Here is a 72,089-nt window from a genome sequence, read left to right as displayed (position 1 = left end):
CAGAGAAGCTTTCACTGACCTCCCAGATTAGATCAGGTCTCCCTGTTGCTATGTTCTTAAAATTATGTACTTCTTCTTTATAGGCTTACCATAATTAAAAGATAATTTCTATGATTCCTTAATTGACATCTCTTTCTCCCAACAGATTATGAAGCTCCATAAGGGCAGAAACATATTCTTGTCTTTTTAAAAAATCACATATTTTCTCATTTTGCCTTATACCATAATATCATTCATAAACAACCAAAAATGAATAGCTGAATGAGTGAAGGAAATATAATTACTATACCTCTATATAAATAGCTAAACCTGCTTCTTTGTTCTAAGCATTCACTGTAGCTCACAACGATCACTAAATAATGGTGCTGGGTGGTGATGGAAAGGAGTTTTTGGACACAGTATGAGTAGTATATAGTGCTAGGTTCAAAGAATGTAGTATATCATGCTCAATAAGAGCTTCAGTGAGTTCATCTGATGCTTAACACAATCCTGTAAGGATTGGTAATATCATTTCCTTATTACAAATTTGGAACACTAAAGCTTAGACAAGAAATGATTTACTTAATGCCATAAAGCTATTAAATGATGGAGCAGCACCTCTGACTCAAGTTGCTGGAGTCTTAATCCATTCAAAATAGCTATATTTATAAAATAAGTCCTTATACATATAGTACAACCATAAATGTAAAATATTTCATTATGGATTTCTCATGTAACATTAAAAGTTAATCAATGCATCCCCATGAAGCAATATACTCATTGTATGAATGGATATATTTCACCCTTAGTACTCTCAGTACTCCTATCCTTGTCTTTCATTTATTTAGTCCAATGTTTACTGAGACACAATCTTGGGCATAGGAACTTCCCAACTAAATTGTGTACTAGCATCACTGGAGAGAGCTGGATACGGAATAACATTTGGCATCCATGGATAAGCATCTAGAAACACTGCTGAAAGTGACACCATAGCAAGAAAGGTATAGTACCTATTCTTAAACAGCATAAGAGTTTAATTTTAAACTTGACATAGGAAAGTGATATAAGAACCTAAGTGGTTTCAATTCTGACACATATGATTTCAAATCCAGGATCCTGCATTTACTAGCTGTACGATGTGGGGCAAGTTACTTCCTGAGCTTCAATGATCTCGTACGTAAATTATGATATAATGATACCAACCTCAGAGTATTATCTAGTATAAAGTAACCCCTCAGGACATCTGGGTGTCTTAGTCAGTTAAGTGTTACACTCTTGATATCGGCTCAGATCATGATCTCAAGGTTCATGAGATAGAGCCCTAGATTGGGCTCTGTGCTGACAGTGAGGAGCCTGGAACCTACTTAGGATTCTATCTCTCCCCTCTCTCAAAATAATTTTTAAAACAATTTTTAAAAAACCAATCACTCAGAAATGAAAATAGTAGTAAAATACAATAAATAATAAAGCTACAGGATTACAAGAAAATTCGAGGACAGAAAAATTACATTTGTCATAAAGGGTCAGTTATTAATATCTGGTCATTCATACAAAGTTGTATTAACAAATGAAAACACACAAACATAGGGGTGCCTCAGTGGCTCAGTCGGATGAACATCTGACTCTTAATTTCAGCTCAGGTCATGATCCCAGAGTCATGGGACCCAGTCCCACATGGGGTTCTGTGCTGACCATGGAGACTGGTTGGGATTCTTTCTCTCCCTCTCCCCTTCCCTCTCCTACTCATGCTCGCTATCTGTCTCTCTCTCTCAAAATAATTACATAAACTTTAAAAAACACTCAAAACGTAAATATCACATGATTTTTGATTAAATTTATGAGATAAATTATTTTCTTTGGAAACTCACTTTTAGCTTCATAATGGTGCCCTATGTATTCAATCTCATATGTTTTGTAGGTACTTCCTCCTAGGAAATAGCACTATTAAACCTTTTACAGAGCTGATGCCAGATCCTGCCATCTAACTTTCCATTGTAATACCTAAATTATTAAAGATGCAGGTTCAAATAAACTAAGAAAAAACAAAGGATTCGATTCATAAGGGAATGTCATACACTAATTGAATTCTGAAACCATAACTCACGGCAATCATGGATTGTTAATGGCTCTAAGGAACTTGCCACAGAATGATCAAATCTCTCTGACTAGCTTTCCCAACTGCTGCTGCATGTTATGATTTCTAACTATTTGGTTTCCTCTGCTACTCTTTTATTTTTACTTCAAAACTGTAATTTTGTATTTGTAAGTACTATTTTAAGTGTTCTTGAATTTAAAAAAGGACACGATAGGAAAGATACTCATTCAGTAATCCTTATCAGGATAGTGTTACTTGTTTCCTTTCAGTACACGCACAGAGGAGTCAACTTTCTACTTCATTAAATTGAGGTTTCCATTTAATCTGATTTCATTTGTCATTTACCAAGGCTTCACTGACTATTCACTCAAACCATTTATCAAAACAATCTGGTAGGTTCTAGGAAAACAAAGAGTAATGGATTGATCCTACCTTAACTGCATGAAATTTTATCTATTTCTTATTTGTCTGTAAGACAATTGTGATTTAATAATATTTTTCTGGTATTATTTCATCCAGAATCTTTATTTCTTTAATGATTCTATTATCAACATAAAAATAATGATATTTAGTTGAGCTTAGAACTGGAAGATTAATATAAGGAAAATAATGGATATAACTTAAAAATAGGACAAAACAAATTTAGAAACAATTTATTGATAATATTTAGGCATGGTTTAAGACTTTTGCTTTAATTTTAGTAATCTGAACCTACTAAGCATAAATTCAAGAAATTAACACTGAATGAGTTCTCCTTTTCACACGAGGAAAGAAGGAAAAAGAGGCAATTTTTGAGTGAATATTATTTTAGACGCACATATATTTTATTATTATTCCCAAACAATTACTGTAATGAAGGAGAAAACAGGCTTTACAAAGTTAGAAAACTTGCTTGACATCCTTCAGCCACTGGTGATGAGCACTGGAGTAATGAGTCACTAACTTCTACTCCTGAAACCAGTACTACACTATTTGTTAACTAACTTGAATTTAAATAAAATATTGGAAGGAAGAAAAAATAAGAAATGAAATGCATAGCTATCTGGCCGCATAACCCAGCTTCTTTCCATTCCCCCACACTGCCCCATACACAGCAGAATAAGATAAGAATGCCCCTAAGATAGAAAGGAATAAAAATGTAAGTTTCAGGAATTTAAAATATATTTGTATCAGAATGATGTTTACAAAGGACCAAAACATTTTAAAGGATTTATTGTATTTTAATTACTTTGTTGGTAATGGCAATCAAGCATTATCATTTTTAAACAATGAATTTTCTAAAAATTTTAGTAGTGATTTTATATTCCAAGCTTCACAACATCAACACTAAATTTACCTCCCTCCTGTGAAGTCTCTCATTTGTCAAAGTGACCCAAGACTTCCCTGGGGCATCAAGCTGAGACAGTTTGTTTCTCAAGTGTTATCTAAGAACCATCTGTATCAGAATAACTTGTGAAATCACAAAGTATTCATATTCAGCATCACTGAGTCAGAGTGCTTAAGGACCTGAAAATCTGCATTTTATCAAACACCATAAATCACTCTGGTATAGGTGGCCCCTGAAAAACCTACTAAAGCTAAATGTTAATATTCCCCTAAGTGTGAGGACCACTTACCTATGACAGGGAAAAAAAAAAAAAAACAACACAACTCAGTATTGATAATTGTTCAATTTTATTTCAGAATGGCAAATGGAGAAAAGACCTGCTCATGATCATACTTATTTTCGATGTGATCATCGCTCTTGGAGATGGAGACTGCTACTAATACATAAAACTCTAAAGTCGAAATTGCTGACTTGTTGATAATTAGCCCTCTACTGTGATTTCTGAAAATATTAAAATATTCAATTGTATAATAAAATTCTAATAGTACCAAATAAAGACATTCCTAAAAATGTTGACTCACCATTTTTTTCTTAAATTAAACAAAAATAGCAAAAAAAAAAAAAAAAAAGAAGAAGCTCTACTTTAGCAATGGCCATTCAGAAATGTTGACCTTTGCAATAAACCCTCACCTCAGTTTAGACTCCTATTTCTTTCTTCACTTTACTACATCTGAACACCAGGATAGTGTTTCTGCAATCAGCTCTCAGAGAAAAACATCTAAGTATAGTGCACCGCTACAGTTGCTAAGGTAACGACCATCTGCTAGTTCATTAAAAGTTTCAAGTTCACAGACATCTTAACCCACCTTCCTGAAACATACGACATAAAAGTCACTGCCTAGAGAAATTTGGGCTCTCCTGTATTGGTTATACATAGCAGATGACATCATGTACAGCATTGAAAAAGGTTGTTATTTTTAGTTTACAATTTTTATTGCCCTCCAACCACTGGTAGAAGACTAGATATTTTCTAAAACAGACTCTTGGATGAGCTCATCTTGATTCATTCAGAGATTTTAGTGCTGCTTTGACTTGAACACTGGTATATAGCGTTGAGCTTTTAGATTTTTTTCTACTAGCAGCAGATGTTCAAGACATGAGAATAACATATTTTGCTTGGAAAAGAAGCAGCAGCTTCAGCAGGAAATGTTATCTTTTTTAGACTTGTTAATACTTGGAAATAGTCTGCTGTGTGTGTTGAAATCTTCCATATTCAGTCCTATTGATGAGGTCTTTAATAACGCCCTCAACCTCATGGCCTCCTCAACCCTGCTATTCCAGTCTTAAATTCTGGATGACCCCTGTTTTCCACTTTCTCTATTATCCTGGCTTCAGTAGAGCCCTTTTGGAAAAAGCTAGGAAACTATGTAAATTTGGCCCACCAATAATTCAGATTTTCCTATTTCACTTGGTTGCTTATCACTTCTTAGACATTATTGATTATATAACACTGCTCAGAACACTTCACTACACTTCCCTCCCAGCACCCCATGTTCACAAATCTCAATTTCAGTGACTCTCTCTTTTCCTCTGCTGCCTCTCCTTCTCCATTAACCACCAGTCTTTAATATTCTCCATAATCTAACTTCCATTGACTCCATTCTACCGAAACTTCATTCTCCACAATTATACAACTGCAATAAATTATTTCTTATAATAATTGTGTTTTATTTGACCACTGGTTTTTATAGATACTCTACTTTTCTAGTCACATATCTGACAGCTCTTACTCTGTCTTTCCTTACTGAGTCCTTAATAAAAATCAACTCGACAAACAGTTACTGTGCATCTATCAATATATTAATGTTGTTTTGAACTTTTGTGGACCGATAATAATTGTGTGAGGGGAAGTAGATTGGAAGGAAAATTTGACGAAGCAAACATAACTTAAAATTTTCATCTGTTAAAATTGAGCTTTTAGATATACTATTTAAGTGATAATCAGTGGGTTTCAATTTGCTACAATATTTATATTCCACTGGAATTACAAGTGTGTAAACAGGTGGCTGGGTGGCTCAGTCGGTTAAGTGTCCAACTTCTGTTCAGATCATGATCTCATGGCTTACGGGTTCAAGCCCCGTGTCGGGCTCTGTGCTGACAGCTCAGAGTCTGGAGCCTGCTTGGGATTCTGTGTCTTCCTCTCTCTCTCTGCCCCTCCCCCACTCAAGCACGCACTCACTCTCGCTCGCTCTCTCTCAAAAATAAACATTAAAAAATAATAAAAAGTGTGTAAACATTTCATGTAAAAGCAGTATTTATAATATGCTTAAAATCTGATCCTTCTGGAGATACAAGGAAAAATCAAGATATGGATTGTAGTATATTATATACAGAAATAATTTTGAAGAAATAATCAGTCAAAAATGGGTATGATGTACTGATGTTTTTACAAATTGTTATTATGCAATAAGGTGATACATGGGACTCTGTCCTGACCTCCAAGTAGCTTATAATCAAGAAAGGCATTACCACGGCTTTAGTAGAGACAGTTCATAGACCCTATCTATATTCATATTACTGTTCAGTGGTAGAGCCTATGAAGCCAGTTTTTCTCATGATTTTCCCTTTTTACTATGCTAGAATGCTTCCATGTGCTGTTCTTTTTTACTCATACTTAGCCTGTTTGGGGGCAACTAAATAGCCCACTTAAATCTCTGGCAGATATAAACTTGATTAATTAAGTCACTCTTATTACCCCTAGGTATTTCCTGGGTCTATTTCCAAATCCTGGATTGTCTACAAATTCATACATTTGAGGACTTTTTATATATTGGATTCTCAGAAATGCATTTGGTATAGACTCAGAGGAAGGATAAAGTGCACGTTAAAGGACTCACTGATAAATAAGGGTTCTGAAACAGCTTCCCCCCCCCCCACACACACACACACTCTCTCTCTCTCACATATGAACATGAAGTATATCCAAATAATGAAGAATATCCCTAATAAAAAATCAAATATTAGACCTGGGATGATAAAACGCACCAGCTCACTTTTTTTTCTGTTTTTGAAACTGATTATATGTCATATTAAGAAAGGGAATACTGCATGTCAACGGCTCATGTTCTTCCAGTCTGAAGTTACTGAAGTAGAAAACTGGGCTGACCAAAGATAAGACATGAGAAAATGTCAGTTAGAAAAATCAAATTCTGTACCTGTATCAAATCACTATGTTGTATATGTTAAACTTATACAATGCTATAGGTCAATTATATCTCATTAACTCAAAAAATAAAAATAAAATTATGCATATGCTAATATTTTCAGGAAATTATAAACGTAGTTAATGTAAGATGCACAGTGGCTAATGGATAGTGAGGATGTGAAGACTGCTATGGAAGAAGACCCCACTAAGAGGCAGCATTGCGTTTTGGACATGTATACACAACTAGGCTTTTTAAAAATTATTATTCTCCTACAACTCTATGTTTGTATATTACAACATAAATCTAATTAGAAAAGAACTGAGATTTAAAAACTTCATCAGAGCTTTTATATGGAAAGCTGTTTTAAGAGAATAAATGTCTAAAAAAGAGAAACAGGCAGTATTGTGTTGTAAGGGCTTGTTATGAAGTCAGATGGACCTGATTAAAAGACTGGCTTCCCTCTGCCATGTACTTATGATTTGGGATAAGTTACATCAGCCCCATAAGCATTGTGTAATCTCTATAAATGAGGTTAATAATAAAATGAAATAATACATGCAAAGTACTCGGCACTCAGGGACGCTATGTGTAGCTTCATCATTGACTGTGAGTTTTTTTTAAATTTTTTTTAATGTTTATTTATTCTTGAGAGGGTGAGAGAGACAGAGCACAAGTGAGGGAGGGGCACAGCAAGAGAGGGACACAGAATCTGAAACAGGCTCCAGGCTCTGAGCTGTCAGCACAGAGGCCGACGCAGGGCTCAAACTCATGAGCTGTGAGATCATGACCTGAGTCGAAGTCAGAAACTTAACCAACTGAGCCATACAGGCACCCCAACTCTGAGTCTTAAAGTAGCCTTACAATTCAAAATCTGATAATTCAATGATTTTATATATATATATATATAATATATATATTTATGTATATATATATATGTATATAAATGTATATATATGTATATGTATACACACACACACACACACACATATATATATATATATATGGTATAAAACAATTGTGTTAAGAAAAGACAAAGTACAAAACCAACTTTAGAACAAAGTCTCTAACTTTATGCGATAAACAATCCTTAATAATCACTATGGCTGAGCTTAATCATCATGGTAGGCTCTGGATAGTCATATGTCAGGACACTTAGAATCTGGCATGTTGGAGCAAGAGGGATTCCACATCCAGATATTTAAATCAATATCTTTCCCTCCAATTAAATAGTGACTTTAAAAAACTAGACATTTATATTTAGTTAGCAATGCTAAAACAAAAACAACAACAACAAAAACACTACTCTCCTGGTCAGTAATAGCTGCATACCTCTAGTAAACATTGTCAAAGTTTTCTCAAGTCTTTTAAGCATTCTAAATGGCAAGAGTACAGGGAAGAAAAATATATTCGATGTGGTTAACTTTTTCCATTTATAAATTATATACAAAAACAATTCGCAAAGTTGTTAATGGATCCTACTCCCCATTAGGCTCAGACTGCATAGAGTAGCTTTAAAAACACTAAAATTAATTCACTTTAATGAGGCTTGGAACAATTGGCAATGACCTGACAAAAAGGCATTTTTAGAGTTCTCTGAAGCTTACTCAGAGGAGATTTGGATCTTCAGGGCCATTCCAAAAGGCTCTTGGGAAGGGAGTGGAAAAAAAAAGTCTTAAACTTGTATATTGGGTGGAAAAGGTAAAAGTAAGTAGGAAGCAAGATAAAAATGAGATATAGAAACAGCAGCAAATTTGTGCAAGTGGGTGTGTGTGCGTGTGTGTGTTTGGAGTGTGATAAATATTGGGCTGGAGAATCTGTCTTTGAAGATGCTGGGTGAACAAAGAGACGAAAGACAGTTAAGAGTTCATCATCAGATAATGCAGTTGGAAACACTGATCAGCAGATGGCACACGTATCAGGAAGCCTGTTTCACTGCACAAAAGAATGGCTCTAAGACACTTTACAAATCTCATGGCATGTCGCATAGTGCTTCTTGGGAACATGGTGAAAAGATGCATACATGTTTACACATGTGTTACCTTCAGTAACACATTCATAAAATTAGAAGAATAACAGGATCTACATTAAGCATAAAGTGATTCTTAATAAAAATTATAGCTTCAGAATCTTGAAAAGGAATAATGAAACTAGAGGATTAACATTTTCTGATCTTAAGACTCAACATAAAGCTAAAATAATTGTAACAGTGTGGTACCGACACAAGGCCAAACAGATCAATGGAACTGAGTTAAGAGTCCATTAAAATCCAAATGATTTTTGACAAGGGTATCAATTGTAATTCAATGGTGAAAGGAAAGTCTTTCCAACATGTTTTGCTAAACTATATCTGTATGGGGGGTGGAAACTGAACATGATTCATACCTCAGGCCATATGTAAAAATTAATTAAGTCTGGACTATAAACCTAAATGTAAAAGCCAAACCATAAAGCTCATTGAAGAAACCGTAGGAAAATATTATCTCTCTCTCCCTCCCTCCCTCTCTCTGTCATATATATATACATATACATATATATACATATATGTATATACATATACATATACACACACACATATGTGTGTGTGTATATATGTACACACACACACACACACACATATATACATACATACATACATACAGAGAGAGCATGTGTGCATATGGGAGAGAAGGGCAGAAGGAGAAAGAGAATCTTAAGCAGGTTCCATGCTGAGTGCAGAGTACTGGGATCATGACATGAGCCAAAACGACGAACTGGGAGCTCAACCGACTGAACTAACCAGGTGCCCCAAAACTACAGGAAAATATCCTGTGACCAGTCTGAAATGATTTCTTTAGAACAGAAAACTAACCATTGAAAATGTATAATAAATATGACTTCATCAAAATTCTGCTCAACAAAAGACACCATTAAGAAAACAAAAGAGCAAACCATAAAATAGAAGAAGAGTATCTGCAAATCACACACTTATATTCAGGTTATCTAAATTATACCTGCAAATAAATAATGACGACGATGCTCAAACAAGCCAGTTAAAAATGGGCAAAAGACTTGAGAGTCACTTTAGAAGAAAGTGTATCAGAATGTCAAAAAACATACGCAAACAAGCTCATCACAGTTATCAGAGAAACGTGAATTAAAACCGTAACAAGATATCTTTTCATGCTCATTAGAATGATTAAAATTCAAGAGGGGCATAGCATCTAATGTAGAAGAGAATCAGGACCACTCAGATATTATTGGGGGGAGCATAAAACCAATCGACACCTGTGGAAAATCATTCAGCAGGTTTTTTTAATTATGCATATACCTACCTTATGATCCATTATTTCTACTCTTAATGTATTTACCCAAAATAAATAAACAGATGTCTCCCAAATACTGAACACAAATATTCATGGTAATCTTATTCAAAATAACCTAAAACTGGAAACAACTCAGACATACATCAATAGAAAGGACAACTGTAACTTATTTATAAGAGACTATTCAGAAATTAAAAAAATAAACTTCTGATCTACAGCAAATGGATTAATCTCAAAAATATTACTCTTAGGAGAAGCCAAACATAAAAGCATACCTAATGTATAATCCATTGTTGCAATATTCAAGAACAAATAGGGGCACCTGTGTGGCTCAGTCAGTTAAGCGTCCAACTTCGGTTCAGGTCATGATCTCAAAGTTTGTGAGTTCCAGTCCCACATCAGGCTCTGTGCCGACAGCTCAGAGCCTGGAACCTGCTTCAGATTCTATGTCTCCCTCTCTCTTTCTCCCTCCCCCACTTGTGCTCTGTCTCTCAAAAATAAATAAGTGTAAAAAAAAAAGGAACAAATAAAACCATTCTAGAAAGAAAGAAATCAGAAATGTCACTGCTCTGGGGAGAATGGGATAAACTGGAAAGGCAGCAATGCTCTGTATCTTGATTGAGGTGTTAGTTAGATGGTTTATATATATTTATCAAAACTCATCGAACTATTCCTAGGATCTTATAAATTTGACTGTCTTAAATTATACCACCAAAAAAAAAAAGAAAAGAAAAAGAATATCCAGGGGCACATGACACCGTAGGTCAGAAATCTACTTAGGGGAAAAAAAGCTAATTTTTTAACATGTTATACTGGTCACTCTTACCTCTTCGCAACTGCAAATGCCACTCAAATGTAGGTGATTAAATCCAGGCAAGATTCTCTTTTGAATTAAATTTTTAAACAGACATTTCTGTAATAAAATAAGCATTCACCTTACTGCAAATACACTCTAGTTACTGTCCTTATGCGTTGATGCTCTTTGTCCATTGCACTTACAGCACACAAAAGGAATGTCAAGGACTTCCTGCGCCATTCACAAAAAGGTATTTTTTGTGATGATATTTGATATCATCAACATAAATGTTACCTGCCTGACTTTCACCAAAAGGCATCCAAAGTATGTTTACTGAACTTAATGTTATTCTTCATTAGACTTTAAATGTTATTGCGCTGAAGAGAGATGAAGTTGGGAAATATTTTCAAAATTAAATATTAAATATTTTCAAATGAAAAGATGTTTAAAGTAAAGAGCTTGTCAGAGAGCTGATCAGGCTATCCTGGAGCTAACTACAAGAAAGACAAAAATTCCAGGAATATTTAGATATTCAACAAAACTTCAGAAAAAGTTAAAGAAAGGATAGAGAAGATCCCAGTGCCAGAAATCTAGCAATGAATGTCACTTAAAAAACAAAAACAGGGGTGTCAGGGTGGCTCAGTCAGTTGGGCATCTGACTTCAGCTCAGGTCATGATCTCATGGGCCGTGAGTTCGAGCCCCGCATCAGGCTCTGTGCTGTCAGTTGAGAGCCTGGAGCCTACTTCGGATTCTGTGTCTCCCTCTCTCTCTGCCCCTCCCCCACTCGCACTCTATCAAAAAATGAATAAACATTAAAAAAAATTAAAAACAAAGAACAAAAAAACATTATCTTATAACCTTGGTCACCCTGGTAAAGAATAAAAGAGAAAACTATTTTAATAAATTTTCTCAGCTGGATGTAAAATGCCAATCAGTACTCTTCCTATGTGTCCACATTTGTCTCACTCTTCAGATTCTACTCCATTTCTGACCCCTCCTCTTAGGAAGGGTCAAGACTTTGTTACCTTTATATATGTACGGAAATATTTTATCTTCAATTATTAACCGCTTTCCACACATCTTAAAAGAAAAATTTGTTGATGGTTGTCAGAAGGGAAGAGGGTGGGGGGGGGGGATAATGGACTAAATGGGTCAAGGGAATTAGGAGATACAGGCTTCCAGTTATAGAATGAATAAATCATAGGAATAAGAGGCATAGCATAAGGAATATAGTCAATGAGGGGTACCTGGGTGGCTCAGTCGGTTAAGTGACTTTGGTTCAGGTCACAATCATGTGGTTCATGAGTTCAAGCCCCAATCGGGCTCTGTGCTGATAACTCAGAGCCTGGAGCCTGCTTCAGAGTCTGTCTCCCCCTCTCTCTCTGCCCCTTCTCAACTTGTGTTCTGTCTCTCTCTCAAATATAAATAAACATTAAAAAAGAATATAGTCAATTATACTGTAATAGCAATGTATCAGGACACATGGATGGTATCTGCACGTGAAGTGAACATAGCATAACATATAAACTTGTGAATCAGTTGCATACCTGAAATTAATGTCACACTGTATATCAATTATATTTTTAAAAAATCAATAAGGGGCACCAAGGGATACTTCCAGTCTTAATACTGAGCCAATTGAGAAATAAGATTAAGTCAATGAAGTCCAAAAATTATCATTTTTCCTATTGCTAACATTGGCAACCATGGCTGAAATGTAAGACTCAAAGTTCTTAATTGAAAGTTCTTACTGAAAAGAAAACCAAAACCAAGCAGTTTTACCAACTTAGGAACAGAGAGAGATTTCACAGTAGCAATGAATGAAGAAAAGTGGGCTATTAACACCCAGTTTTTCCAAAGTCACAAATTAACTAAATTATGCCTCCCACTTTCCCTGAGAAAGTATGGGTAAGAAGGTAGAATGAAGCTTTGTTACTCTAATATTCCTTCCTCATGGAAGAAAATATCACCAATGGGCTGAAAGGAGAATATTTTTGTTTCCCACCCCCCTGCCTGCTGCATCCCTCCCCAATAACATAAAAGTATGTGGGGTCTTTTGTTTTGTTTTTTAATGTTTATTTGAGAGAGAGAGAGAGAGAGAGAGAGAGAGAGAGAGAGAGAGAGAATACACACACACACAAGCTGCGGAGGGACACAGAGGGAAACACAGAATCTGAAGCAGGCTCCAGGCTCTGAGCTGTCAGTACAGAACCCGATGTGGGGCTTGAAGCCATGAACTGTGAGTTTGGCTAAACTGAGCTGAAGTCAGGCGCTTAACCACCTGAGCCAACCAGGCGCCCCTAAAAAGTATGTGTTTTTAATTTTATCAGAAGTTCATCCAGACACTGGATCTCCAGAACCTGTTATTTTCCAGAACCTATATTCTCCCTCCATCAGTTAATCTCTCCTTTCCCTTGTACCTCTGAGCTCCCTTCCTCCTTCAGTATGAGTAGCATATAATCTCTATCGTTAAAAAGGTTTTCCTTCACCCAGGAATCCTCTTATACATATAAATCCTCTCTTTCCAGTCTCAGTTGAGCTTCTGAAGAGCAAATAGCATGATGTTCATTTCCACACTGCCCATTACTTATACGTCCTCTGTAAGGCGGCTTTCCTCCTGCTGATATCTGAAATTACTGTATCTAAAGTCAGCAACTGCCTCTGGGTAATCAAAGCTTATGGGCATGCATCACCTCTTATCCCAGTTGACTTCAATGTCAGTTGACAATGTTGACCATTCCCTCTTGAGCACGTCTCTTTGTTGTCTTTTCTGATGCTGTCTTTTCCTATTTCCCTCATACCTCTCAGGCTACTGCTTCTCTACTTCTCAGCACTTGGTCCTCTTTTTCCACTGTGGTGTTCCTCACGGTTGCATCTCTACGTTTTTCTTCTCACACTATATACATCTGCTGAGCAGGCTCATTCACCACCCTGGGGTGAACAATCACTTAAACGTGGGTAGCTCTTGGGCTATTTTGTCTTTTGGGTCTCTCTCCTGAGCTCCAGACTCCTAAGCTTGCCTCCTCCAAGTGAAGCCACTCAACATGACCAGAAAGAACTCATCGTCCTGTTCACATGTACTATCTCAGTGAATGTCATCAAACTCCACCCATTCAGTTCTCCTGGGATTCAACCTCTCATTTATCTCATCACTTCCAGCTAACACCAAGTCCTATCAAGTCTTCCTCATCTCATCCTATCCTTCAGTTTCCTCAGACCCTCTATTAGGGCCCTAACACTAACGGACATCTTCATCATCTCAGACTATTCAATATTCAAATATATCACTTTGGTAACACGGAAATTTAACAGAGCTAAATATAAAGTGCTGAATTCGGTTAAGAAAGGAAGAAAGAAGAAAAGAAAGAAAGAAAGAAAGAAAGAAAGAAAGAAAGAAAGAAAGAAGGGAAGGAAGGAAGGAAAAGATCCAGAGCTAGTGAACTGCAAATTCACATGAGTTAACATTGAATAGTAACTGCTTAGCAGACTAATATAATCACATTTCAGATGCCTTTGGTTCACAGATAAAATAATGCAAATTCAAACTATATGTTTTCTTAAAGTTTGCAATTACTTAAAAGATAATGAGATACTTAAAGAAGCTCAAAGGAAGCAGGACCTTGCAAGGCTCTAGAAACAGAAGCCAGAAAGCCTTCAGGAATCTGGGCACACTCTCTTCATCTCTTCTCTTTCCTCCTTGTCCTTCTGTTTACTTCTGATCTCTCTGGGAGGAGACTTCTCTTTCTTAGGGTACCATATGCTATGAGATGGCTAAGGTACTGCTCCTGCATTTTCACAACTCTCTTAATTCTAACCCCAGAAAGAGACTGATTAGAATCAAATGTATTTAAAAATCCCGAGAAAGGGAGAAGCAGAAGAAACAGACCCACTTGCATCAATTAAGAGTCATTAGGAAACTACGTGGAATTTAAGAACTTAACACAAAACAAAAACAAACAAACAAAAACAGGCTCTTAACTATAGAGAACTGATGATTGCCAGAAGGTGGGGGGGGGGGAGGGGAGGGGAGAGTGGGGGAGAGGGATTGGGTGAAATAGATGAAGGGGAACAAGAGTACACTTATGATGAGCACTGAGTAATGTATAGAATTACTGAATCACTTATATTGTACACCTGAAGCTAACACTGTATGTTAATATACTTTAAAAAAATAAATAAAACAAAACACTAAAAAAAGGGGAGGGGAGAAAACAGAAGAGAAAACACTTAAAGCATGATATTCCCAGGGCACTTGCATGGCTTAATGTTAAGCACAGACTCTTGGTTTCAGCTCAGGTCATGATCTCACGGTTGGTGAGTTTGAGCCTCACATCAGGCTCTGTGCTAACAGTATGGAGCCTCCTTGGGTTTCTCTCTCTCCCCCTCTCTCTCTCCCCCTCCCCTGCTCGTTCTTTCTGTCTCTTTCTCAAAATAAATAAACTTAAAAATAAAGCATGATATTCCCAGTGATGACCTTGAGGTAACTCATAAAAGAAACACATTGCTCAACACATTCTATTTTCTGAATCAGATGTCTGCAATACTTAAGATTTCCACAGAAACAGTTACTTTCCATTAAAATATGTTAAAGCAAGCATTGCAAGTTTAAATGTTTAAGCTTCAGTGGTGACAAAAGTTCATTTATCCATTCCTCTAGTATCCTGCATGGGTTAAGTATTCTGTTTCTAATCATTTCTCAAATAGTTTACACTTTTTTAAAATATAGCATTATTGTTTTATGTCTGTTCCTTCCTCCTAATCTACCACTCCAATTTGTCCATTAGTTCTGTCCTTTTCTATTTATAGTTTATGTATAATTTATTTATAAATCTATATTGCATATTAATTACTTAAGATACAAGCAATATTGCCAAACCCTAACAGCAAACCAGTGCTGAGGCCTAATATCAGAGCCTGCTACCTCTCCTTCAAAAAACCATGTTATTTAGCAATCTTAAAGTTGCAAGAAAAACAATTCTAAACTTAATTTAAATCTGTTGGGGGGGGGGGGCGAAGGCCTATTACTTGCTATGCAAAAACTAACCAGTGAGCAGTAAATAAAGAGGTTGGCAATATTAGGGTAATACCACGGATGTTTTTTAAAAGACTTTATATTGTTTCTACTTTATTTTTTGTATATTTTTAATGTTTATTTATTCTTGAGAGATAGAAAGAGACAGCATGAGGAGGGGAGGGACAGAGAGAGGGAGACACAGAATCCGAAGCAGTCTCCAGGCTTCGAGCTGTCAGCACAGAGCCTGATGTGGGGCTCGAACCCACAAACCATGAGATCATGACCTGAGCTGAAGTCAGATGCTTAACAGACTGAGTCACCCAGGTGCTCCTATATTGTTTCTACTTTAGAGCAATGAAATTTACTCGTCACTTTAGTAGGTTGTTCAGACCTGAAACATAGTTTGGCTCCAAAACACATTCATTTATGTATTAGTGACAGTGGTAGCAGCTGCTAAGGTTTACTGCAAGCTTGGTAACCACCGAGCAATGCACGAATCACAGCAGTCACACGTTTATCTTCTCAGCAATCCTGAGAAGGTGCTGGTATATCCCCATTTCACAGATGAGGCAATAAGGTTTAGTTTAGCCAAGCAACCTAAGTGCTCACAAGTGTCATCAGGATTAAAAGATCAATCCCTCTGCCCTTGACAGGCTACACAATATGCTGGGACCAGCACAAAATGATAATGTGGGGACCCTTATTCAAAGATGGAGAACTTTAAGATGGCAGCAGCAGAGCATTAAACCAAGTGTGGTCCCTTCTTTTTATTTTGTATGTATTTTTTTTTTTTAAGTAAGCTGCATGCCCAGCATGGAGCCCAAGAGGGCATTTGAACTCATGACCCTGAGATTGAGACGTGAGCAGAGATCAAGAGTCAGTCACCTAACCAACTGAGCAACCCAGGCACAACCCACCTTTTTTTTTTTTTAAGTGTGGACCCATCTAAGTACACCCATGGAGTCAGCCCTGCCTCTGCTCCAACAGATCACAAAATATGTGAAATCCTATCTTTTTCATCTATCTAAATTACATTCTTCAAAGAATAAGTCTTTGTAAAATGGCTAATTAGCCAATTAGAAATGAAGACTCAGATTTCATATTATAGGCTGCACCTAGATACACTCAATAAATATTTGTTGAATAAATAAACTTACTTCTTGGCCGCTAACTAAACCCCTCTCTTCAATAACTCAGGCTGAAAATGCCTTTGGTTAAATGTGGGGATGGATTAAGAAAAAATAAATGAATCATTAGGAATCCATGCGCACCACTGGTAGAAATACTTCACATTCATCTGTGCTGGTTTAGGAATTTTTATGGCTGTGAGAAATCATTTTTACAATCTAATTAACATTTCTATCTAGCTGACATTTAAATGCTGGGGCTCTAAGCAAAGCCTTCAAGAATGCACTCCTCACTCCCCTACTCCCACCTCTAATACATTCAATCCTCATCTCACCTCTACATACTTAACTTTCCTTAACCCTAATGAACAGTTTACCAACAGACGAAAAATAAGTCCTTTCTCCTCAATCCATCCCCAGGTGAAGGATAACATAATCGATATTTGAATTATGCCTTTCAAAAGACATTAAAAAGTTAGGCTTGCAAGCCACACAAGAACAGTTCTGGAAAAGAGAGAGAGAGAGAGAGAGAGAGAGAGCCCACACCTTTCTAACCCTAGGAGATCGTGGGAAGGAAAAAATAAAATAAAATAAAATAAAATAAAGTAAAAACCAAAATAAGATATGTAGTTGGCTCTGCAGGGGAAAGCACTAAGGATAGCCTATCATCTGCCTAAAAGAGGCCATAGGAAGATACCGCCTTGCTGGCCCCCCTTTGTAGAGGGAGGGAGCAACCATATCAAGGTGGTGCAGTCCCGTCCGACAAAGGATAGTCCTAAAGCCAGCATTCAGAAGCGGCTTCTCATGTGAAGTAGATATTTTGAGAACCAGTCGGTTTACCACTGACCCCTTCTGGTGAGTGAGGGACTATGGAAACTCCCAGACCAAGGGCCAAATGGCAGGTAAAGAGAGGTCTTGAGGTCTACATTACTAGCTTCTGAGAGGAGTCTAGAACCATTGGCCAGGACCCATATACAGGACAGAAGAGCGTGCATCAACCCCATAAACTGGGAACAAGAACCTGGAAGTGACAAACTCCAGCTAGTGTACACATATACACACAGACAAGCATGAGAGGGAACTTCACACCTCTCCCCACACCTCCCCACATCTCATAAGGCACAACCTTCCCAGAACACTCACCCCCTGACACCTGGATGTCACCACAGACACAGAAGTAGGTGAGAGGGAGGTAGTATGAGTACACTTTTTATCTAAATGAGAGGCTGAAATTTACCTAAAAGGACCGTTTAAATGTTCTAATTGGACAAGTTTAAATTGTACTGGTGTGATGGTCAATTTCATGCGTCAATTTGAGCAGGTTAGAGTTCCCAGTTATTCAATTAGACACTAACCTAGGTGTTGCTGTGAAGGTATTTGGGGGATATAATTCAACTCCATAATCAGTAGACTTTAAGTAAGAAGAATTATCCAAGCTATTCTGGGTGAGCCTTTCAGTTGATAGGTCGTAAAAGCAGAGCTGAGGAAAATTCTGCCTTTGAACAGCAGCTTTAACTCCTCTTCAGAGTTTCATTCTGCCCTTTTTGAAAGCCTGCCTTATGGATTTGCCTTACTTACCCAGCCTGTCCCCACAACTGTGTAAGCCAATTACATGCGATAAATCTCTCAATACATATCTCTGGCTGAACTCAGATTGATATAATCAGATACTCACAAAAAAGACCACAATAATGATGAAAGATATAAAATACTACATTTTTCTTCACATGTGGTTTGTAGCATGAATAATTTAGTATGTGTAAATAAGCCCTACATACCTGGAGGATTTCATGCATACTCCCTCTTTGCCTGGAATGCTCTTCTCCTACTCCCTCTCCTTCTAAGTACCCATCTAAAGATCTACTTCTGCAGGAACGCTTTCTTGACCACTCATCAAATTCAGGTCCTGCTATTAGATCTGCTCTTGACACCTGTTCTTCTCCTGTAGCTCTTATTACAGTTGAAACGAATGTTTAATTATTCAACATTCATTCGTCTTCCCCTTTAAAGTTTAAGCTCTATGTAGACAGAGGCCAGGTCTGACTTGGTCACCAATGTAGCCTCATTATCAAACATACTGTCTAGGACATACAGTGGATACTCAAAAAATATTAAGTGAACGAATGTGTATGGGCATAAAAGAATATAGATTTAAAAAAACCACATATTCCAAAATTGAATATAATTTGAAAATATCTGCATTTGGTAGTTGACCCTTAGCTGTATTGTCCAAAGAAAACTTGTGTAGGACTTAGAATGTAAAATTGAGAGGTAAGAAATACAGGTATTACTAGCTTTGCCTGTGTCGGCAGCCCACTGAGTATCACTGTGTTTGTGAGTTTGGGCTGTTATAACAAAATAACACAGACTGAGTAATTTACAAACAACAGAAATTTATTCCTCATAGTTCTAGAGGCTGGAAGTCTGAGATCAGTGTGCCAGCATGGTCTAGTGAAGACCTTCTTCTGGATTACAGACTTCTTGTATCCTCGGATTGTGGAAGGGGCAAGGGATCTTTCTAGGACCTTTTCCATAAGATTACTAATCCCTTTTAGGAAAGCTACATCCTTCTAATTTAATCATCTCCCACAGGCCCTATCCCCAATATATAACCTTAGAGGTTAGATTTCAACATATGAATTTCGGGGAGCGGGGGGAGAGATACAGTCAGACCATAACAATCGCAAACTCTTTTTTAGTTAATAGGGCCCAAATCACATGAACTAAGATGACCTAAAGCCAACGCTGCAAGATGAAGACCTAATAAATCTGTTCACCAATTTTACATTTATGTAGAAATATAGATTTTATGGTTCTCTGAGACAGCTAAATGGCACAACATTTTATGACATTCTTAATAGTATTTTAAGATCCCTTTGGAAATAATGATTCATCTCATGACTTGGGATATTAATTTGGATGTTAAAATTAGGTAATGAGAATATAGGGAGTTGTAAATATGTTTAATAAAAACCTATATTCACAATCTAAGGCTAACCAAATTCTTGTTCTTTTGACACAAAAGGTTGAAAATGAACATCAAATACCATTTTAAAGAGCACAATTACATTAGGTACTGACCACAGTATATTAGAAAGAAAAATAGATATGAAAGAGAACTTGCTTAAAATTCTTCCATGAATTTCAGTTTAAGAAATGAGTCTTCCCTGATGAAATCCTTCCCATGAGAAAAGGATCTCCAACTACCTCATCACTTATTTCTAAGTAGCTTAATCTTAGGAGAAGCTGAAAACAAACACACCATACAAAAATACAGGAATAAATATTCACTTCCAAATAAATTTGATGTTGTGTGTGAATCAGATTACTTGGAAGGGTGTTCAATAAATTATTGCATCTTTAATATTCTCTGAGATAAATACCTTCATTGGCTCAAGAAAGATTTCATGCTTAAAAGCTGACACAGGAATGTGAAAATATATGTTATACTTTGGATATAAAAGAAAATCTTAATAGTTATCAGTAGTGTTTATTAATGCTTCTTCTTTCAATGAATCATAATAAATTGCTATTACAGTTATTAAACTCTGTTGAATCATTCATCCAGCACACTAATACAAGTCTCTTGCAATGCAATCTGATTATAAGAGTAAATTTTAAATTCAATATATGTATAAACACTGAAACTAAAACTCATTATCGATGGAGTTTTTTTAATCTCGAAGAGAGAAACATCCTTCAACAAAAAGATGAAAAAAAAAATTATATTCCCGAGTGTCTGGGTGGCTTAGTTAAGCACGAGATTCTTGATTTCGGCTCAGGTCATCATCTCAAGGTTCGTGCGTTCCAGGGCTGCGTTGGGCTCTGCGCTGATAGTCTGGAGCCTGCTTGGTATTTCTGTCTCTTCCTCTCTCTCCGATCCCCCCTAGTGTCTCTCTTTCCCTCTCTCTCTCAAAACAAACAAACAAACAAACAAACAAACAAACAAACAAACAAAATCAAGCTTCCTTTTAAAAACAAATTGATGTTCCTGGGGCACCTGGGTGGCTCAGTCCGCTAAGTGTCAGACTTGGTCTCAGCTCAGGTCATGATCTTATGGTTTGTGAGTTCCAGCCCCACATTAGACTCTGCACAGGCAGTGTGGAGCCTGCTTGGGATTCTCTCTCTCCCTCTCTCTCTGCCTTTTTCCCGCTGATTCTGTGTCTCTCTCTCAAAACAAATAAACTTAATTTTTTAATAGGTCAATAAACTAATATCTGATTTAGTAAGTGTAAAAAATGTTTTTAAAAATAGAATTTATATAGCAAAATATACTTGATTAATACTAAATATAAGAAAACACTTTCAAGTAATAACTACTCATTTGTACAAAGCTAAGAATCATTAATGTTCAAATACATATCAATTTTTTTAAAGTGGGGAAAAGAACAGGAAAAAGAAAAGGCATGCATTTTTTGGAAGTCTTTACTTTTTTTATTACCTTTCAAAATAGTCATAAAATTTTTAAATCCATTTTCACACTAACCACAACTAGTATTGCAAAATTCCTTGTGTCCTCACTTCACATGATCCATGAGAATGGAAACTTAACAAACCCTCTTTGCATTCTGAAAATTAAACTTGAGGTTATTATTTCCAAGTAACTCAGTACTCAATCCTCACAAAATCCATTTTAGTTTACATAATTTGTGCTTAATAAACTCTTCATGTGTAGGATACCCTCATTTTAAGGTGACCATTACATATTTTGACTTCTTTAAGAAATTAACTAGGAAACACCCAGAAAACAAATCTACTTCCACGAGAAACCCACTGTTACCTAACCATGACAGTATAGAATACGTTCAACAGAAGTATAATGAATCAAATCAACCTTACAAAATTTCTTTCAAACAGAATCTATCCTCCTATCTGATGTGAATATCAAGGCAGAATTATATATCAAACAAAAATCCTTAATCCAGACAGAATAACTTCACAGAAGTACAATAGATATCTTTAAATAAGAGGATTTAATTCATAATTGAACTTAATACTTTAGCAGAATATTTAGACTTACTTAGTACAAGCCATTGGGTCTACAATCTTTGAATTCAATCTCAGAATACATTAAATTGAAACTATCATTTTCTTGTGCAGTATATTCCTAACAGACAATATTCAAGACGTTTGGCCTCTTCAACACACAACAGATTAAACTACTGTGTCCCTTCATTTAATGTAAGTAATCTGACTTTTTGTGCAATCTAAGCATTATAAATTCATTCATTAATTGTACAATTATTTGTTCTCTGTCTACTATGTATAAGGCATTTGGTTTAACAGAAGAGTTATTGATGTCACAAATCAAAGACCACTGTTCTTCCAGTAATTTCAAAAGAAATTGTTAATGGGTAGTTTGAAAGACACAATAAAGAAGTCTCTTAAATAAACTAAGCATGCAGGTGATGGGAGCCACCTAGGGTGTGTCTACATGAATATATATGAAAGAATATGGAAATTTGTAGAAAGAGAGATCATTAGAAACAAAAATTGTGCCTATGTTATGAGCAATAAATTATAAACCTAATTTCATAGATTCCTGTTTTTTTTAACTGTCACGTAAGATAATCCAAAAACTAGCTAAATATTTATTGAATAAATGAATTAAAGTGAAATTACAAGGACTCTGAGATATCACATGATGTGTATTTCTTTTCTGACTTAAGAAATTATGAAAGTAACATCAATTCGGTAATTCTAGGCAAATCAGTTTAGCTTACAATGGAATGTTTACAATCCGGGCCAAAAAAGTCAGACAAACTGGCTGAGATCCCCAACTGTCCTCTGAGTAATTACTGATTGAGTAATCCTGGGATAGTTACTTCAACCTATCCTCGGTTACCTCAACTGCAAAATAGGAATAATCATGTACACTTGTAACAGACTGAATGTTTATCCCCCCTCTCCCTATTCATTTGTTGAATCCTAAACCTCAATGTGATGGTATTAGGAGGTGGGATCTTTGAAAGGTGGTTAGGTCATGTGGGTGGAGCATTCATTAATGGGATTAGTACCTTTATAAAAGACACCCCAAAGAGCTTTCTTTTCCCTTCTGCCATGTAAGGACACAGCAAGATGGCTGTGTATGAGCCAAGAAGCTTGTCTTCACCAGATACTGGAACTGGTGGTTCCTTGATCCTGGACTTACCAGATTTCTGAACTGGGAGAAATAGGTGTTTGTTGTTTAAGTGACCCAAGCTATGACATTTTCATTTTAACAGCATGCACAGACTAAGACAATACTTCCAGGGATTTTATGAAAATGAATGCAATGATGTCAAAAATGTGCCAAGTATAAAAGACTGGCACGCAGTCGATGTGTAATAGTTAAGATTTATTTTACAACTTAATTTCAGAACATAACAGATTTTAAAGATATGTGAACTCTAAACAGTCTTCATTTTCCCAAGATACTGGGATATTTGACCAATAACAAAGACCTCCTCACAACTTCCTGATAGAAAAGCAAATTATTTGCAGATAAGGAAAATATGATTCAGAAAGGATGCTATTCTTTTCCAGAATAATACACAATTTTTTAATAAAAATTTTAATCCTCAGGGGCACCTGGGTGGCTCAGTCGGTTAAGCGTCTGACTTTGGCTCAGGTCATTATCTCACTGTTTGTGGGCTGGAGCCCCTCATTGGGCTCTGTGCTGACAGCTCAGAGCCTGAAGCCTGCTTCGGATTCTGTGTCTCTGTCTCTTTCTGACCCTCCCCTGCTTGTGCTCTCTCAAAAATCAACAAGTGTTTGGGTTTTTTTTTTTAATTTAAAAAAATAAAAATTTTAATCTTCAAACAAAAAACTGTAATATGAAATGGCACACGTCCATAATGATTTGTTCCATCGTACTAAAAATGTAAAACCAAAAAAGGCAGTAAAATTTCTGCGATACTGACTAAATACAAGAAATTGTGAATTACTGAAAAATGTCTCTGATTTACACAGAAATAGAATTGGGCTTCATAAAGTAGTAAGAAGTATACTATGGAGTATGTCCTTGATTGAGCTTTAAGGGATCCAGTGATGTAAAGTGACGTAAAATTTTATCTGCATGCGTGTCTATGTGCTTGAGAGGAAAAAGTCAAGGGTTTTCACACATTTTTTCACAGATTTTCAAAAGGGTCCACAAACCAACCACAGAACCTCAGGCATCCCCACTCCAGAAGTGCTGACAGAAGTTACAACTGTGAAGTACAATACAGCACAGTGTTGAAAACCTGAATTCAGGAACTGTCACTCAATATTTTTCAGGTAAAAAGATAATGTGTTATCAGACAAGAATCTACAGAGATTAACAAGATTTCAGGGTGCTTTTTAATTTGTGTTTTTTAACCTAAATAAACATATGTAAGTGGAGACAGTTAAGATATCAAATCTTAACTGATAAATAAGTTTGAAAAAAGATTCATCGAGCAATACAGTGCTTTACTTTTAAAGTTCAACAAAAATTATGAATTAGCAAATACAATAGCACTGTGAGAACAGTGTCATCTGTGACTTTAGCAGAGTACTATTAAAATAATATATCCTCACTAGATCATATTTGTCTTCATTAATGAGACTGTCAAATTACCTATTTCTTTAATATAATTACAAGTGCACATTAAAGGTGTCAAAAAGAAAAAAAGTATTTTAAAATATCCTCAAGAATTGTGAAGAAACACCGGATGCCAATCCACTATTTAGCCAACTCTTCTAAGGAAATAAAAGCAATAATATGTTAAATGGAACTTCATTGTTCACTGAATATCACAATTATTTGGTGCAAGCCTGGAAAATTACATGTTCAGCAGGATGATTTTCATGGGTATTTAAAAATTTTAAGGCTCTTACGTTGCTAAAATAACTTGGATCAAAAACCTTCATTAAACATATTACTAGCTATTGCATGTATGTACTTTACCATTGGCAAGGACCAAAACCTGAATAATTTCATAGCTTGTCTATTTGGTTAACTTCATTTCCCATATGTCTACTATCATCAGACTAGCCAAAGGGTTAATTAAAAAATGGTTTACACAGCAGGAACTCTGAGAGATATTACATCAGAGCAACCAGATTTAATAATATCTAAAATATACTAATCGCTTATTATGTACCAGTAATTGCTATTCAAAACAGTATCTATCTACCTATCTATACATATACACACAGATATACAAGCACATGTATTCTGCATATGTATTGTGTCTGTGTGTGCATACATATATACACAGGTATATATATGTATATAGGTACATACACATACACACATATCACATAGGGCTAAAGTGATAAACACATTTCCATCTTCATACAACCTGAGGAGCTAGGTACTACTATTATCTCCGTTTTGCAGATTGGAAACATGGCATTAAACATGGCAATGTAAATAAACTGCCCATGATTACACAGCCAGTGAGCGACTGAGCCAAAATGTGAACTTAGGTAATACCATCCAAAGTCCTGGCTCTTATCTGTTGCTTACAGGTGCCTCTGGGAGCAGTGGCAACAAATACATAAGGCAGGTGGTAAGGAGAAATGGGTTGGGAAGTAATGGTGACATGAAGGGATATGTATCTGGTAAAAGCCCTTAAGTTAATGTTGATTATACACTGGTTATCATATTAGAACACAGAAGGGATTGAGCACAGCTGTAGGTATACACCCATGTACTCATGGTGTAAGCTCATTCCACACACTTGAAAGAGATGTTGCTTCACAGGTAATATAAGCCTTACTTGTAGCTGAAAAAGATAGCTTTGTATGTTTTTGTTTGTGTTTGTTTACTTTTTCCTTTGTGTCCTTCATTTTCAAATTGATGCAGTTTCAGAGCTGACAAATTGAAAACTCCTTAAACTTGTCTTTGGCTTGAAAAGTGAGGTATATTTTAACATATCTCACATAGTCAGATTATGATGTATGTTAGCATTATACCAACTAATACTGTGTAGAAAACAGATGTTTGTGTTTTATGTAATTAAAAATCTTTAGTTACAACTTAAGGGAAAAAAAAGATTATCTTAGTAAAATGTATGATGTTTAAACTGACTCAGGATGTTAGTTTAGGAAAGAAAAAAACCAACTAAGTGAATAAAAAAGATTTGTACCCAATGTATCCTTAAACAGTGTAATTTATAACATTTAAGTGAAAATTCAATAGATACATTGTTGCTATAAATTGCAAATTATGCAATAAACGTGATAAGGCATAAGCATTTTTCGTTCATGAAATCAAAACTTGACAATAAGGAATTCATTCTTAATGCATTTAGTATTGATCACATATGGACTTAAAATGCTCACCTTTTGGGGGAAAAAAAAGTAAAAGGTGTCTCTTATCACCAAAATGCTCTTGGATAAAATAAATCTATCTTATTGCCAACTTGAGGATTTTTTTTTTCACATTGTCTCTTTAGCCTAGGAATGAAGTCTAACACAAAAAACATATGCAATCTAATTGTAATGAAATGTAAATATATAATTATCAAGCTTTTATGTAAATCTCATTTTTATAAAGCTAAAATAACTATTAAATGTAGTTAGAGAAACCTTAATACTTTGGAGAAACATGCAAAAATCCACTCCATCATTCAGCAAGCACATATTCAACAATCACTATGTGACAGACATGGGTATCTGTTCCCAAGGAGCATATACAGGCTATTTCTAGGAGACATTCATATCTTTTAAGGAGTCCTAAGGGTTTGACAAAAAAATCTAGTAGGACATTTGTTCTATAATGTAGCAAATTTATAAGATACAAGATTAATGTAAAAAATCCATTTTTTATAATACAAAGAATCTGAATGTAGTTAAGAAAGCAAATTACTCACAAAAGCATTAAAAGAATAAAGTACTTGGGAATAAACTTAACAAAAATGCAAGACCTGTACCTGAAAACTATAGAACATCACTGAGAAAATTTTAAAAGACCCCTAAGAAAGGGAAGTATGCCATGTTCACGAATCGGAAGAATCAAGATCATGGATGGCAATTCTCCAAGGTGATCTCAGTAAAATTTAACTGAATCTCTATGAAAATCCTAATAACCATTATTGTAGAAATTGACGAGCTAATCTTAAATTTTACATGGAAAGGCAAAGAACTCGGAATAGTTAAAATAATTCTGAAAAAGAAGGTTGAAGTCAAAGGATTTATGCTGTTTGATTTCAAAAGTCAATATAAAGCTAGAGTAATCAAGACAGGATATTATTTTCATAAGATAAACATACACATTGATGGAACCAAATAGAAAGTCCAGAAATATATCCTCTAATTATGTCAATTGATTCTTGATAAAGGCACCAAGGCACCTCAAGGGGCGGAGAAAAATAAAAGCTTTTTCAGTAAATGATACTGGGATGATTGGATATTTATATGAAAAAAATAAACTTAGATTCTAGTTTCACATCATATACAAAAATAAACTAAAAATCTACCATAGGGGTGCCTGGGTGGCTCAGTCAGTTAAGTGTCTTCAGCTCAGGTCATGATTTAGCAGTTCATGAGTTTGAGCCCTGTGTTGGGCTCTGTGCTGACAGCTCAGACCCTGGAGCCAGCTTCGAATTCTGTGTCTCTCCCTCTCTTTGCCCCTCCCTCACTTGCTATCTCTCTCTCTCTCTTTCTCTCTCTCAAAAGTAAAAAAAATAAAAAATCAGTCATATATCTGAATGTACAACTTAAAACTATAGGGGCACCTGGGTGGCTCAGTCGGTTAAGCAGCCGACTTTGGCTCAAGTCATGATCTCGTGGTCCGTGAGTTTGAGCCCCGCATCGGGCTCTGTGCTGACGGCTCAGAGCCTGGAGCCTGTTTCAGATTCTGTGTCTCCCTCTCTCTGATCCTCCCCTGTTCATGCTCTGTCTCTCCCTGTCTCAAAAATAAATAAAACGTTAAAAAATTTTTTTAAAAAAACTATAAAACATCTGGAAGAAATAGAAGAAAAGAGGACAACTAGGAGAAAATGCCTAGATGTGGGATCAGGCAAACATTTCTTACATGTTATACCAATGGCATGATTCATCCAAGAAATAAATTGTTAAATTGAACTTCAGCAAAATTAAAAACTTTTCAAAAAAACACCATTAGGTAGGTAAAAAGACACAAGCTGAGTCAAAACACTGCAGCTCATATATCTACTAAAATTTTTCTATCTACAATATATAAATAACTCTAATAATTCAATGAATAACTCAAAGGAGGCAAAAGATCTGAATACACCTTTCATTGAATACAACATATAAATGGCTAGTAAGTACATAAAAGCATTCTCAACAGCATTAGTCATTATATAATGCAACTTAAAACTGCAATAAGATACTGCTATTCACAGGAGAATGGCTAAATCAAAGACTTATAACTCTAATTTTGTTGAGGATATGGAGAAATTGGAACTCTCATTCATTGCGGGTTGGAATGTACAATGGTACACCCACTTAGGAAAATAATTTGCCAGGGATGGGAAGGAGGACTGACTGCAAATGGGCACAGGGGAACCTTAGGCAAAGACAGATGTGCTCTAAAATTGGACAGAGGTAATGGTACATGACTGTATGTATTTCCTCCAAAGGGTCAAGCTGCAGATACTATGGCAAACTTTATAGTATGTAAGTTATTCTTATCAAAGTTGTTTGAAATAAATATCTTTAGAGCATTCACATATAAACCTTACAGTATAAAAGTGAGGAGGGGCGCCTGTGTGGCTTAGTTGGTTAAGTAACTGACTCTTTTTTTTAACATTTATTTTTGAGAGAGAAAGAGAGTACGTAGTACACACACACACACACACACACACACACACACACACACACACACACCCCATGCAAGTGGGGGAGGGGCAGAGGGAGGGAGACAGAGGATTCAAAGCCAGCTCTGCACTGAGAGCAGCAAGCTTGTTGTGGGGCTGGAATTCACAAAGGGCGAGATCATGACTTGAGCCAAAGTCCAAAGCTCAAACCAACTGAGCCATCCAAGTGTGTGGAGCCAACTACCTCTGAATCTCAGCTCAGGTCTTGGTCTCAGGGTTGGGAGTCCCAGCCTCACAGCTGGGTTCTGAGCTGCTGGTGTGGGCCCTGCTTGGGATTCTGTCTCCCTCTCTATCTGCCCCTCCCCCACTCATGCTTTTTTTCTCTCTCTCTCTCAAAATAAATCAATAAACTTTAAAAATGAGGAAATATTGAGGCGTTGTAGTGGCTCAGTTGGTTGCATGTCAGACATTGACTCAGGTCATGATCTCATCAGGCTCCCTGACAGCCCCCTTCAGATTCTCTGTCCCCTTCTCTTTCTGTCCCTCTCCCACTTGCAAGAGCATGCCCTGCACGCGCAAGCTCTCTCTCCCTACCTCCTCAAAAATAAATAAACATTAAAAAAATCAGGAAATATCTAATCCATTTGAAAAATACAGAACTGGTTCACAGATGTGACTCTTTCCAATTTTCTTCCAAAGTCCCAATATTGTGATATTTATGATATCACAATATTTTACTTAAATTCAAAATGAAAAAATGGGAATCATCTTGGTAAAATTTTTCTATCCCATGCAATAAGCCATATCTTTAAAACGATGGTGATAGCTGACTGTAAAACTTCAATTAGACTTAGTTCCACCCATTATAAGTAATTTCTGATGCATTAATTTTATTTATGTAATTACCATAAAATAAGATGTCTATCGGACATTTCTTACTTCAGGCGACATTTGCATGGTTTTTCTTCACTCAGAAAACCAAAATTTTTTCCAATATACTTCCCATATAAATGCATATATGTGTTTTCAAACATAAAAATGTATGTATGCATAAAGAGCTATAATGCATTTATGCATATGTATTTTGTACATATATTTTGTACAATAAAATTATGTTTGCAAATATAAAATATAAATATTTTAAGTATTAAATGTTATATAAATATATAATTTTTATAAATATAAAATACATACATTATTTAGTATTCAGACAAAAATACTACACCTATTTTCTGGCAAAAGTGCCTTCTGGAGGCTCCTCCCAGCAATATCCCATGTCAAGAAGAAACTCAAAACAAATGGTGTTATAACTTTTGTTTTACACATATCAATAAGGGTGTATGACTATAAAAATGTTGGCTCTGAAGATATTTCTAATACATGAAAATATCAAGAAGTTTATACATTTTCAGTTAATCTAAATTTTATTATCAAATATAATTAGAAAATAGACTTTTCATTCTAAAATCTAACAGGACAAAGAGAATAATTTTAATCCAGTTTTTAGTCAGCTTCCTCTTTTCAAATATATGTTAGATCATATCGTCAAGATATTAAGTAGCCCATCATTTTTTTTTAGGATGCTATTCAGTATTTATCAGTGATTCATACAGCCAATAAATACACCATGAGTACTCTGTGTGTATTAGATACTAAGCTAGGTATCAGTGATAGAGGAACAGGGACAGCACCTGCCCTAAAGCAGCCAAGGAGTCCAAAACGGAGGGTTTGTATAAGTCCACCTAAGTATTTTGCAAATTTGGTACATAAGATTCTCAAGTCATGGTAGGGTTTGTTTTAGCAATGCTGCATTCTACAATCCTTTTTGAAAATAAACAAAATTAAAGGTTCTGAGTAGTCCTATAGTAAAGAGGACTTTCACCTTTTATGTTCTAGAGTTTCTTAAAATTTGACTCTGAATTTTTTCAGCCATTAATCCTAATAAGATCCATTGAGCACACTTTAAAAAAATACTAATACCTTGGAATTCCTCGTATAAAATCTGTAACTCTTTCATAAAAGAAAAGCGGAAATTTCTAGCATTGCTTTCATTTCTCAGTGTCAAGCTGATTACAGCATTTGTGGCTTGACAAACACTGATTGCTTGCTAATGGGCTCTACTATTTTGCCAGCTGGTGTGGAAGTTACATTGAACAGTCTATAATCTCACAAATCATTCTTTTATCAAAGATGGACATAACATTTACTTTCTCCTAGCCCTAAGGTTTATTTCTGATTCTTTTCTAAAATCAAAGATTATATTTTTGCCTCAAGTATTTGACTAATCTTTTAATACAAGGCCTTGAGCCTATGGTTTTGGGTGCCTTTTGATGGGTATGTGTTTTTTACTTGGTATTCCAGACACACATCTTTTTGGTGTTCTAGTTTGACTTTCAATTACTCCTATTAATTGTTCACATCTTGACTGCTTCTGACAAGACTGAAAAAGAAAAAAAAATTCAGAACTTTGGGATCTGTGGCCTAAAGACATTCATGTATTCAACACCTATTTATTGAGTACCCTGATAAAGTGGTAAACAAATTAGGTAACTGGATTTATCCTCACAGAGCCTACAGGTTTGGCTCCACAACCTACATACTAAATAATCCTGGGGAAGTATCAAAATTAATGTGTTAAGTGTCCCTAGCTGTAAATAAAGATAATTTTAATATGTACCTTATGGATTTAATGTGTATCTTACGGTGCAAGGATCTAGAATACTGTCTGGAACTTCAAAACACATATCCAAATACTACTTTGCTATAGAAGCTTCCATTCTTCACTGTATGCTGGTTACATATTCTTTTTTGAACAGATGCTCTTTTTATTTAGATCGTTCTTTGTTAGTCTAAAGGAAAGGACCCTCTTGCACTTTTCTGTTTTCCAGGACGCAGTAAAGCTGGATCAAAGCAACAGGCTCCGGGATAGGGCAGAGCTCAGCTCAAAGCTCAGCTGCCACCATTACTTGCTCTGTGAACTTGACCCACAATATTTAACCTCTCTCAGCTGTTATTTTCACCATCTGTAAAATGGGGATCATCTTACTGGCCTCTAAAAAGGATTGTAATATATGCTATTCACGAAAAATGTTAAAATTTGAGGTTGTATGGAGTGAAGGAGTACAATTCAAACTTTTTCTTTATGACAGCTGTTAGAGGCACTTGGGTGGCTCAGTCAGTTAAGCATCTGACCTTGGCTCAGGTCATGATCTCATGGTTTGCGAGTTCTAGCCCAGCGTTGGGCTCTGTGCTGACAGCTCAGAGCCTGGAGTTTGCTTCGGATTCTGTGTCTCCTTCTCTCTCTGGCTCTCCCCCACTTGTGCTCTGTCTCTCTCAAAAATAAATAAATTTAAAAAAAATTACCAAAAAAAATGACAGCTGTAGGAAGAAATACTACAATAAAAGAGAAAGTTGACCTTACAGGAGTAAGCTCTCTGGACTTCGAAGCAATGTGGCAAGGTGTTGATGAGTAAATTCTCTGGGTGCCTGGGTGGTTCAGTCAGCTGAGCATCTGACTTCAGCTCAGGTCATGATCTTGGGTTTTTGAGTTCAGGCCCCACATAGGGCTCTGTGCTGACAGCTCAGAGCCTAGAGCCTGCTTGGGATTCTATGTGTATCTCTCTCTCTCTCTCTCTGCCCCTCCCCCATTTGTGCACACTCTCGCTCTCTGTCTCTCCCTCCCCTCTCAAAAATAAACAAACATAAAAAAAAAGAGTGAATTCTCTGTAATAAGATGGTCTGAATACCACCTCAATCACTCCCTTAGTGTGACTTTAGGCAGGTTATTTAAACCTCTCTGAACCATAATTTCTCATAAAATGGAGATGATAATGAAATCAAGTGCTTATTATTTGTTAAACACTGTTCTAAGTGTTTCTAGTTTCACTACTGTTAGCAACTCGAGAAGTGGTACTACTCTTCCCGTATTAGAGACCAGGACATTCCAGAGAGTTTAATCCCATTAATCAAAGCAGAAAGCTACAGTTTTTGCCTTCCCTGTATCATTCTGCTTTCTTCTGGTCATCACACCCTCATTACTGCTTTGAAAGCCACTCTTTCCATACTAGTACCTGTCCAGCCACAGTTAGAGAGCTGACTGAATACAAGTTAACTAGATTCTCCCTAAAGTTAGAGTTGCAAGCCCTGGATGTGAGTTGCTAGATATAAAGCCCAGAGCATCTCTGACCCTTTCTTTTTCAAAGCCTGGATCTTCAGCTATTCCTTTTATTACATGAGCTACCAGACATCCTTTCCACAAATTCAATTTTTGTTTAAATGGCCACACTGTATTCTCTTGTATGTAATTGCAGTAGTCTAAAAAATAAATACCAGCTCAGCTGATACTCCAATTCTAGCCCCTGGAGCCTTAACATATGTAAGGAACACTAGCCAACACTGAAGTGATAGTCACCTGTTCAAATGCACATATACACCGTCTAAGGATGTGGGTTCAGGAGGTTAAGGGCAAAGGCTTTCCTAATCAGAGACCCGGTTTCAGAGGTTTTTCTTTGGTTGGGGGGGGGTATGTGTATATTTGAAGGTATTTTAAAATCCCTATGGCTATAATATAATCTACTGCAATCATCACCCATAAGCAGCAATAACTATTAAAAGAAAAAGCATGGGAAAATATTTGGGAGTAGCAAACTAATCACCAACACAGAGGAGGAAACCCAAGAATCTATCAGTCAGCACAGGTATGAAAGGATTAAGGGGTCACAGAGAAAAAAGCAGAAATTTTACTTCAATATTTTTTAAAGTCAATATAAATATGATGGGGAATTCCCATGGGTTTTAATGGCCAAAATTTTTTAAAGACATTGATGGAGCTATGTTTGCCAGTATGTAATTATGCAAACATCTGGGCAGAAAAGTAGAAAGGTCTTATGATTCATTTGACTCTAAGGTATTGTGGTCCTCTCAGGCATTCTTCAGTAAAATGTATCAGCAATGTGCAATATATTTGTACTTTGATGCACCTAAGATGGGACCTGACACTTTTTTTTAAGTTTTTGACTATTTATCTACTTATTTATTTACAGTGAAAGCATGAGCAGGGAGAAAGGCAGAGGGAGAAGCAGAGACAGAATCTTAAGCAGGCTCCATGCTGTCAGCACGGGACCCAACACAGGACTTGGTTCCATGAACCCTGAGATCATAACTTGAGCCAAAATAACCTTGGCCACAGCAACTTCTTACTAGACATGTCTCTGGAGGCAAGGAAAATAAAAGCAAAAATGAACTACAGGGACATCATCAAGATAAAAACTTTAGCACAGCAAAGGAAACAATCAATAAAACTTAAAGACAACTGACAGAATGGGAGATATTTGCAAATGACATATCGGATAAAAGGTTAGTATCCAAAATATAGAAAGATCTTATCAAACACAATACCCAAAAAACAAATGATCCAGTAAAAAAAAAATGGGCAAAAGCCATGAATAGACAGTTTTTGAAAGAAGACATCCACATAGGTAACAGACACATAAAAAGAGGCTCAACATCATTCATCATCAGAGAAATACAAATCAAAACCACAATGAGATACCACTTCACACCTGTCACAATGGCTAAAATTAATAACTCAGACAACAACAGATGTCGGTGAGGATGTGAAGAAAGGGGAATCCTTTTGCAAGGTTGGTGGGAATGCAAACTGGTGCACCCACTCTGGAATACAGTATGGAGCTCCCTCAAAAAATTAAAAATAGAACTATCTTATGACACAGCAATTCCACTACTAGGTATTTATCCAAAGGATACAAAAACGCTCATTTGAAGGGGCACATCCACCCAATGTTCACAGCAGCGCTATCAACTAAGTAGCCAAATTAGGAAGGAGCCCAAATGTCCATGGACTGATGGAATGGATAAAGATGTGGTGTATGTATGTATGTATGTATGTGTGTATATATACATATATATACATATACACACACACACATATATATGTATGTGTATATATATACATACATACATAGAATGGAACACTACTCATCCATCAAAAAGAATGAAATCTTGCCATTTGTAGCAACATGGATGGAACTCGAGTGTATTATGCTAAGCGAAATAAGTCAGTCAGAGAAAAACAAATATATGATTTCACCCATATATGGAATTTAAAAACACAACACACGAATATAGGGGAAAGAAGGAAAAGAAGCTAAAATGAGAGGGAAGCAAACCATAAGAGACTCTTCAATACAGAGAACAAACTGAGGGTTGCTGGATGGGAGGTAGGTGAAGGGTTGGGCTAAATAAGTGATGAGCATTAAGGAGGGCACCTGTTGTGATGAGCACTGGGTGTTATATATAAGTGATGTCTGAAACTAATACTACACTATATGTTAACCAACTTGAATTAAATAGATGATAGATAGATAGATAGATAGATAGATAGATAGATAGATGCAGTCAGACAAAACTGACTGAGCCACCCAGGCACCCCAGGACCTGCCACTTTTAATAACAGTCTTAGTTATCTGGATGAATTTCGTCTAAATTTACAATGGCTGCTAAAAAGTTATAAGAATATAATGTTTTCAATCCTCCGTGCTCTTACTCAATTGGGTCAGATCTCTTGAAAACTGGTGGAAACTTTGGAAGCAGTGCATATCATGATCAGTACGCTTATTTTGATTTTTAATCCTTTTCACTGGCCTAATCATATGTACTATGAAGTCCATCTCTATGATCCTTATTAGCTTGTTATTAAGCAATACCATAAATTAGAATTTTAAGTCATTAACTAATGCTTACCTATAACTGATATCATCCTCCAAGAATATCTTCAAGCTTATTCTCCCCCTGAAACTAAATATCCTTTTACAAAAGTGAGTCACAATTTATGTAATTTTAACTTGAAGTAATAAGCCACACTAAACAAGTCATATCAAGGACATACAGAAATACATAATAGTTCATAACATATGACAAAATGCTCTTCTCTCCATCGGAGTTTTGCACTTAAATCTTTTCTCTTCAAATCATTCATTAGATTACTTCAGCATCCCCAGTAACAAGGTTTCTAGCTGTACTTGAAACTCAGCATCAAGTGAAATATCTCCTGACAGCAGAGGAGTGGCAATCAGAGATTCTTCTCATCGGGAGGGTTCTTTATTCTTTCCAATATTCATGGTTCAGCTTAAATGGTTTATCTTCAGGAAAGACTTTCTTGATCCACCCCTTTCTCTACAGCCTAGGGTAAGTTCCCCAATACACCTCTTAATACACTTCATACTTTTTTCAAGATATTAAAACAAGAAATTAGGGGCGCCTGGGTGGCTCAGTTGGTTAAGGGCCCGACTTCAGCTCAGGTCATGATCTCACGGTTCGTGAGTTGGAGCCCCGCATCAGGCTCTGTGCTGACAGCTCAGAGCCTGGAGGCTGCTTCAGATTCTGTGTCTCCCTCTCTCTCTGCCCCTCCCCCGCTCATGCTCTGTCTCTGTCTCAAAAAAATTAAAAGATACTAAAACAAGAAATTAAATTACTATATGTAATTAGTTATGTAAGGAACATTGCTTTATCATCAAATCCAAGAAGGGTTTGATTAACAGGTTTACTGCTGTATCCCTAGAATCCAACACAAAGCCTGGACTTAGAAAATACCTAAAGAGAGGTAGAAACAGGTTTGACATGAGCCAAATATGGAGGAGACACACTTACAAGACAAAGACAGGGTGGAAGGATACCAGGGCCATGCCACAGAAATTAAACACCATCTCTAATTATATCTGAACAAAAAGATCTTTGTTTTGGCATATTCCGGCTAAATGATTCATGAAGGAGCCCAAAGTGAAATAAAAGAGGAACTCAAGGTCATCCTGGTAAAGAAAATAAAACTATTGCAAGGGAAAACAAATGTGTAGACTGTCATTTTTAAAAGAAAGAACTATTAAACCATTCATTTTCAAAGGCATATGTAAAAATCTTTAGTCATACAACATAGAGCAGAGAGAAAATGATATAGGGAAAATGATCTTGTTGTCATACTACAGAAGACTGCTCACAGTCTATTGTAACAGTCATTTTTAAATAAGATTATAATAAGATCATATTAATGTATAGTTACAATGCACATGAATTTCGCTTTTATTTTAAAATTCATATTGAAAGTTTGTATGTATATTTCTGATTTACTCTGCCTGTATGTTGAATTGCACTTTGTGAATCAAAGACAATCCAAGAACTCAGCTGATAATTTGATGAAAACACTATGTGCTAATTTATGCCTTTTAATTAAACAAGATAAATTAAAACCTGAAATAATAACAATTGAACAAAAGATAACATAGCATATAGTGTATTACCACACAGAGGTTACATTTAACCAAATATCTCTCTCTTATTACTAACACTCAACATAGAAACTAACATATATAAATATCATCAGATTTTGAACAATCTAAGGTCAACAATAACCTATGTTTTGTTCACTAAATTGTCCTCACTACTTAGAATGCCTCCCATATAGTAGGTGGTCAATAAATATTTGTTGACTGAATGAATGAACAACCTTCTCATTTCCTTTCTCGGTCCACTGTTGTGGCAGTGGTCTCTCTGCAGAGCCACTGGTTTAAACAGGGTCTAATCCAAATTGTATTCTGAAATTTATTTAGGAAATTGAGGATGGAACAGCAAGGAGGAAACCCAGATACTGGGGATAATCTATGATTACAACAGATCATCTGAGCCTGATTCTATCTAGACCACCTCCCTGTAATTTCCTAGTTCCCAAATGGCTTACTCTGTGACTTGCTGGAAGAATTAATGACCTCAGAGACAATTTATGGTGTAATCAGAGGATTTATAATCAACTCCAAAAGAAAAAAAATGTATTTCCCCAGTAGACACCATAACCAATGAACCTTACAACAAAGGTAGAAAGTTCTGGATGCTCACATCAGAGAAAGTAGAGCAGGTCTCATCAGGTCTACCTTTCATGCATGAGGCAAAGTAAGATAATTACTGAAAACAAACTGTCACCAAAAGTTTATGACATATATTAGGGGCCCTGGTGGGTGTAGATTTCTACAGTTTCTTCATAACTGGATGAACAGTAGTGAGTTCAGAAGATATCTCTTTCACTGAGTGCCATGCTCCTACTCAAGAAGCAGAAAGGCTTGAATAATCACGTTGGCCCTGATCCAACTATTACCATTTAATAACCAGTCAGTAATATACTCTAAGACTCCACAAGCTGTGAAATATAAATACTACTATTAAGTTGCTTGTCTGCAGTGTTCACCACCTTTGATGCTTCTGACTTAAAACACCAACCAAGAGCTCAATTAATTAAGATTAGGGGTGTCTATGTATGGGTGCCTGTGTATATTTCTGAAAAAGTAATAAGGATCAGGTCTCAAACTACAGCTGAATTATAGCATAATTCCAGATCAGATCCTGTTTGATAATAAATTCCAGCAGCTTCTTGGCTTTTATACTGTTCCAAAGAAATTCCTTTGAAATCAGGACTTACTTTTACCGGACAAAGCTGAAACACTTAATGTTATTTAGTATGCCTTTCCAAATAGGCATAATTTTTCAAATAGGCCAAAATCTCTGTTTGGCCAGTGATAGAGAGTCCAACATCAGGGAAAAATCAGGATCTGTTTTCTTCTCTTTGTTATATCATTATTTTTGAACAGCTGCCAGGTTTCTCCTTGGTTGTGGGGGCCCCAAATGTAATATTATTGCATTCCCCCATCTGTTTTAAGAGAAGCTGGGATGTACACTGTAAATTAAGGTACAGAAAACCACATTTCTCTTTTATATGGCATAGGAAAGGTAGAGCTGTGCCTTTAAATCAAGCAATTTCCTGACTGCAGGCTTTATTTTTCTGCAGTAGTAAAACATAATACAGTAGTAATATTAGTAGGAATAGTGGTGTATCTATATTACTTCGTTCCATCCCTTAAAGTTAGTACAGTTTAACAATAGGACGAGCTATAAAATGTTAATAAATCACTTCATTTTATATCAAATATAATAGAATCAGAAACAGCACTAAACAAGCAGTGACTTGATTCTGATCACGTGCCTTTTCAAGTGTTTCTAGAAGGATGGAATAAGGGTAAATGTAGATAAAATCTCATGTCCCAAACTTTCTCAAATTTCTGAGATTTTAAAAAAAAACTGTCTATCCAGTTTCAGCAAAGAAAGACGTGCTACAAGTCTACAGCTGGTTGCAGAACAGAAGACTAATGACTTCAGCTTACTGTGATTTTAGCTGATGCAGACACAGAACAAAATATAATTTGGTGTACCAGCTAAGACATTTAAAGCCTTCCTAATGCATAGAGGCGCCTCTCTCCCTTTACCAAAAAAAAAAAAAAAAAAAAAAGTCATTCCCCTAATTCCTTTTTTTTTACTGTAAAGATGTTAAAGACTTAGCCTTTTAACTCTTTTTATTGTATGATTATGCCATAATTTATGTATTCTCTTCTTGACAGCATTTAGATTATTTCCAATGTCTTGCTTCCACAATTGTATTTCTTGCCACAATTCATGGATAAATTTCTCTAAGATATATACCTGTATACAGGAACGTGTAATGATTATGTACCTATCAATTAAGCCAGAGGAAACTGCCATTTTTGAAGTTTAAAAACAGCTACATATCAGCAGGTTCAGACAGTTCAACTTAATAGAAGTGAAACTCGTGGGCCACTTCAGGATCACTGGGTTTTACCAAACTTCTCTCCAAAATGTTTTTGCAATTTATATTTTCTTCATTAGGAGCACTTTGAAGAAAGTTTTGTTTTACTCTAGTCTCCTTTACAAAATGATTACTCATCTCCCACCAAGGAATTGCTTCTTTCCGTGTGTTGCAAAATAAGTCCTTTTCTTCTCTCTGCTCTATCTCTGTGAGTAGCGTTCCAAATACATCTTTTCTTTTGTACAGTGTACTTGGCAATTACAATCATCTGCTTCTCTGGAGCACTTTAATAACATAATGTTTAGTTAAAGGAAACAAAGGAAGCATATCTGTACAATGGGGAAGGTGCCTGCTGTAAGAATCATCAACAAACCTTAATCTCTTAAGATGTGGATCTAAGAATTTAGATGATGGTCTGTAAGATGCTATACAAGTACCTTTGCCTGTGCCATTCCTTCAGCCATGGGGGTTACTCTCAACTCGTTTTTATATAATCAGAGCCCCCTTTTGAATGCTTGGGTCAAACGGTTCTCCTGGTCTTTTTTATGCCTCCAGCCAGACTTAGTTTCTGCTTTCTGTCTGACATCCGAGCAACTGTGCATGCGCTGCATTTCTATGTGTGCAACTGAGGCTGTATATGGGGTGTGCAGGTAGGGAAGGAATTAACACTAAACCTAGGGTCTTGGATTTTGAGGCCACTGATTGCTTGTATCAGTCAGACGTCATTTCCTTTAGGAAGCTATTCTTCACCTCTGACATGGGAGCTTATTATTCCTCCTTTCACTTCTCCAGGCACCTGAGTTATTTGTCTGCCATTGCACTTAACCACCTCTCAGTAAGATGCCTGTTGTCACATTGGCTTTCCTAATCCCTGTGGTTCCTATTCATCTTTACACCTGGCACCGAGCACCCTCATACTTAATAGATAAATAGTGATAGATAAATAGCTAAATAGCAATAGTAATATCATTTTTCTCCTTTGACATTGTCTTCATATCATGAGGCAGCTACTGTTCTAGCAGTGACATTTCAGCAATGAACGAAGTAGACAAATCTTCACCCTCGCTGAATTACAGTCTGGATGGAGGAGACAGTCCACAGACAAACTGGTAAATTTACAATGTATCAGGTCATAAAGAATGCTACAGAGAAAAATAAAATGTATTAAGTAAATGGATGAATGAATCATTCAGTTTCTGCTTCAATGTTTCACTGTAAATTGCAAAAGAGCAGAGTGGTTCTATCTTGTTCATTTCTGAGTCACTTGTACCTAGATAGGTGCCTGGCATCTAAACTAAACTGCTTAATGGACTAAATTAATAAATGAAGAAATCTCGCATAGTCCTTTACACATTAAGGTAAACAAAAACTTGTTTACAGATCCTATATCTGCTAGAAATCCACATCCACACAGAGACATGGGATAAAGTTATCCCAAACTTTATCTCAACAGGGGTTTTCGCCGAATCTACCTCAGTGGTTCTAAAGTTTCATTGTGCCATATGCCCACCATGTGAAAAAGTTTTCACATATTTTTCATGTGAAAAAAATTGTTTTCTGAATATTCATACCATTACATCAATGACCTTTAAATAGAACTATGTGGAATATAGTGGAGGTAAAGAATATATATATTTATAATATTGGTCCAAATCAATATTGTATCCTTTCTAGAGTATGAAAACACTGCCTCATAAGTACATTAAAAAGCAGGTTCAAGGTTAAAAATGGTTCTATTCAAATAGAGACACAAGATTAAACAAGCTCATGATATCTACAATGTAGCCATTGCAGACATTTCTATGGTGATAAATATCACTGATTTTGTTGTTCTTTGGAGAGTTTTAATCTATTCAAGTATGGCGGCAAAATTATTAGTATATAAACATGTCTCAAGTTCAAAAAGTAGTGTAAGAATCCTCTTAAGTTGCTCTATTTTTCAATCATTATTTTCAGAATATTGAGAAGGTACTTAGTAAATGAGAGAATTGCAGCTCATGCAGTATGGTCTCTAGATTCTGTTTGAAAGACTGAGCACACTCATTACACATGTGAGACCCATAATTTCTTATAGGAAGCAGACTCCCACACTACATGAAACATTAAAGAAAAGGTATGAAGAACAAAATAGGCGTGAGGTGGTAGTGAGCTAAAAATAAGTATATTACATAGATCCCTGGACTTTAAAGAGAATAATGATGTAGTAAAGCAAAGAACTATCCTTTCTTGGGGCTGGAAAGATGTATAAAGCCAAATTCCGAGAAATTGTCCTTTGCTTTCAAACAAAGCAGGAGAAACAATTCCCCATTATTCTTGGCAAGAGACTGCATTAATGAAGTTTGGCAATTCATAAAAATCATCCAAAGATCCTATTATTTTAATTAATGCATTTAATTGGGACAAGACATTAATTTCTCTCATAAGACTTAGCTCTGCTATGCTTTTCAATTAATGATCAATTGCTAAAGAAATCCCTACAGACAAGAAACATTATGTTCTATGCTCTAGTGCACAAATAAGATGACAAATGGCATCAAAGTATATACCACAAAGGTTGCTTTATGATGCAGCAAATAGTGTCTGTTGAGAAACTTTGACTTGTTAATTAAAATGTCAATTCAAAAATTTTCTACAACAGTAGTCAAACAAGGAAATACTATTTAAAAAGCTTGATTCTGCCTTATCACAGTATAATTTAAAAAATAATGACATTATTTGAAATTATAACTGGCATACATGAATTTAATAGAACATAGAACACTGTAAAATATATGCAATATATTTAAAATAAAACACTGACTGAACTATTGAATTAGGTGTTTGGAAGACACGTATGAGAGGCAGAATTCGGCACAGATTCTGGAATTAGCCTAGATTTAAATCCAATGGCCATACTTACTAGCCATTTGAACATGAACAAGTTTTTTTTTTTCTCATTTTCTTTTCTTTAAAAGGGGGATAATAATACCTACCTCATTAGGGTGAATAGGAGGATTAAATAAGTTAATATTTATTTTTATTTATTTTAACGTTTATTTTTGAGAGACAGAGAGAGACAGAGCATGAGCAGAGGAGTAGCAGAGAGAGAGACACACACACAGAATCCAAAGCAGGCTCCAAGCTCTGAGCTGTCAGCACAGAGCCAGACATGGGGCTCAAACACACGAACCGCGAGATCATGACCTGGACCGAAGTCGGACGCTTAACCGACTGAGCCACCCAGGCACCCCATTTTTTTTTTAAATTTTAGCGTTTATTTTTGAGTGAGTGAGACAGAGTGTTAGCAGAGGAGGGGCAGAGACAGAGGGAGACACAGAATCTGAAGCAGGCTCCAGGCTCTGAGCTGTCAGCACAGAGCTTGACGTGGGGCTCGAATTCAGGGACTAGGAGATCATCACCTGAGCTGAAGTCAGACGTTTAACTGACTGAGGCACCCAGGCGCCCCTAAATAAGTTAATATTTTTAAAGTGCTTAGGACAGTCTCTAGACTACAGAAATTGCTCCCTATCCGTATGATAAAAATGACTTAAAGTATCTACATCTCTGAAAAACATTGTATTTCTGTCAATATTGTAAATTGCTTTGATTCTAGACTTGAACATCAAAAACTGAAGAAATGTTACAATTTTCCTGATCATTGGGATGTCTTCCTGCAAAAATTCTAATAAATACTTAATCTTTACAACTGAAAGTAGCATTAATAATTTTTTACATCCTGGTGATGGTTTAAATATTATAATTCTATAGTCAAGTTTTATCACAAGCATAATATCAAAGTCAAACGTTTATAGAGTTGATTTATTTTACATATTAAATCTATTATGAGTCCATGCATATTTATAAATTAGTAGAATATTTTTAAAGAAAAAGTATGTCACTATTTCTGTGGTAATTAAGTAGTAGAATAGAGGGCAAGAGGAAGACCAGATTAAACTAAGACTTGAGTATTGTAGCAGCATTATATTAATTCTGTAACTTTTCAAAGTTTATTTAATTCTCATAGCTTTAATATCTTTATCTTCAAAATAGGGATAGTGATTGTTCCTACTTCACACTGTTTTTGTTGAGAAGATTAAATGTGTTTAATTCAAGCATAGTTTTCAATCTCAGAGCCTAGAAAAATTTAAGTGTTCAATAAATGTTAGCTGACAGTATTCGTTTTTACAGTCAAATGCTCTTTAATCAATTTTAAGGTGCCTCTTCAGTAAGTTAGAGAAGTTAATCAATCCCAACTTATTAGGAGGTACTAGGTAAAGTCACTGTTATGAAAGCTTATGGCATCTGAGAACATCCTTCATATTTGTTGTTGTTGTTGCTGTTGTTGTCAATGAACAACTGCTATTAACACAAAGCTGTCATATAAACAACTCAGGAGAAAATTTTATTTACATATATTTTCCCAACTTAAATTATATTTCTCATTCTTATAGAACCATTCCTCTCATTTAGAAGGCAAATTTATCCTTAGAATAATATTTGCTAGGGTTAGATTATGAAGATCACTGCTTATAAGTCTTTAGAGATGAAATATTTTCTCATTTCTTTTTTTAGACGTTTATTGTCTTAGTAAATTTTATCAGTCATAGAGATAATGTGTTCTGTTAATTACTGCTAAAGCCTTAGAATGCATAAGAATAGAATATGGAATTTTCATCATTGACATAAACAGAATATTTTTAAAGCAAGTCTAAGATACAAAAAAAGGTCACACTTATTACAAAATTTCACACCATGAGATTCATATCTTACATATTAAAACATATTTTTGTGTACCTAAGAAGGCAAAATTTGTCACTGATTAAAGGTGAACAAGCTGCTAAGAAAAGAGCATTTCTTTTTCAACATTTTTTATAACCTTCTTAATTACACTAGTTGTGGACCCACGTCAAGATTACTTTACAGATTGGTCCCCCTCGTAGCAATGTTTATGGTATGACAGTCACTAGAACAAAGGACATACTGCTCGTGTTACTTCATAAAAGTATAAAAATCATCTATGCAAGAGCAATTAGCATTTAATCACAGATATTCAATAAATGCTATGTAAAATTAAATTGATCAAAACACCAAAATAGCAATGCATGCAACTAATGCTGAACGGGATGTTATATAGATAAGGACCATACAGACTGAAAGTGGAACCTCAGGTGATGACAACAGCCACTGTTCACTGAGGACTTGCTCTGCACCAAGTACCGTCAAGCTCTGTAACAATATATCTCATTTTACATCTCTCAAAAAGTCAAGTGATTCTTGTAAAACAAGCTGAATTAATAAGAAGATCTGCCAAGGTGGCTGGAAACAAGACTAAAATACACACAAAAAAGTAAGAAACAGAAGAATATTCCATTTACATAAACAACAAATCCATTAACACTGAGAAACAAGTTTTATAAGACAGATGGGAATTATATGAAGGAAACATCAAAATAATTTAAAAGGATTTAAAACAAGATCTGGACAATTAGAAATTCATTTTATATTCTGGAATGGAAAGATTTACTATGAAAATGTTATGTTTTCAAAATAAATAAATTTGACATGATTCCAATTAGCACTCCAATAATACTGTTTTACAAATAGAAAAAAAAATAAGCATATTTTACCTTATGTAAACATATCCTTAGAAATACGTAGCAAATGGAAATCGTTATCTTGCAAACGCTTTCATGAATAAAATAATGGTTTATATTTGAAATATTTTTTGACAGAACTTCATGTTTACAAGAACTACCTAACACTTTAAAAATAACTGCTCAATGCTAACTCCACAATTTCCAGCCTCGATAAGAACATGTTATTCTGGGATGCAAATTAATTTATTTAGTTTCTCCTTTAAGTTTTTTAAGCAGGTTATTTAACATGTGGAAAGTGCTTTGAATCTTTTAGATTTTATTTCTAGCATAGTGTCAAGAAAAATATATAATTACCTTTGATGAACATTTTCTATGAACTTCATCAGAATTATCAATTTTTAAAGGAAAAATGACTTATTTTAATTTCTTCATTAAGAATACTTGATATGCAACAATTATAGATTGTCTTTAGAAAATGAAATGCTATTCCTTATTAGGCATATACTGGCTTTAAAAATAAGCATAAAGAAAAAAAAGTGTTTAAGAGTCTAATTCCTATAATGGTGACAAATTCTTTGAACCCTTTTCTCTGCTTAAAAAATATATACAGTTAAATAGTTTCGGATTCATAGAGTAGTACAATTGGGATCTGGACTTAAGATACTAAATGGAGATAACAATGAAACACAACCTTTAGGAATACAATGAGTTAATATGTGTAAAACATTTAACATACTGCCTAGCATATTATAAAAAATTGATAAAATTCACCTAATAAGTGTGTTTATTCTGATAGAAACATGTTTTCATTTCTCTCTGAATGAACCTCTACATCAAAATTGGAACTCTCTAGAAAAATAATTTTGTTCAAATTAGTATCATTATATAAAAGAAGACCAGTTGCAATGAGCTAACATTTCTGAGTGCTTAGTAGGTTTAATGCTAAATGTTAGTAAAAAATTTTAAATTATGGGATATACATGTTTGTATTTCCCAAGATATATTCAGTATATTATTATCCAAAAACGTTTCTATGTGCCTTATTTTAATATATAAGTCCTCTATTAAAGTATAAAACAAGACACACACAAATATAGTTTATATATAAAGCTTTAGAGAACAGGGGGAAAGCTTTATATATTGCTCTTAAAAGCCTCTTCATTACTGGTAGGATAAGGGATGGACTTTAGATTTTTTTAACGTTTTATTTATTTTTGAAAGAGAGAGCATAAGTGGGGGAGGGGCAGAGAAAGAAGGGGACAGAGGATTCAAAGCAGGCTCTGTGCTGACAGCAGAGAGCCCCAGCAGGACTCGAACTCATGAACAGTGAGATCACTACCTGAGCTGAAGCTGGACACTCAACTGACTGAGCCACCCAGGTGCCCCTAGATTTTTTTTTCTTTTAAAGAGTCAGTAAAGATAATAGATATAATAATAAACATTTGACAACGATATATATAAATGTACGGAAAATGTACACTTATTATTGACTTTTTTACAAAGAACATCAAAAGATTACAACCCTTTCGAAAAAACACACATATGTTGCCATCCTTATTACAGTTAGATAAATGGAGGAATAACATGGTTAAGCTCCCAGGTGTGTTTCTTAATGGAATGAGTAGGATACGAAACGAATTTCTCGACTCCCAACACAATCTCAGTCCTTCCACAAAGCTCCAAATCACACAGGCAAAGCAAAACAGATCATTACTTGTGCTCTCTTCTACATTCAATTCATGATCCAGCCAATGACTAGAAAAGGACAAAGTGTAACAATTTGGGGGTGACTGCAATGTACCAGGTTATACTGGCTATTTAGACAAACAGGATGTTTTAGTGATTTAGGAGAACAGAATAGGCCCTGGGCCCTGGTATACAATGACTGGCCCTATGACATTAGATGCCTTCCTTACTTGATCTTTCTGTGCCTCAGTGTCTCTCTCCTGTCTATTAAACTGAACTGTATGAAATTACTCTCTTTAAGGTCCAAAATGATCAATTCTGAGGTTCCACCAAATAAAAGCAAGAAGCCAATGGTTCTTAACTCATAATTACTATACCTTGATATAATCATGTACAGGGTGGTATACAGTAAGAAGCTATTCAGGGTTAATATTATTATCCTCACAATGAGGGAAGCTGGTGTTTCCAGTCCCAGCCTTAGCATATGGTTTTAGAATTCTAACTTAGATTTTAGATTCCAAAGTCATTGCTGGCCCTCCTACACCATACTGTCAGCCACAGTGTCTGAGACTCTGCTGAAAATATCTAAGCTGCTTTTCTCTTCAGAAAAATTAACATAATGCAAATCCTGCTTTCCAGGGACATTTAATACATTAAAGCAACACATATTTAATCGCTATGAAATGGCCTTTGTTTCTTTCTTTATTTCTACCCCCCATGATGGATTACTTCCCTGGAGTTGCTATTTGCCAAATGGTACCCTAGTGTCCTGAAAGAGTTAAGGCAGCTTGTATATTTGCATAATTTACAACCAGGGAGTAGCTAGGGACTAGGAGAATCTGGTTCAGTAGGCCATTTAGAAACTCATTAAAATTCATTCATTCCTTATGCTTTTTCTGGTTATGACCAGAACCTGAAAACATTAAAAATATGATTCCAAAAGTAAAGCAGAAAATAACATAAAACCAACATGTTTATATCCGTGACTGTAAACTCTTAAATTACCCCATTGTTTGGGGTCTTTTTCCTTAAACACAGAAACTTATTCATATATTCACATTAGGCAGTTAATTGAACAGAATAGAAGTTGCTATGGAAACAGTGTGGTATGCCCTAGTACTTAGTAAGGAAATGAACACTGCTAATTATCACCAAATGTATGATATTTCTGCTTTTGTACTCTATAGTTTTTAATGTACAATCTGTTTAATGAGCAGCAAGTTGTTCACCCAGCATGCATAAGGTGAATGAGGCCTGAAAATGGATGATTAAATCATCAGGTGTGAATGTGCAAATTTTATTGAAATAAAGCAATAAAAGATGTATCTTTCTCCCATAGATCTTAGCATGAATGATAGGCTTATTAAAGCCTAAAACCTCAAAGACCAGCAGTTAAGACAATTCGGAAAATGCGGTCAAGAAAAAAATTTGGTTTTTCCTCACTTTATTAAGATATTTCATACACCCAACACACTCAAAAGTCACGTATTAAGTGCTTGCTATGAGCGAGGTACTGGGGAGAAGTGGAGGCCTGATCTGAAGGTACATGGTTTTATTCTGTTGCAAAGCCAACTCTACTAAGTACCATAAAAGAGGGGAAAAAAGCATGATCCAGGTAACACAGAAGATAAACAGATGAAATCTAGCCCAGGAGACCGATGCAAACGGTTTTCAGCCGGCATCTTTGAAGCGTGGTAAATCCCCCAGCGGACTGAGGTGCACAGAGCTGCCACAAGTAATGACTCACTCATCCATAGGCACAGCCCCATCCCTGAACTCCACCAATAAGATGGTACAGACACTGAGTGAACAGGCTCCGCCACCATGAGTGAAAGGAATCTGGAGTTGGATGGCCTGCTGTTCACACTCTCAACTTCACAGAGGATTTGAAAGAGAATCTGGCATCAGCTTCGCTATCTAGCCGTGACCCCCATCAGTTGAGTCCTAGAGTTGTGTCCAGGTTGTGAGTGTTGCTTTTCTCTCATCTAGGTTCCATAACCTCCTATGTGAAACCTACGGGGCTTCCTCCAACAACCCCTTCTGGAACCATTGTTGTCATGAGCTGGTCCCAACACAGACTCCTTTGAAAAGACCTTGGTTATGCCAAAATGGAAATTTTTAAGAATACTGGACAATGCTAGTACTATTGTTTGCAACAATCTGTCAAGGAGTCATTCTTTCTACAGTTTAGCTCCTCCTGTGTTCTCCCAAGCAGCTTTGTTCAGCATGGTACTCCTAGCATACCCAAAACTCAGAGTAACAAGCAGAATGTCATTTTAAGCAGAAAGGTGAGCTTTTAACTGACGTACAAAAGTTACTATGGCATATATTTAACAAATATAGTATATAATGACAGTAAAATAGAATATTACTGCATAAATAGCATAATACTTAGAAATGGAAGTTGGTACGTCCTATGGAATACTTAATGTTTGAAAATTTATTCTAGGGAAAAATGAGACAGAAAGGTATTGCGACAGTCTAAGCAAGGGATCAAGAGAACCAGAGAAGAACCATATTTACCCACAACTTTACAAGTGAAACTCCCAAGGTCCAATCACAACGCACATTAAATAATGTATATGGATAAACATTGGTAGATGATCCCGATGTTGTCAGGTCAGCTTCAAAATGTCAAACTAAAGGCCACTTACTGCAATTACAACTTAAAAGTCACATTACTTTCTGCTGTTTGTGTGATTCATACAGCATTCTCAAAATTTCTATTTTACTTCATTTAGCACATGAAGTTCATAATTAAACATTAATCAAACTGCAAATTTACAAATCTACAATAAACTGCAAATATTTATTGAATACTTCTATCTCAGCCACTTGGAATCTTGGGACAAGACTCTAAAGAAAGACAGTATTTATGAGGTTGAAAATAAGCCAGGCCTCATGTTTCACAACTTTATTATTTCTACACTAGGATTAAATTATTACTAAGTACTATAGATATTAATAGAGATCTTAAAAACTTGTTTTACGCAATCTTAAGAACTTTCTTTAAAATGATAAAATTATTTTCAAACATATGAGCAATTAAGTTTTACTTCGTACATTCAATTTAGTACTCCCCATCAATTGAGAATGACACCAGGAAATTTAAAACCCTGGAAAATGCAAAAGGTACATTTAGATTTTGGATTCCTGAAAAGCAATTTTCAAAACAAGGAAAAAAACCCAGCAATGTGTAACATAATAATAGTTTAATGATACAAATAATAATTGAAAAATTGTGTCTTTTGCTGATATTGTGTTTCTTTTCTCAGGTTACAAATTTAAACCATGCTGTTAGCACCAATAATCTGATATAATTTCAAACTTTTTGTTTATGAATTTATCTATTGAGTCTAGTTTTTACTATTTTTACGTAGAGCTCTGTTTCAATTTTTCATTTGGCTTTTTCAGCTCATGGATTATTTGTTCCTTTTGTTTCTGAAGCTGCCTTTTTTTTTTTATTTGAATCACTACATATCTGTTGTCAGCAATAGTATTAACAGATAATAAAAAATAATTAACACTTATTAAGAGCTTACTATGTGCCAAGCATTGCTCACAGCATTACATATGTAGGAAAGCACTAAATCCTCACCACAATCCTCCAATATTATTATTTCTAATTTACAGATGATGAAAAAGAGAGTAACTAATTTCCTTAAAGTTGCAAAGCTCATTAACAGTGATGTCAGCATTTAAACCCAGACAGTCTGTTTCTAGAACTCACACTCTTAACAACTTCACTATTATTTATACTTCATTCCCCAATAAAGTATTTCTTACATGCATTTTAAACTTCATCCTACATATTGCCTATTTTACTACCAACCTATGGAAAACCAAAGTCAAAGGTCAGAAAAATCTTCAATCTAGAAGAGGTCACTAAAACAGCCCTGAGGATTAGGGATGACTGCCTTGAGTAATAGAGCAATCTTTGGAAAGGCCTGAGGAAGTTCAATCTGATAGATAATGTAACTGAGTTAATCATTTTTATTTTGTAATACAGTGTTTCTCAAGTGAGCATCCCATAAATTGAGGGTAATTCCTAAACCTTCAAGTCTTGATTCTTCTCTTTTTTCTACCAGCCTACATTATAACCATCAACACATCCCAAAAACTCTACCTTCAGCAGTCACCTTACAACTTTGTCCTTCCATCTGGCCCAGGTCAACCTTCATCATTCATCAGCTATGGTCACAGACTCTGCTTCCACTCTGGCCAGACCACAAAAACCACAAAGAGTACAGAGTGATGCATTTGGAAACATTTGTCAGAGTGCATCCCTTTTACACTCAAGACACCCCAGTGGCTTTTAAGGTAACTCTGAATAAAAGCTGTTTTATGGGCTACCATGGAGTTCTTGCATATTTGGAGCTTGGCTGCTTCTCCAACTTTATTTCTACAGCTTTCCCCTTGTTCTGTGGTCTCCTAACTGGTCCTCACCATGACCAGCTGTGCTTAGAGTTTTCACTAATCTGTGCTGAACTGTGTTCCCCTCACATATTCATTTGCTGGCATGTGTCCTTTTATTTAGTTTCTACTCAAAGTGTCACCCATTCAGTCCTTTCTTGGCCAGCCCATTTAAAATAATGCTTTCCATCATTGCACTACCTGACATTATTTATTACTGTCTCCCTTATTATTATGTAAGTTCGCAGAAGACATTGCTACCTGCTTCAATCCTAGGGCAGTGCCTGACACAACGGATGCTGAGAACACATCTGTTGAAAGCATGGATGAAGTCAAATACAAAATTTCTTCTCATAATCGTTTTTCTAGTGTAGAAGGGAATCCATCTCATTCGTTGCCTTCATATTTTCTTTAAGGAGAATGATCCTTAAACTTCTGCACTAAGTTTTTTACAGATATTCTTATCTATAATTTTCCTCTGGAAAATGTCGTCGATATTTAAAGGTTTAACTGTCTTAATGTTACTGATAGGAATTATCCTGATTCTCTTCCAACAGAAAACTCAAGGAAAACCCTGGCATTTGAGTATTCTTTAAGGTGAAAACAACTGCATAGGACCCCTTTGTCTATGGAAATGCTAGACCTTAATAATGGTGCACAGAAAAAAAGCAAGAGTGTCCTGACCTTTCTCATCCCTAGTTATGCTGCTGAGTAGACCCTCCAAACCCCCACTGACTCTGTTCTGCCATTCACTGTAGGGCTATGCCTGAACTTGGAATGGAAAACTCTCTGTTCTGCAGGTGACCTCTCCTAATGGAAGATGTTTCACTTTCCATATTTCCACAGATTCAATACCAGAGGCATTCCCAGGCATTGTAATAACTAAAAATGTCTCCAAACATTTCCACGTGCCCACGGTTAAGAACCTGTGATAGATTACAAGACCTTGAGCTTCACTTTTGACTTTCTGGAATATTCTCCTCCCAGTCTGACTTAATTCTGTTTCCTTTTAATCTATTGTATATATTATCATCAGATTAACCTCCTGAAGTGATTCTAATCAAGATGTCCCTGGTCCTCGGGTGCCTAAAAGACACTGGGTAAAAACAGACCTTTAGTATCTTTAAATTTATTGTTGTTGTTTTATTTTTGGTCTTACAGAATTTAGAATTAAAAAAAAATCGGTTTTCAGTAACAGGAAAGTACTATACTTCAATTTGAAAAGAACATATTCATGCTAATGTGTTCTGGCCTCAAAGCCCATCCTGTACAAAGACATCTAAAGGAGACATGTTGATGAATCATTCCTCTCCCTTCCTCAATGTTTGCCAAGTCACACTTCCATCAATATAGTTTTGTATCCATCACTTTCTATTATGACACTGCCTAACATGAAATTGCATTACAAACATTATTGACTAAAAATCATGGTCGGTAAATCACATTCTCTGGCACATACAAATATGCACTTTTGTACCTATCTAGATGATAATAGAATTGCTACATCTGCATCTAAATCTCAGTATTGTTTATAACACCCGATAATGTGGTGGAAAAATAAATTTTTTAAACTTAATAAATTATAGATACACATGTATATATATATACACACATACATATCATCTAACTTTGTTTCATAAAGTCTCTATCTAAAACTTAATGTGATTAATATAACACAATGTGTCAAAGTCAGGAACTAAAATACAAGAACATTATTGCTTTTCTAAATATTCTGGAACTAGTACAACTAGCTGATGCATCATGTTTTTTTTTTAATTTTTTCTTTTTCAACGTTTTTTATTTATTTTTGGGACAGAGAGAGACAGAGCATGAACGGGGGAGGGGCAGAGAGAGAGGGAGACACAGAATCGGAAACAGGCTCCAGGCTCTGAGCCATCAGCCCAGAGCCTGATGCGGGGCTCGAACTCAGGGACCGCGAGATCGTGACCTGGCTGAAGTCGGACGCTTAACCGACTGCGCCACCGAGGCGCCCCAGCATCATGTTTTCTCAGTGTTTGCATGATCATCTCTCCTCCAACTTCCAATGAAAAATTCAGATGGTTGAGTATCATACAAAGCACAATGGACCTTGATCAATGTGATTTGGTGGAAAACCACTAACGGCTTGAAATTGGGTGCAAGGGTCTCCTGCCTCCTCTATTCAATTTCCTGATCTTTATAATGAAATAATAATAATGACTGTGGAAAGCACTATATACTGCAAAGACAAGGGGGCCAAAATATTACTGTCAGCAGACTATGAACCTTAATTCTGAACATGTCTATCCTTCCCCATCCCCATTGAAGCCTGTATATGGTATTCACCCACATCTTATTTCTCTGGTTCTAAGATATAAAGAATACTAATGGACAGTGAAATGTGTATTATGTGATTGTAATGGGGGGGGTCATCTTCTTTTGCTAAGCCTTGTTGAGCTCAAAGGTGGCATATGCATTGGAGCTCTGTGGCAAGAGCAAGAAGTAATGGTGCTGTATTTGCATACTTCTAGCCTCCTCCTTAGGGTTTAAACAAAATGATGATTATACCTGGAGGCTACAGTGGTTCGTTTCTCAGATTTGATTGGTTGTTCTATGTTTTGAATAAGAGGGCATTGCTTATATGTGTGAGTCTATAATCACAGCAACAAAATAGGGCCCAACAGTTGTAGGAAGACTTCTTAACTAACCAACCCCTAGGATTTTGTAGCAATTGATTTATATATATATATTAATCTATATCATATATATATATACACACACACACACACACACACACACACACACACACACACGAAACATATGGCGTAATTTTATAAGTGATAAACTTGTAAATGAAAAAGATTATTGTCTGCTAATACATCTCACAGAAAGACTAAGTTTCAGAGTGAACTCAAATACATCAAAAATCCAATCCTTCCAGAACAGCTTGTCTATAGAGCCTTGAAAATCTGAGCTATCCATTTCACTCCTCCTCATTTTCTCCAACTTCTCTACCCTTCACGCTGCCACATCTGTGCCTGTTTCAAACTTTTATATGTCACTTATGTCTCTCAACTCTTTTAACTGATTCCAATATTTGATGACTTTAGGTTTTCATAATTTGCTAAATTTTCAACTGTTCAATTCTTTGATATAAATACCAAAATATTTTCTTTTTGTACTCTTTCAACAGCTAGCTACCTTCTCCCTTTTTCACAAAATGGATGTTCAAAATCTGAAGTGTAATTTTGGAGACAGAACACAAGCACAAGTATACCTTTGTGTAAATGGATTCCATTTGTATATCTGCACTTTTGACTCAGCAACACCTGCTAACATTATCATGATTAACAAAAACAACTATATTTATTGAGCAACTAACTACATATGATGTTAACATGTGACAACCAGTCTTCATCAGCCATAATCTTCATAAAACCCCATGACAGAGACCAGAAAGATGAGGCTCAGGGAGATGGGGATAATCAGTAAGTTTTCCAAGGTTTCATAGCCAGGGAGTGGCAAAGCTAGGAACAGGAGGTGAGAAAGGCTGAATTTCAGTTTTGGACTGTAACGTTTGAAGTGTTCCCAAAATTTATACTTTATTTTATGATATGGCCTAAAAGTTACTTCCTGAATGAAAAACACCCTTAATTTTATATTAAAAATTTTAAATTATATTTAAACAATAAAAGTAAATTCAGAATTATCTTTCACATCCTTTAAAAAAAATTCTTTACCCAAAAGGGATGTTTAAACATTTGAAAACTTCCAAACCAGATGAGTGTGTGTGTGCGCATGCGTGAGAGAGAGAGAGAGAGAGAGAGAGAGAGAGAGAGGAAGGAAGAAGCAGAGACAGGCTGACAGACAGACTTAGGACATTTTTCTTATCCAAAAATTGCAATTCCCTTCTTCCCTTAAAAACTCTTCTACTCCAAAGTCATTTTGAGAATGGAATGCCTCATGTTTCTTTTTAAAAAAGAGGTACACGTGAATACAAATGGTGATTTAAAGAAAGTAATTCACACCATGACATCTCTACTTACTCATTTTTTCTTTCCCACGTGTTCCCTGTGATAGCAAAAGCATTTATTCCTTCAATAGTCCAAAAACAATTAATGTCATACATCATGTGTGAATGCAGCTGACAGGACGGACACACCATCTGTAGCAACTGTGGAATGCCCGTTTAGAAGGCTACGCACACCTGCAATCAAAGCTCAAGACAAGAATCTATGCTCAGATTCACAGCTATATTTTTAATACACATGCTTTATTTACTTTACCACTAGAGGAAATTGTCGAGGAAGAGGAAATAACGAAATGCAACTGCTCTGGTCAGAACAAAGGGCTAGTAGAAAAGACAATCTGATTTTCTGGATCTGTCTGATGTGGTTTATGACCTTCATCAGCAGAAGTGCATAGAATCTAAAAAATATTATTGATCGATGTGCACTATTTTTAAGTATTTCAGGAAGCGTTGTGGCTTTTAATAGCATTCATAAACTTAAGGGGGTGGGGATAAGGACAGCTTTATTTTCTGAGGAAGCATGAAGAATCATGGTTGGCAGTGATCATGTTGTGCCAGTGCCATAAACCACTTTTTCAAAAGATGGCAAAGTATAATAAAACTCTTTTATGAAGGAAGTGTTTCATGCTAAGAGTATTCAATACACTACTAAACTGATTTATAAAAATGTATTTTCAATGATTATGTTAAGATTCTTATTTTGTGAGGCCATCTCCCGAGTAAAAGTTAATATTCCTTAGGTACCAAGAACACAGTTCTTGGTTACATAACACAAAGCTTAGCCTGACAATACAACTTAAAGACAGAAAAGCCTCTTTAACACTAGAAGGTACCTCTTCTAGGCTACTGACAATCGGTTTATTTAGACTTGATGTGCTTTCAATTCTCAATGGGTTGACAAGGGCTGATAATATTTACTGTAGTATCCTTCTTCCTTTTTTCTTCTGCCTGTATTTGTTTTAGGCATTACAAAATTAATGAATAAATTGTATAAAATACTAACATACAAGCAATATTCAACAATTGCAACCATTTTTAAGGGGAGATCTCTTCAAGTTATTTTGTTAATATTATGAGAAATCCTACGAATACATAAAACACATTACAAGAGTTTAGAAGTGACTTTATTTTGATAGTTTACAATTGTTTAACATTTTTATTGTATAAATGCTTTCCATATATCTCATTTATTTTAAATTTAAAACACTAATGACTAATGATAAAAAAACAATTTATAGAATCATTGTTTATAATATCGAGCACAGATAAACAAAAATCATATTCCATTTCAAAAAGACAAAACAATCTGCAGAGCACTTAATATTCCACCTGTGTTTTAATAGTATCTGACTATTAAGAAGTTTAAAATCCTTCCATAGGAGTACTATTGCTCAATATAACAAATCCCCAAACCTAGTGGCTTAAAACAATAAACATTTATTATTTTGTGGTTTCTGTGGGTTATGACTTTGTTAGCAGGTTAGCTGAGCACTTCTAGCTCAGTATCTGTCATGATGCTACAGTCAAGGTGCAGGCCAGGGTTCACAGTCACTTGAAGGTCTGACGGTAGCTGGAGGATTCACTTCCTTAATGGTTCACTTACATGGTCTAGACAGTAGGCCTCAGTGTGCTTCTCTCCACAGAGATACCTTGTAAGATGGCAGCTGACCTCCCCCAGAACAAGGGATCCAAAAGGGCAGTATGGAAGCTTATAATGAGTTTTACAACCCAGCATTGTTCTATTGTTTATATGAGTCATCCCTATTCCATATGGGAGGAAACTGCTCAAGGGCCTAAATATCAGGGAGTAGGAATTGCTGGGGAATATCTGGAGGCTGGACACCACAATCACCTAATTTACAAGACGGTCAGAATTTTAAAACTATCTGGTCCACTCTGGTAAATTCAGTAGCCAGTTGTCCAAAGAGCTTCTAATAGGTATGGAACTTGGTGAGAGAAACTATGAAATGTGTCAAAAAAGAAAAGTCACAGATGTCCTCAGGAAGCACACTCGAATGAGCAAGATAAATGATTATTTGGAATTGTGTCAATGTTACAATGGATCCTAACTGTTCTTATTGACTTTATAAAGTAATGAAACTAGTTACAAGCTCAAATAATCAGTAGTTTTAGTCCTTCAATAATAGCCTAGCATTATAAAATATAAAAGAAATGAAGAAGAGATATTGAACTGTTCTGCAGAACATCATTCTATCTTCATAGCTAATAAGAGGTCTTTGAAAACGAGGTATACGAATGCATAGAGCACACTTGAACATAACTGCTTATGTAATAGGAATAGCAGGCTTTGGGGTCAAGAAGACCTGGTTTCCCTGCCCAGTTCTGACATTGCATCATCCTAGACAAGTAACATTTATGAGCCCAATTTCCTCACCTGTAAACTTGCCCTCACCTAATCCATGGGTTAGTTATGGGTCACAGAAGCCAACACATATGTTGGAGAGAGCACCATGTCATATAAATGTTAGGATGGGGTATGGCTTGTTTTTGAATATTATCCTTGAATCATGAGGGCAGGTAAGCATTCATCACCAACTGCCCAATGATGATAATGATGAGGGAGCATAAGGCAAACTGAGGGCAAAGTACAGGCTAACAGCACCTTCCCCCTCCCCAGGTGGGATATGTATGATATTGCTCAGAAACTTCTGTTGCTCAAGAACAAAGGGAAGGAAAGAAAACAAAATTGTTGACTGATAGAGATCACAGTCATGCAGGACAGGAGTCTCCTTCAGTTTACAGATAACTTAGGAAACTGCAAGAAAAAGGCAATTTTATCCATAGCCTGATCTCCAGAAACCTACAGACTCCATTTTCTGAAGCCCTAATATCACCTTTATCAAGATGTAAAGGGGTTTAAGTGCTTGCCATGGTGATGTGGGAAACAAAGGAAAATGAAAAATTAAATTTCCTTAATGCTTACAGCCCATTGACAAGTCCTTGAAAGAGGCAGAGTGACCTTCCTCTAGGAGCTCAGCTGCCTCGATGATGACACTTTGCTAGGGGCAAAAGGGAACATTGGCTTAACTTTATCCCGCCCCCCCCCCCCCCCCGCCCAGGATCCTGTGAGTCTCATTAAACACATAAAAATTCCTTTGCAAACCTCCTTTATTGTTAATCCCCAAGTATATGTTGGCAATTATACTCCAAGCATATGGTCCCTAATATATATCTGAAGGATCTCATGACTGAGGTTTTACTAAATGGTAATAAATGACGTTTTCCTAACAGCTGGCTCCCTCAAGGTCCTAGAAACCTTGCTTCCAAAATTCTTTAGAGACTTATGCTGTCCCTAACCCCCTCCCAACCTGAAGGTATATAATCAGCCATTCTTCACAACCCCATTGCAGCTCTTTTTGCCCATGGGTCCTGCCCCCATGCTTCAATAAAATTACCTTTTTGCACCAAAGATGTCTTCAAGAATTCTTTCTTGACTGTAGGCTCTGAACCCCATCATCACCCCAACACCCGCCAATTAGATCCCTTATAGGTTCACAAATAAATAAGGTAGCTAAAAGACAGAAAAACCTCTATCAGATGAAACCTATGCTTTAACATTATTTGTAAAGAAGCAAACAAAAGTAGGAAATAACCAGGCTCTCCTCAGTCTGTAACCCTAGATTCCCCTCAGTCTGAACCTTTAGGATTCAGAAGGAATATTATAATCAGATAAGACTATCATATCATTCTCAAGGAAAAGGATTCATTTAAAATCAATACTTCACTGGTATAAAGAACACTCGATAACACTTTTCTAATAGCAAAATAAACTTAGAAAGAGTTGCAAGCTGAGAAATAAAAGTTGAAAGAAATTACTGCATTTTGAAATATTTCAAAGAAACAAATAATACTCACCTGTTTCTATATCAGATTATGCATAAAAGACAATGTAATACTTTTGCGAGCGTGCCCTTCACCCTGTTCTTCACTTCCTAATCTTTTGGCTGACCTAGATCTACAGGGCACACCTCAGGGTTTATCTTTGCCAGGAAGCCTTCTGATGTTGCTACCACCCCTGTACTCAGAATTAGGGGCTGTTCTCTTTAATGAGCACAGCACCCTTGATAATAATGCTGTTGATGCAGATAATGAAAAGGTCTACACAACTAAGATATTTTAAGCACTTACTATGCATCAAGTACTGTTAAGTGATTTATATCTATGTTTTTCTTTAATTTTATTAGCAAGTATATGAAAGTAAATGGTACTACCATTTAATTTACGATTAAATTGAGATAGTCATTGTTGAAGATCATATAGCCAGAAATGCTACAACCAGTCTTCGAACTCAGGCAGTCTGACTCTAGAGATTAAGCTCCTAACTTCTAAATGAACACTGCCTATATATTCATCAGAATACTCATTACATAGGACAGTGCTGATTTATAGAGGAGCTCATATATATACATATATATATATATATACATTAAAAATAACTGATTTGAAATATAGTCTACCAATAGATAATTGTAAATATTAATACAAAGTTGCTTCACACTAGTATACTCAGACTGAGGACAAAAAGTTTCAAGAAGACAAAGGATTGGGGCACCTAGGTGGCTCAGACGGTTGAGAGTCCAACTCTTGATTTTGGCTCAGGTCATGATCCCAGGGTCATGAGATCAAGCCTTGCATTGGGGTCCACACTAAGCATGGAGGCTCTCTCTCTCTCTCTCTGCCTCTCTCCTCTGCCAGCACTCTCTCTATCAAAAAAAAAAAAAAAAAAGACATGGTGTTCCCAACATCACAATAAAGGATGACACTTGCATAATGACAGGCTATGTGTTTAAGAGGTATATATGCCCAGACTTACTTTCCCTGTTGACTAGTGGTTCTGAACTAAGGGTGATTTTGCTTCCCAAGGGATATTTGGTAATGACTGGAGACATGTTTGGCTGTTACAACTGGAAAGGTGATGCTACTGACATCTAGTGGGTAGAAGCTAGGCATGCTGCTGAACGTTCCATAATGTGGGGAAGAGCCACCCACAACAGCTCATTGCCCAGCCTAATATATCAGCAGTGTTACAAACCAAGCTAGTCTTGACATATTTATCTCCTCCTAAACTTTAATTAATACATTTATTAATATTTAAGGAATCTCCACTAATCTCCAAACTCCATAGTGTTTTACATCCTAAGTAGTAGTAAAACTAAACATAGTTTCAAAGGGCAAGAGAGAGATAGCAATACTTTGGAAAATATGATCCCTGGGAAGATGAACACTGACCCCAGAGAACACTAGAACATAAAAATCAAAGGTTGATTGGAAGGAGAGTTATTTACTTAATACACCTATTTAGTTCAGGCCATTGGTAAGAAATGCAGAAACATCCCAATCAATATACTACAATGTTTTGCTCAAAAAGAAACGGTCTTAGAAAGGCAAAATAGCTTTGCTGAGGTCCCAGGTTCAATAAAGTAGCAAGGCCCTGACTGCAGGAGCCTGGTCCAAAGCCTAGGCTCCCCTTTATAGGATAATACACTTAACTTATACAGAAGAAGCCTACAGCAGGAGGAAGAAAAAAAGAACCAGGCCACTTAGTTCTTTCGGACACCTATCAAGTGAATAAATAGCTATCAGATCAATTTGATTTGCAGTTAAATAAATGGTTTCTTTGAAGAAAAATCCTGAAGTTTCTAACACACAAAAAGACAACCCCACAAAGAAGTATTAAAACTTCAGCAAATTACCATATGAAATATAAAAACAAATGACAGTGTGTGTGGGTTTATACTGTGAAAAGGCCATTTATTTTCCACAAACTACTCTTCCAGCCTCAACCACAAATACCGAAAATAATCCTTTTCTAACTTAAAAGTACTGGAAAGATACTGAATGCACTTAATACCAAGAATTTCCCTCTACAATTTTCTGTAAACATCAAATAATAGCAAAAGAAAAAAATGGGAAATGAAATGGCATACTTCAAGAACAGAGAATCCCTTTAAAAATAAAAGGCTGCTTACCCCTTCCTGAGGCTAAAGGTTACTAACTTCATTTTCCAGACTTCCCTCTTTACCGCAGTGTTCCCAATGCTCCCTGATTAGACACCAATTTAATCAATTTCCTTCAACACCAAAAACACCAGTAAAGGGAAATGAAAGTTGTTGAGTTCCTTTTAAACAAAGAACAACTTAAAACAGTAGAAGACTCATATGTGCATAAAATCTACTCATTGCATTCTTTATAACTCTATCCAGAGCAAAGTATGCAAATAACTAACCAATAAACAGATTAATAAAATCTACTTATTCTGCTCCCAAGCAAGGTAAGTCCAGTGGTCAATGAAAGATTGATCATTGCTGCTAAAGAAGACTCCTTCAAATTGCAGAGGTGGTACTTTTAAAAATGAAAAGAAAGAAAATATTATTTCTGGAAAACTGTAATTGTATGAAGTAATAGAGTCGCATCAGAGAAAAATATCTCCTTGCTCTGAAATCTGTTGAGGTACCTTCTGAATCTACAAGTAGCAATAAATTTAAATAAATGCATGTCCACATTAAGCCAAATTACATTGGAAAAGTAACAATGATATAACTAAGGAGATTCCCAGTCTCTCCTACTGCCTCCCACATCCAGGGTGGGTAAGGAAACACTAATTCAGAGGACAAGAGACTGCAAAAGCAAGGGGAACGTGACAAGGTCCTTGACCTGTGAGAAGGCACACACTATGCGCCTTCACATAACCACGTCTACCAGGAAGAAAGGCATAATGACAGACATTACTTGTTTATCCAACAGTGGATCAGATATGTAAGTTTCACTCTATTAAAACTCAAAATTGCATACTTTCCACAAGTGCAGATCGTGATTGGAGGCACTATCCACATGAGTGATTGAAAAGTGATTCTTCCTCAATGAGGGTCAAATATTGGCTGTATAATCACCCAGTTCACATAGTCCTGTATATTTAAAATAATACTGTAATATGAAATGGTTTCTCTATCAATTACGCTTCTAAAAGCCTGTCCATACTTTTTACTATGGGATTATGAAATGATAATGTCTAATCTTTTCTACTATCACCTAAAAATGATTTTTAATATTTAAATAAGAATCAAAATAGAAATGTACAATGAAATCATATCAATAAATACAATCCAAAATATCTGATATGAAGTTTCTGGGATCATTATCTCCTTAGCTCATTTACAGCATTTATGTACCTTTGAAAAGCCATGAGTAGTAGCAAATGTCTTTGAATAAATAAATAAAAGCTTCCTGAATCAACATTTTAAAATACAAAAAGAAGCTCAGTCCCTTTTCTCCCAATGGATAAAGTATTTTTAATCTGTTTGGGGTAAAAAAAAAAAAAAAAAAAGTATACTTGATAAGTGATTCTCAATTATTTATTTCTCCGTTCCTTTATAATTATAACAGTTTTGTTGATCATTTTTTAGTATGCATTCTCAAAGTATTTCAGGAAAAATCAAGGTTTTGTATGGCATGATTCAATTTCTGCTGTATGTGTATGTGTGTGTGTGCGTACTACATAAATTGAAGGGATACAAAAAAAAAACCTGTTCACAATGGTTGCTTCTGGAGGCAGAACTGGGGCTTGACAAAGGATTTTTAAAAGACTTTTCATTGTATATAATTTTATGCACTGGCACATATTTCTTTTAAAATAAAATTTAAACTTCTTTAAAGTAAGAAAACATTTTATAGGAGGATAAATAGCTACTACTTATTTTTAGTATTTCACTTTCTTGCCAGTCTCATCAAACTCAATTGAAATTATAATTCCTTTTTCTCTGAAAGTAAATTATAAAAATCTATACATTGCAACTAATTTTCTCCAACTCAAGAGAAAAGCTTTCTGACACAAGGAAAAGATAAACAAAATGGAACATTAAAATAAACAGAAAATTAGAAGGCAAAATTGCTTGTCAGGAGGGAGACTTCACTGGCAACCATTGCCCTGCAGGATGTTCTGGTTAAAGTATTTTGTGTTCACCCTCTGATGTGGGTTATTAGGTATAAGACAAACGTTTCTCACACTGGCATTTAAAATGAAAAATTATTTTTTTTAAAAAATGTTTTTAAATGTGTTTTCATTTTTGGAGAGAGAGAGGGAGAGAGTATGAGCAGGGGAGGGGCAGAGAGAAAGGGAGACAGAGAAACTGAAGCAGGCTCCAGGCTTGGAACTGTCAGCATGGAGCCGGATGTGGGGCTCGAACTCACGAATCATGGAGATCATGACCTGAGCCAAAGTCAGATGCTTAACTGACTGAGCCACCAGGTGCCCCCCAAATATTATTAAAGTACTCGAAATTACCAAACATGAATATTACTACAAAGCAGAGCTAAAAAAATTTAATGACGTTTTTAAAAATCATCTGAGGGGGATCCTGGGAAGATGGCGGCATAGGAGGACACTGGGCTCACTGTGAGTCCTGCTGATCACTTAGATTCCACCTACACCTGCCTAAATAACTCAGAAAACCGCCAGAAGACTAGCAGAACGGAGTCTCCGGAGCCAAGCGCAGATGAGAGGCCCACGGAAGAGGGTAGGAAGGGCAGAGAAGCGGTGCGCCCTGCACGGACTAGTGGGAGGGAGCCGGGGCAGAGGGGCGGCCCGCCAGCCAAGCAGAGCCCCTGAGTCTGGCTTGCAAAAGCAGAGGGCCGGACGGAGTGTGTTCAGACAGCAAGCTGGACTTAACATCTGGAAGGTTATAAGCTAACAGCTCTGCTCTGAGAACAGGAGGGCTGGAGAACAACGGGAGGGAGAGTTGTTGAGCCCCTGACGACAGAGCGCAGCTTGGCGGGGAACAAAGGTGCTCGCCAGCGCCATCTCCCTCACCCATCCCCCAGCCAAAATCCCAAAGGGAACCAGTTCCTGCCAGGGAACTTGCTTGCACCGCGCAAACACCCAACACTGTGCTTCTGCAGATCCATCCCTCCAGCGGTTCTGACTCCCTCCCGGTGTCGCAGGGCCCCTCCCACAGCAGATCTCGGAAGGAAAAGCGAGCTGAGCCTGCCCCTCCCGCCCCTGTGCACCCTGCCGATCCACCCCAGCTAATACGCCAGATTCCCAGCACCACAAGCCTGGCAGTGTGCAAGTAGCCCAGACGGGCCACGCCACCCCACAGTGAATCCCGCCCCTAGGAGAGGGGAAGAGAAGGCACACACCAGTCTGACTGTGACCCCAGCAGTGGGCTGGGGGCAGACATCAGGTCTGACTACAGCTCTGCCCACCAACACAAGTTATTCAAGATAGCACAGGGGAAGTGCCCCGCAGTTCCCCACCACTCCAAGGACTATCCACAATGACAAAACAGAAGAATTCCCATCAAAAAAACCTCCAGGAAATAACAGCAGGTAATGAACTGATCAAAAACGACTTAAATATTATAACAGAAAGTGAATTTAGAATAATAGTCATAAAATTAGTCGCTGGGCTTGAAAACAGTATAAAGGACAGCAGAGAATCTATTGCTACATAGATCAAGGGACTAAGGAACAGCCAGGAGGAGCTAAAAATGCTATCAGTGAGCTGCAAAATAAAATGGAGACAACTACGGCTCAGATTGAAGAGGCAGAGGAAAGAATAGGTGAACTAGAAGATAAAATTATGGAAAAAGAAGAAGCTGAGAAAAAGAGAGATAAAAAAAATCCAGGAGTATGAGAGGAAAATTAGAGAACTAAGTGATGCACTCAAGAGAAATAATCTACCCATAATTGGGATTCCAGAGGAGGAAGAGAGAGGGAAAGGTGCTGAAGGTGTACTTGAAGAAATCATAGCTGAGAACTTCCCAGATCTGGGGAAGGAAAAAGGCATTGAAATCCAAGAGGCACAGAGAACTCCCTTCAGACGTAACTTGAATCGATCTTCTGAACGACATATCATAGTGAAACTGGCAAAATACAAGGGTAAAGAGAAAATTCTGAAAACAGCTAGAGATAAACGTGCTCTAACATATAAAAGGAGACGTATAAGACTCGTGACCGATCTCTCTACTGAAACTTGGCAAGCCAGAAAGGAATGGCAGGAGATATTCAATGTGATGAACAGAAACAATATGCAGCCAAGAATCCTTTATCCAGCAAGTCTGTCATTTAGAATAGAAGGAGAGATAAAGGTCTTCCCAAACAAACAAAAACTGAAGGAATGCATCACCACTAAACCAGCCCTACAAGACATCCTAAGGGGCATCCTGTGAGACAAAGTACCAGAGACATCACTACAAGCATGAAACCTACGGACATCACAATGACTCTAAACCCATATCTTTCTATAATAACACTGAATGTAAATGGACTAAATGCACCAACTAAAAGACATAGGGTATCAGAATGGATAAAAAAACAAGACCTATCTATTTGCTGTCTACAAGAGACTCATTTTAGACCTGAGGACACCTTTAGATTGAGAGTGAGGGGATGGAGAACTATTTATCATGCTACTGGAAGCCAAAAGAAAGCTGGAGTAGCCATACTTATATCAGACAAACTAGACTTTAAATTAAAGGCTGTAACAAGAGATGAAGAAGGGCATTATATAATAATCACAGGGTCTATCCATCAGGAAGAGCTAACAATTATAAATGTCTATGCGCCGAATACAGGAGCCCCCAAATATATAAAACAATTACTCACAAACATAAGCAACCTAATTGATAAGAATGTGGTAATTGCAGGGGACTTTAACACTCCACTTACAGAAATGGATAGATCATCTAGACACACGGTCAATAAAGAAACAAGGGCCCTGAATGATACATTGGATCAGATGGACTTGACAGATATATTTAGAACTCTGCATCCCAAAGCAACAGAATATACTTTCTTCTCGAGTGCACATGGAACATTCTCCAAGATAGATCACATACTGGGTCACAAAACAGCCCTTCATAAGTATACAAGAATTGAAATCATACCATGCATACTTTCAGACCACAATGCTATGAAGCTTGAAATCAACCACAGGAAAAAGTCTGGAAAACCTCCAAAAGCATGGAGGTTAAAGAACACCCTACTAAAGAATGAATGGGTCAACCAGGCAATTAGAGAAGAAATTAAAAAATATATGGAAACAAACGAAAATGAAAATACAACAATCCAAACACTTTGGGACGCAGTGAAGGCAGTCCTGAGAGGAAAATACATTGCAATCTAGGCCTGTCTCAAGAAACAAGAAAAATCCCATATACAAAATCTAATAGCACACCTAAAGGAAATAGAAGCAGAACAGCAAAGACAGCCTAAACCCAGCAGAAGAAGAGAAATAATAAAGATCAGAGCAGAAATAAACAATATAGAATCTAAAAAAACTGTAGAGCAGATCAACGAAACCAAGAGTCGGTTTTTTGAAAAAATAAACAAAATTGATAAACCTCTAGCCAGGCTTCTCAAAAAGAAAGGGGTGATGACCCAAATAGATAATATCATGAATGAAAATGGAATTATTACAACCAATCCCTCAGAGACACAAGCAATTATCAGGGAATACTATGAAAAATTATATGCCAACAAACTGGACAACCTGGAAGAAATGGACAAATTCCTAAACACCCACACGCTTCCAAAACTCAATCAGGAGGAAATAGAAAGCTTGAACAGACCCATAACCAGTGAAGAAATTGAATCAGTCACCAAAAATCTCCCAACAAATAAGAGTCCAGGACCAGACGGCTTCCCAGGGGACTTCTACCAGACGTTTAAAGCTGAGATAATACCTATCCTTCTCAAGCTATTCCAAAAAATAGAAAGGGAAGGAAAACTTCCAGACTCATTCTATGAAGCCAGTATTATTTTGATTCCTAAACCAGGCAGAGACCCAGTAAAAAAAAGAGAACTACAGGCCAATATCCCTGATGAATATGGATGCAAAAATTCTCAATAAGATACTAGCAAATCGAATTCAACAGCATATAAAAAGAATTATTCACCATGATCAAGTGGGATTCATTCCTGGGATGCAGGGCTGGTTCAACATTCGCAAATCAATCAACGTGATACATCACAGTAATAAAAGAAAAGATAAGAACCATATGATCCTGTCAATCGATACAGAAAAGACCTTTGACAAAATTCAGCAACCTTTCTTAATAAAAACCCTTGAGAAAGTCGGGATAGAAGGAACATACTTAAACATCATAAAAGCCATTTATGAAAAGCCCACAGCTAACATCATCCTCAATGGGGAAAAACTGAGAGCTTTTTCCCTGAGATCAGGAACACGACAGCGATGCCCACTGTCACCGCTGTTGTTTAACATAGTGTTGGAAGTTCTAGCATCAGCAATCGGACAACAAAAGGAAATCAAAGGCATCAAAATTGGCATAGATGAAGTTAAGCTTTCACTTTTTGCAGATGACATGATATTATACATGGAAAATCTGATACACTCGACCAAAAGTCTGCTAGAACTGATACATGAATTTAGCAAAGTCGCAGGATACAAAATCAATGTACAGAAATCAGTTGCATTCTTATACACTAACAATGAAGCAACAGAAAGACAAATAAAGACACTGATCCCATTCACAATTGCACCAAGAAGCATAAAATACCTAGGAATAAATCTGACCAAAGATGTAAAAGATCTGTATGCTGAAAAGTATAGAAAGCTTATGAAGGAAATTGAAGAAATATAAAGAAATGGAAAAACATTCCGTGCTCACGGATTGGAAGAATAAATATTGTCAAAATGTCAGTACTACCCAAAGCTATCTACACATTCAATGCAATCCTAATCAAAATTACACCTGCATTCTTCTCTTAACTAGAACAAGCAATCCTAAAATTTATATGGAACCACAAAAGGCCCCGAATAGCCAAAGTAATTTTGAAGAAGACCAAAGCAGGAGGGATCACAATCCCAGACTTTAGCCTCTACTACAAAGCTGTAACCCTCAAGACAGCATGGTTTTGGCACAAAAACAAACACATAAACCAATGGAATAGAATAGAAACCCCAGAACTAGACCCACAAACGTATGGCCAACTAATCTTTGACAAAGCAGGAAAGAACATCCAATGGAAAAAAGACAGTCTCTTTAACAAATGGTGCTGGGAGAACTGGACAGCAACATGCAGAAGATTGAAACTAGACCACTTTCTCACACCATTCACAAAAATAAACTCAAAATGGATTAAGGACCTGAATGTGAGACAGGAAACCATCAAAACCCTAGAGGAGAAAGCAGGAAAAGACCTCTCTGACCTCAGCCGTAGCAATTTCTTACTTGACACATCCCCAAAGGCAAGGGAATTAAAAGCAAAAATGAACTACTAGGACCTTATGAAGATAAAAAGCTTCTGCACAGCAAAGGAAACAACCAACAAAACTAAAAGGCAACCAACGGAATGGGAAAAGACATTTGCAAATGACATATCGGACAAAGGGCTAGTATCCAAAATCTATAGAGAGCTCATCAAACTCTACACCCAAAAGACAAATAACCCAGTGAAGAAACGGGCAGAAAACATGAATAGACGCTTCTCTAAAGAAGACATCCAGATGGCCAACAGGCACATGAAAAGATGCTCAATGTCGCTCCTCATCAGGGAAATACAAATCAAAACCACACTCAGATATCACCTCACGCCAGTCAGAGTGGCCAAAATGAACAATCAGGAGACTACAGATGATGGAGAGGATGTGGAGAAACAGGAACCCTCTTGCACTGTTGGTGGGAATGCAAACTGGTGCAGCCACTCTGGAAAACAGTGTGGAGGTTCCTCAAAAAATTAAAAATAGACCTACCCTATGACCCAGCAATAGCACTGCTAGGAATTTACCCAACAGATACAGGAGTACTGATGCATGCACAGGGGCACTTGTACCCCAATGTTTATAGCAGCACTCTCAACAATAGCCAAATTATGGAAAGAGCCTAAATGTCCATCAACTGATGAATGGATAAAGAAATTGTGGTTTATATACACAATGGAGTACTACATGGCAATGAGAAAGAATGAAATATGGCCCTTTGTAGCAACATGGATGGAACTGGAGAGTGTGATGCTAAGTGAAATAAGCCATACAGAGAAAGACAGATACCTTATGTTTTCACTCTTATGTGAAACTTAACAGAAACCCATGGGGGAGGGGAAGGAAAAAAAAAAAGAGGTTAGAGTGGAAGAGAGCCAAAGCATAAGAGACTCTTAAAAACTGAGAAGAAACTGAGGGTTGATGGGGGGTGGGAGGGAGGGGAGGGTGGGTGATGGGTACTGAGGAGGGAACCTTTTGGGATGAGCACTGGGTGTTGTATGGAAACCAATTTGACAATAAACTTCATATATTGAAAAAAAATAAAATAAAATAAAATAAAATAAAAAATAAAAATCATCTGAAAATTGGACATCCTCTATTCTCAAGAGTTTAGTCTTTACTTGTCTCTTGTTCTACTTTCTTGTCTATTTCTAAAAGTGTACAGATCACACACATCTTTGATCTAACATACTTGCCTCTTAAAATATTCTACTTTCCAAATAAAAAGCCAACAAGAGGTGCTTTTCTTCTGAGTCCATGGAGACTAGGATCCCATTTCCAGTTCTATCTGCAGAACTTGACAAAATTTTTCCATGCTGTCAGGAGGGAGGAAGCCTTGGTTCCAAGCACTTAGGAGATGTTCTTTGAAATTTTCCTCTGAGTCTCAATAAATGGAATCCAAGTGATTCCAGAAAGAGTTCTAGGATGAGATCTCAACCACAGAGTTACAGTTTCATCATCCATTCTGTCTGTGACCAGTGCAACTCTTTCCATCTTACCTGGTTTCAGCCTACTTATCTGTAAATGTGAAACGGATTCCATGTCCTGACAGATCTCTTCCAACATTACAATTCTAGCCTTGAGTGAACTGTGTCAGTGATGGCCACTTTCTGTAATTCATCCAGCAGCAAACAGACTGAACAAAATACCATATAATACCAAAGCTACTTACCTATCCAGATACCTGACAAAGAAAACACAGAGAACAAATGTAAGGTGTAGTTTAAAAGGGAGGGGGGCAGTAGCAGGACCATGGCCAAAAGATAACTTCAAAGAAAATGTATTGTAAGTGATGGCACTTGAGGTTAATTAAGAGTGACTAAGAGAAACACTCTTTTTAAAATGTAGGCAATAGTGTATTTTAGAAATCAATAATTCAATGGCATAGTTAATCTTCCTGAAAATAGTATTCAGCAGGGCCTTTTAAAATTTTAAACAGAAATATTACTCTAAGAATGCCTTATTAGATTAAAAAAAAAATAAATCCATGAGCAAAAGAAGGAAAAAAAATGTGGAAAAAGAAATTTTCAAGTGGTTGACATTCATTCAAATATGTATATTGAATTTCCCTCTCTTGTGCAAATCATTGAACCACAGATATGGGGTTTTACGGAAATGAGATAAAGTTTCAAGGAGCTTACAATCTAGTATAATCCAAGTATGGTAATAGTGAAAATCAAGGCAAGAATAAAATGTTGGCAGTATATGAGCCAAAGAGATCCCTTCTATCTGGGACTTCAAGAACTGATCTATGAAGGCAGTATCATGACGTTGATGAACATGTGGCATTCTAGGGGTGCCTGGGTGGCTCAGTTGGTTAAGTGTCCGACTTCGGCTCAGGTCATGATCTCACGGTTTGTGACTTCAAGCCCCGCATCGGACTCTGTGCTGACAGCTCAGAGCCTGGAGCCTGCTTCGGATTCTGTGTCTCCCTCTCTCTCTCTGCCCCTCCCCTGCTCATGCTCTGTCTGTGTCTCAAAAATAAATAAAACGTTTTTAAAAATTAAAAAAAAAAGAAAGAAAGAGAAAGAAAGAAAGAAAGAAAGAAAGAAAGAAAGAAAGAAAGAAAGAAAGAAAAAGAAAGAAAGTAAGTAAGTGGCATTCCAGGGCAAGGGACTAGCATAAAGCAGTAGTTCCCACAGTGTGGCCCCCAAACCAACACCATCCGCATCATATGGGAAATAATTAGAACTACAAATTCTTGGGCTCCAACCCTAAGTTACTGAGTTGATAAGCCTTACAGTCTAAATTTTAATAATCATCCCAGGTGATTCTGATGTGGACTGAGGTTTGAGAATCATAAGTAAAGGTATAATGAGGCAAAACCAATGTTTTCAAACGTTTAACCATGGATTCACAATGTCAGAATCGTCTAGAATGGATTACAAAAAAAAAAAAAAGAAAGAAAAAGAAAAGAAAAACACCTTTCAGTTCCATATTGAAGTTCTCAATATGCAGAGAAAACTCTCCAGGTAATATTGCTATGCAGCAAGGTTCGGGAACTACTGAAGTAGTGGAGGCTTAAATGGAAACTTCAGTTGAGGCCAGTTTGCTGACAGCCTTAAATTCAAGGTTGAGGTGTCAGACCTTAGCGGGGAGTCACAAAAAGCCATTTCAGTGTTGGGATTCTTTAACCTTTTTGTTGACATATAACATCCAGGTATAGAAATGTGCACAAATCATACTGGTGCCAACTCAATGAATTACTGCAAAATAGCCAGTATTGAAGATTTTGTGAGCAGATAAGGCAATGCTTCAGAAAGATTTATATGCCATTGGTCAGGAGCCCTGACTTATAGGACGCAGAGATCTGGGCAAAGGTACCAGATTAAAGGTTACTACCACCCGTAAGTGTGATATAGCAAAAGGACAGATAGGATGTTTGTAGAGGATTCAGAGAAGGTGAGCTGGAGGACCTTAAGAGTAGGGAAAATGAGACCAAAAAGTGGTAGACGACTTAACCAAGGTCATACATCTCCCGGGTATATACCTCATCCCCAGTATTTCACACTACACATCAGAAAAGGAGATGGCCAGGATTTTCAAAGAAAGAACTGATGGTACATGGCCAGTAACTCTACAAAGATAATAAAATAGAGAATTCCCAGTTTACTTTGCAATCCATAGGTCTACGTGACTACAGAAATGCTACTACCAGCCAGGACAAATTAAGTCAGAGACCTAGAAAATATCTTTACAACATACAAGAAGGAGTGACCTCAGCTGCTTAGCATTTTGAGACCCAGCAGGGCCAAAGATACTCTTTTTTTTATACCAGCATCTTGTTATGGCCCAACTCTGCATCTAAAACAAAGCAAGTATTTTGCATATAGTACATAAGAGTCTGTTTAAATTACCCAGAAAAGATAATACTGTCTCAGCTGACACTTGTGATTAATTCTAATAAGGACTTGCTTTAGAAG

This window comes from Panthera uncia, chromosome B4 (genome assembly GCF_023721935.1).
Source record: "Panthera uncia isolate 11264 chromosome B4, Puncia_PCG_1.0, whole genome shotgun sequence".
Taxonomy (NCBI): domain Eukaryota; kingdom Metazoa; phylum Chordata; class Mammalia; order Carnivora; family Felidae; genus Panthera; species Panthera uncia.
Note: the sequence above shows the minus strand (reverse complement) of the source record.